General features: G+C 44.5%; 1 protein-coding gene across 6 annotated transcripts; it reads left to right on the top strand.

The window, feature by feature from the left end:
• The first annotated feature begins 41509 nt into the window (after positions 1-41509).
• LOC125537868 (oligoribonuclease) lies at positions 41510-61879 on the top strand. 6 transcript variants are annotated; one of them, XM_048701189.1, is made up of 10 exons: positions 41510-41681; positions 41852-42020; positions 42788-42898; positions 46531-46607; positions 51470-51547; positions 53446-53527; positions 53634-53689; positions 58064-58150; positions 58460-58550; positions 61531-61879. In XM_048701189.1, exons 2-10 carry the CDS (start codon positions 41897-41899, stop codon positions 61650-61652), a joined length of 828 nt encoding a protein of 275 aa, XP_048557146.1. In that variant the 5' UTR covers positions 41510-41681; positions 41852-41896; the 3' UTR covers positions 61653-61879. The 6 variants fall into 6 exon arrangements, with proteins under 6 accessions (XP_048557146.1, XP_048557143.1, XP_048557147.1 ...); XM_048701186.1 differs by having other exon boundaries at positions 58460-58674; XM_048701190.1 differs by lacking the exon at positions 61531-61879 and adding an exon at positions 59178-60150.
• The last annotated feature ends 10210 nt before the right edge of the window (positions 61880-72089 follow it).

The following is a 72089-nucleotide window of genomic DNA, read 5'->3' as shown; positions in this document are numbered from 1 at the left end:
AAGAGCCTTGGATGGAAAATATGATACCGTGTGCACATTGATCCAAATGATGCCCAATTACAAAGATCTCAAGCCAACGGAGGTGATTGGAAGAATTGTTGCTCATGAGATGTCACTTAAGGATAAAGAGGAACTTCACAACAAATCAAGTGGTGCCTACAAAGCCTCATGTGAAGCCCCTACATCATCAAGTGAGAAACAAGACTTCACTGAAGAATTGAGCTTAATGGTGAAGAACTTCAACAAGTTCTACAAGAGTAGAAGCAAAGATAGAGCTTCAAGTCAAGGTCCTACAATGACAAAAGATCTTCTAGTCGAGAGCGAAACTGCTATAGTTGTGGAAGACCCGGACACTATTCCAATGAGTGTACGGCTCCCTACAAGAGAAGAGAAGATTCTCCAAAAAGAAGAAGCAAAGAATCACCACCAAGAGAGAGAAGGAGTAGAGATGATCGTTATGAACGAAGATACTCACGGAGAAGCAAGGATTCGGAAAGGAAGGAAAAATCATCAAGGAGCTACACAAAACGAAGACATCAAGCTCATGTTGGTGAATGGGTATCCGGCTCCGACTCCGACAGCCACTCCGAGAGAAGTTATCACTCCGACTCCGAAGATACTCAAGATGAAGGTGTTGCCGGTCTAGCACTTGTGTCAACCAACTCCTACGACATATTTGACTCACCAAATGAAGGAATTGGAAGATGCTTCATGGCCAAAGGTCCTAAGGTAACACATCCCGAGTATGTTCATTTCAATAGTGATGAACATGACTTGTTAGGTGATGATTTGCTTGTTGCCAACTCTAGTGATGAATACTATGATGAAACGTCAATTAATCATGCTAATCAAGATAAAACGAATGACAATGATAAGGAGAAGATTGAGGCTCTAACTAAAGAACTAAACACTCTTAAGTTAGCTCATGAAACTATCTTCGAAGATCATCGAGAACTTTTAAGAGCTCATGAGAAATTACGCTTTGAAAAGCTCAATCTTGAGCAAGAGCATGAGTTCTTAAAAGCAATCAATGATGATCTTCACATGAAAAGTTCTTCTTACATTGCCAAGCGTTTACTCTTATCCACTTACATGCCTCAAGTCAAGTCTAGTAACAAGAACAAGAAAGATTCTTCCTCTAGCAGTAACAATGATCATGCTAAATCCAATATTGTTGCTTCTAGTAGTTCTCTTGATTCCACTAATGATTCTCTTAGCCAAGTTACACTTGAGCAAGAAAATAGCTTATTGAAGGGAATTATAGAGAAAGGAGTGTACAAAAGCCTTGCCGGGAGTAAGCAATTCGAGGAAATTGTGCGCAAGCAAGGAATGCACCGGAAGAATCAAGGTGTTGGTTTTGAACGAAAGTTCAATGCCAATGGAGTTGAGTGGGAAGAAGATCAATACCCCAAGACAAAGTTTGTTCCTCAACAAGAGAAGTATGATACTTCTTTCAAGGGGACACAGGCTCAAGATGATCTTCCACCACAAGACTACAAGCAAAAAGGCAAGGACAAGCTTCAAGAGGAAATTGATGCATTTGAAGAAGCTCCTAACACCTTAGTCAAGTGGATTCCCAAGACTACTTCAAGTTCCACTTCATCAAGTAAAACTACAACTCCAAGGATTCCCATCAAGATGGTGTGGATCCAAAAGAAGAAGAACTAGAGAGTTCTTGAGGGTGACTCCGCCAACATACTTCACTCTTATCATTTTGGCAAGGACAAGTGCAATCAACTTCCACATCTTGCACTAGTTCAAGGAGTCACAAACCCTCTTGTTGGTAAGACAAGGGACAAGGTAACCTAAAAGTTTTCATGGACATCATCTTGTGTGTGTATCACTCTATGTCTATGGATATCCTTGTTTGTTCCTTGTGGGACTAACCCATGTAGGTATTGAAAGTGCAATTCACTCAAATGGATAGCTCCAAGTGATCTACATCAACATTGAGCATCCACATCTTCAACATCTACATGAAGTCATCATCGACAAAACCCGAGGTTAGTTCATCCCTCTAAGGGGGATATCACATCTAGGGGGAGCTTTACTTTAAGACTTGAGCTAAAGCAACTCTAAAGATGTGAACACAACAATGCTTTATGTAAAAGTGGTAACCCCACTTGAGATTAAACGATGAGTATGACCTATGATCAAGTGTTCTCACTTGACTCCTAAGTCAATATGCTCATATATAGATGACCTTGTCATCGCAAATTGCTTGATAGATGCTAGAATTGGTTGTGCATGCCTTGTCACATATTTCATTTGCCATCTTATTGTGTGAGCATGCTGATTGCATATTTTACTCATTCGAGGACATCCACTTGTTGTTTTGATTGTTTGGTTTTATTTCCTTTTGCCAAGTGGATGGACAAGAATGCCTAAGAACCTCCTCTAGCTATCTATGCTTTTCTCGTCTCAAACTCTATTCATGCTACATCACAAAATTTGATCAAGTCAGATTCGAACCACTCTGTGTGAGGAGCGCTCGGAGTCCCCGATTCGTCATAGACTTAAACTTCCAAAACCTCTTTATGATTCTCGGTCTGACCGATACCCTACTTTCAGTCCTACCGAGATCATCAAGTTGATCTAGGTTTTCGATCTCAGTGCAACCGATTTGAACCTTTCGGTCACACCGAGTTGCAACAACTGTATACAGTTTTGCATCTTGGTGCCACCGAGTCGTTCCACTCGGTCACACCGACAGGGTCGGACTATATATAGTCACGGGCAAAAATTTGGAAATTTCTCTGAACCCCTTCGCCCGTGCGATAGCCTGCTCTGCCAACGTGGTCTCTGGATCGTCTTCTCGCCGCCAACCGCCTCCAGTTGCTGGTCTCCGTCGCCGTCAACGGGAATTCTACCCCACCGTTGCCGCCGTAGCGAGTCTCCGCCGAACTAGGGTATGGACTCGATATTTGTGCTATTCCCCAATCCGATTCCTAGCACATTGTGATCATATTGATTCTAGCCACGTTTGATAAACTTCTATCCAGTCAATGAACTCGTAGATTAGGTTTGATTCGAAAATTCTAGGTTTAGGTTTCCGCCGAAACCATCTCGGACCCACCGAGTTGAAAAATTTGATCCCACCGATTTGGCTTATGCCATTGCACAAGTGAGACTCGGTCTGACCGAGAATTACTTATCGGTGTGACCGATTTTGGAACTTTGTGAAACCCTAGCAGTCTCGGTGCCATCGAACTGTGACTCGGTCCAACCGAGTTCACTAGTTTAGGTTCCAAAACTGCTTCGGTATCACCGAGTTTGAAAATCGGTAGATCCGAGATGATTTCAGTGGGAAACTAAAACTAAGTTTTTGGATCATTCTTTTGCAAAAATCTCTGCATTTTGTGATGCTCATCCACTCTACCTCATCTATAAACTATTCACAGGGTCAGCAGTCAGCGTGTTCATCATGTCAGACCAAAGTGATAGCCAGAACATGTCAGAAGAGCAAGTGCAGATGAGTGAGGTCACTAGTCCCTCAAGTTCTTCAGATGATGGCAGCAGGAGTACCCCAAGCAATCTGCCAAAAGCTGCCACCAGACAGAGGAAGAAGAGAACTTCAGATTCTGAGGATGAAGATTATGTGGTAGAAGAGGAAGCCACATCAAAGAGAGTTGAGCCAGCTCAAGGCACAAAGCCAGGGTTAAAGATCAAAAGGCCAGCAGGCAGGCAGCCTATGTCAAAGGCCAGAGCTTCAACTGAAAAGCCTGCACCCAAAGAGCCAGTTGCTGCTGAAGGCAAGAAGAGGAAGGAAAGGGTCAAGAAGACCGTGGCCAGAGTGCTTTGAAAGGCTTCCATCATGGAAGAGGAAGAGGAAGAAGAGGTTGTTGCACCAGCACCTAAGGCACCTAAGCTTATGGGTGATGCTATCAGGACAGGGGCTGCCACATCTAAGCCCAAAGAAGCACCCAAAGCTGCCTCCAAGCCCAAGTCTGCACCAAAGAGAAATACAAGAAGCATCCCAGCTGCTGAAAAGAACAAGGCCCCAGTGCCTGAAGCTGCAGAAGAAGATGCTGAAGAGCAAGTATTCAGAAAGCTCAAGCCCAAGATCCTAGACCATAGTGATGCTCATCCTGTGGCTGAGGACATGAAGCTCAGGAGAGATTCAGGGCTCAGGAGGTGGAGAGAAGCAGATCCGTATGCTTCAAGGAGGAGGACTGCTGTTGACTACAGGTTCCACACTAAGGAACAGCAGGACTTCTATGAGACAGTGCTGCTTGATAAGAAGCCCATTGTTTGTGACATGAGATGGGTCGACTGGACCTACATGAAGGAAAATGAGGAACACTACCCTGGAGTGTATGACAGCTTCATAGCTTGTGGAGTAGCCGACTTTGTTGGGCAGAAGCTCACAAAGTGGAATGAGGAGCTTATAATGCAGTTCTACTCCACAGCACATTTTTATCCAGATGGGAGGATCACATGGATGTCTGAGGGTACAAGGTACCAATCTATAGTTGCTGAGTGGGCACAGCTCATTAATGCCCCAAAGGAGCATGACGATGACTTGGACATATAGGCCAAGAAGAAGATGGACCATAACTCTATGTCCAATATGTACAAGGAAATTCCAAATGAAGCACTTGACACGTTCAAATTTGGCTCAGTGCACTATCTTCTGTCAGGGCTGCCAACCATCAATTGGATTTTGAGGCACACTCTCTTGCCCAAGTCAGGTGATCACAAGATGATCAGAGGCCATGCAATCAATTTGCTTCATGTATTTGATGTGCCACAGAAGTTCAAGGTGATGAGCCTCATAGTAGAGACTATCAAGAGGACAGCAGCAGACCAGAAGAGGAGCTGTGGATATGCCCCACAGATTCAGGAGCTCATCAACTCCAAGATGGGCACGGGCATATACTTATTGGACAAGGAACACCTGCCCATCCATCCAGATTTTGAAGACAATCAAGTTGTGATGACTGAAAATGAACCATCGTCTGCACAAGAACAAGCAAAGAAGGAGAAGGCAAGGAAGGAGAAAGCTGCCAAGATGCCAACTCAAGAGGAGGCATCTGAGTATTTCTTGAAAACCAAACAAGAGCAGCTTGGTTACCTGATTGCATCCACCCTGCGGATTGAGAAAGGACTAGCCACCCTAACTCAGAACCAGGCAAGCTTAGAGAGAATCATGGAACAAAAGTTCTATGACTTGGATGTCAAGGTGACAGAGATTCAGACTGCAGTGGAGCAGCTCCAAGATGATATGCAGGAGAGGAAAGGGAAGACAACCACTGATGCCTTTGCCAAAGTGCCACGTGGTCCGAGGTCATCTGCAGTGCCAGTTCCTGACACAAGAGCAACTGCCTCAGCACCAGCCGTAGCACCAGCCCAACCTGCTCCAGCGTCTACTTCAGCTCCAACTCCAGCGTCTACTTCAGCGTCTACGAAAGCCTTCGTCCTTGGAGTGATCCGGACTCCACCACCACCTGAAGATCAAGCCTGAGCGTCGATTTAGCACTATGCATTTTCTAAGAACTTTTTGGTAACTTGTTGCCAAAGGGGGAGAAGATGTATAGATCATAGGCTTCGAGAGAGAGAGAGTGTTGCTTTTTTTCTCTTGCTTTATTTGGTGGTCTTTCGAACTTTGTTTGCTTTTGAGTGCTTGAGATACTATGTCATTGCTTGTGAGACATTGATGATCATGTGTTTGATCATAAGCTACACTTAATGCTTGCTTAATGCTATTATCTTATCTATCTTATGTGATCATTTACTATTCTTGGTGATGAGTGCATGTATTTCATTCTTATCATTTTAAGCGCTCCACCAAGATGTATGTGACATGGAAGAGTAACCCATGACTCTAACTCCTTGTGCATTTGCAGTCCAAAGCAAATTTTAAATATGCACAAATTTAGGGGGAGCTCTTACTTGTCACATACTTCTCAAAGCGACGATATATTTCATGCTTATTATCATTTGTCGAAGCTTTGATCTATATGTTGTCATCAATTACCAAAAAGGGGGAGATTGAAAGTGCAACTATCCCTAGGTGGTTTTGGTAATTCATAACAACATATAGCTCATTGAGCTAATGCTATTCCAAGATGATTATTTCAGGAAAGCTCAATGATTGGCATGGCATGGATGTGAAAGTGGAACCCTCAAAATGCTAAGGACAAAGGATTGGCTCAAGCTCAAAAGCTCAAGACTCTTCATTTTATATTTTAGTGATCCAAGATCACATTGAGTCTTTAGGAAAAGCCAATACTATCAAGGAGGGATGAGGTGTTGCTTAATGAGCCTCTTGCTTCATGTGCTTAGTGATATGCTCCAAAACCCTCAACTACTTTCCCATATCCACATATGACCTAAACCCTAAGCCAAACTCGGTCATACCGATTCTTTCTATCCGGCGCCACCGAGTTTCACTTGTCATAAGCCACTGCCAAACCCTAGCAATTCGGTTCTACCGATAGGGATCTCGGTCTCACCGAGATGGGATTGCAAACTCTCTGTTTCCCTTCCGTAACTTTTCCGTCTCACCGAAAGAGTGAATCGGTCCCACCGAGATTGCAATGTAAATTCAGTGTTTCCTTTTTGTAACTTTTCGGTCTCACCGAAAGAGCAAATCGGTCCCACCGAGTTTGCCTGACCAACTCTCTAGTTAGCTAATTACCAAAATCGGTCTCACCGAGTTTGTGTAATCGGTCTCACCGAGATTACGTTATGCCCAAACCCTAACTATATCGGTCCTACCGAGTTGCATGTCAGTCCCACCGAAAATCTCTAACGGTCACTAGGTTTACATTTTCGGTCCGACCGAGTTTGTTCATTCGGTCCCACCGAGATTGGAAAACTGTGTGTAACGGTTGGATTTTGTGTGGAGGCTATATATACCCCTCCACCTCCTCTTCATTCGTGAGAGAGAGCTATCAGAACACATACACAATTCCAACTCATATGTTCTGAGAGAGAACCACCTACTCATGTGTTGAGATCAAGACATTCCATTCCTACCATATGAATCTTGATCTCTAGCCTTCCCAAGTTGCTTTCCACTCAAATATTCTTTCCACCAAATCCAAATCCTATGAGAGAGAGTTGAGTGTTGGGGAGACTATCATTTGAAGCACAAGAGCAAGGAGTTCATTACCTACACACCATTTGTTACTTCTTGGAGAGTGGTGTCTCCTAGATTGGCTAGGTGTCACTTGGGAGCCTCCAACAAGATTGTGGAGTTGAACCAAGGAGTTTGTAAGGGCAAGGAGATCGCCTACTTCGTGAAGATCTACCGCTAGTGAGGCAAGTCCTTTGTGGGCGATGGCCATGTTGGGATAGACAAGGTTGCTTCTTCGTGGACCCTTTGTGGGTGGTTGCTTCTTCATGGACCCTTCGTGGGTGGAGCCCTTCGTGGACTCGCGCAACCGTTACCCTTTGTGGGTGGAGCCCTCCGTGGACTCGCGCAACTGTTACCCTTCGTGGGTTGAAGTCTCCATCAACGTGGATGTAGGATAGCACCACCTATCCGAACCACGGGAAAAACATCCGTGTCTCCAATTGCGTTTGAATTCTCCAAACCCTTCCCTTTACATTCTTGCACGTTGCATGCTTTACTTTCCGCTACCAATATACTCTTTGCATGCTTGCTTGAATTGTGTGATGATTGCTTGACTTGTCCTACAATAGCTAAAATCCGCCAAGAACTAAAATTGGGAAAAGGTTAAGTTTTTATTTGGTCAAGTAGTCTAATCACCCCCCCTCTAGACATACTTTCGATCCTACACATACGTTCCAAAACATTGTATGGGCCTACAAAACGTGGCGCTAACTTTCCCTTAACTCCAAAGCGCTTAACTCCTCGAAGTGGAGATACTCGAAGATAAACTTGGTATCCAACTTCGTAAACTGTCTCCTTGCGTTTTGAATCTACGTAGCTCTTCTGCCTGGACTGGGCTACCTTGAGCCTATCGCGAATCAATTTCACCTTCTGTTCAGACTCCTTAATCAGATCCGGTCCAAACAACTGACGGTCTCCAACTTCATCCCAAGACAATGGGGTCCTGCACCTCCTTCCGTACAAGGCTTCGAAAGGGGCCATCTTCAAACTGGATTGATAACTGTTGTTGTAAGAGAACTCGGCATATGGCAAATTCTCGTCCCAACTAGATCCGCAACCTAGCGCACAAGCTCTTAACATATCCTCCAAAATCTAATTGACTCGCTCGGTCTGTCCATCTGTCTGCGGATGGAAAGTTGCACTAAACTCTAGTCTGGTACCCAAAGTTTCATGCAACTAATTCCAGAACTTTGAGGTGAATTGGGTTCCTCTATCTGATACAATGCTCCTTGGAACTCTATGCAGACATACGATTCTGGTCATGTATATCTTTGCCAACTTTGCACTGGTATAGGTAGTCTTCACTGGAATAAAATGAGCTACCTTTGTCAAACGATTGACTACAACCCATATTGAGTCATAGCCTGAACGAGTTCTGGGTAAACCCATAATAAAATCCATGCCTAACTTATCCCACTTCCATTCGGGTATCGGCAATGGCTGTAGCAATCCTGCTGGCTTCTGATGCTCTGCCTTTACTCTCTGACATACATCAGAAACTGCTACATACTCCGCAATATCCTTCTTCATTCCGTTCCACCAGAAAGTATCCTTCAATCCAAATACATCTTGGTATTTCCTGGGTGAATCGAATATGGTGAATCATGTGCCTCTTGCAGAATTAACTTCCTAATCTCCGAATCATTAGGCACATAAACACGGTCTTCAAACCATAGGGTATTGTGCTCATCCTCACGAAATCCCTTAGCTTTTCCTTTGCTCATTTTCTCCTTAACAGAGGCAATCTCCTTGTCAGTCCTTTGAGCTTCTCTGATCTTATCCATCAAGGTAGACTGAATCTCCAATGCTGCTACATATTCTCTCGGAACTATCTCCAAACATAGCTCACGAAGATTTTCAGTTAACTCCCTTGGTAAATCTCCCGTCATTAAGGTGTTGACATGGCTTTTACGGCTCAATGCATCAGCTACTACGTTAGCCTTTCCGGGGTGATAATGTAATCTTATATCATAATCCTTGATGAGCTCCAACCATCTTCTTTGCCTGAGATTCAACTCTTTCTGCGTGAAAATATACTTCAAACTCTTGTGATCCGTGTACACCTCACAATGGTTTCCAATGAGAAAGTGTCTCCAAGTTTTCAATGCATGCACTACGGCTGCTAACTCCAAATCATGCGTAGCATAATATAACTCATGAGACTTAAGCTGTCGTGAGGCATATGAAACAACTCTTCCTTCTTGCACAAGCACTGCTCCAAGTCCTCGACGTGAAGCGTCGCAATACACCTCATAATCCTTGGTCTGATCTGGCAAAATCAACACGGGTGATGTAACAACCGTTTCTTCAACTCCTGGAAACTAGCCTCACACTCCTCGGTCCATTTGAACTTGGTATCCTTCTTCAGCAACTCCGTCATAGGCTTCGCAATCTTAGAGAAATTCTCAATGAATCTCCGGTAGTATCCTGCGAGTCCCAGAAAACTCCGGATCTCTCCAAATGTTGTTGGCGCTTCCCAATTGGTCACGGTATCAACTTTAGTGGGATCTACTGCTATACCTTCTCCGGATATAACGTGTCCGAGAAAGCCAACTTCCTTCAACCAAAACTCACATTTGCTAAACTTGGCATATATTTGATGTTCTCTGAGCTTTCCAAGTAGCAAACACAAATGCTCCTTATGCTCCTCTTCATTCTTTGAGTAAACCAGGATATCATCAATGAACACTACGACGAACTTATCCAGAAACTCCATAAACACCTTGTTCATCATGTTCATAAAATATGCAGGTGCGTTAGTCAGACCAAATGACATAACAATATACTCGTACATCCCATACCTGGTGGTAAAAGCCGTCTTAGGTATATCCTGTTCTCGAATCTTCAACTGGTGATATCCTGATCACAGATCGATCTTTGAAAATACCTTAGCTCCTTGCAATCGATCAAACAGATCATTGATCATCGGTAGTGGGTACTTGTTCTTGATGGTTACTTCATTCAATCCTCGATAATCAACAACCATCCTTAACGATCCATCCTTCTTCTCCACTAGAAGTACTAGCGATCCCCAAGGTGAAGAACTTGGGCGAATATATCCTTTATCCAGTAACTCCTTAATCTGCTTCTTAATCTCAATCAAATCCTTTGCGGGCATCCTATATGGTCTCTTTGATATTGGCTCTGTGCCTGGCAAAAGCTCAATCAAAAACTCAATATCTCTATCCGGTGGCATGCCTAGCAATTCCTATGGAAATACATCCGAGAAATCCTTCACCACTGGTACTTCCTCTTGCACAACTCCTGTTAAACAATTTACTTGAGTCCTCTTTGGCACATGTCGGGATACATACTTGATCCTTCTTCCTTCTGGCGTTGTAAGCAAAATTGACTTACTGGCACACTCAATATTCCCTACATACTTTGATAACCAATCCATGCCTAATATCACATCCAATCCTTGAGATTCAATACTATTAGGTCTGAGGGAAATACGTAGTTAGCAATCCTTAATGGTAACCGATCACACCATAGACTAGCCATATACTCTGCTCTAGGCGAGGTTACTAACATGGGTGACCTAAGGGCTTGGGTTGGTAGTTTATACTTATCCAAAAATCCCCTTGATATGTATGAATGCGATGCACCAGTATCAAAAGAACGAGTGTAGTAAATGACTTAACCAAAAACTTACCTATTACTGCATCGGGCTGCTCTTCAACCTCCTCCACAGTAACGTGGTTCACCTGTACCCTGTTGAAAGGGTTCGGCTTCTTCCCAGAGCTTCCATTGCCATTTGCATTATGGGATTCAGGACATTCATTAGCATAATGTCCGGTCTTCTGGCAGTTAAAGCAAGTGACTTTGCTCAGGTCTTTCTTGGCTGGGGTTGATGGGTTGGTGCGGTTCTGGCCGTTGCTTCCTCCATTCCCATTACCATTCTTGGGGCCATTGTGATTGTGCGAGCTACCTCCTCCATGGGTATGCTAAGAATGTCCTCCCGGTCTAGGGCTAAAACGTGGCTTCTGCTAAGCTCCAGAATTGTACTTCCCTTGTCCATACTTCCGCTTGCGATTCTCAATCTGTTGTTGCTTCCCTTCAATCATGAGAGCACGATCTACCAACTCCTGGTAGTTGTTGAAGGTTGCTACCATCAACTGCATGCTCAACTCATCATTCAATCCTTCCAGAAATTTCTCCTGCTTAGCTGCATCCGTAGCAACGTCATCTAGGGCATAACGTGCTAACTTACTGAAGTCCTCCACATACTGGCCAACTGTCCGTCCTCCTTGGCGCAAGTTGCGAAACTCTCACTTCTTCATGGCCATAGCTCCTGTTGAAACATGGGCAGTACGAAAAGCCTGCTGAAACTGGTCCCACGTGACAGTGTCGACAGGGAAAGTGGTTGTGAAATTCTCCCACCATGATGTTGTGGGTCCTTCCAGCTGATGTGCGGAAAACTTCACCTTTTCCGCATCTGTGCATCCTGCCGTGGTCAACTCTCTTGCTGTCTTGCGGAGCCAATCATCTGCTACTATCGGTCGGTGCTACTGGAAAACACCGGCGGATTCAGCCTAAGAAAACGGGCTAAGTGATCAACATGTGGTGGTGGTGGTGGGTTGTTGTTGTTGTTCCCCTGATTCTGATTCTGGACTAGCAACTGCATCAACGTGTTTTGCTGCTGGATCAACTGGGTGAGCTCCGGTGGGAAGGTAAATCCGGGGTCACGTCTCGGAGGCATCTGAGGGTTTAGAAAAGATGAGATTTAAGAATAGAGGGGGTCTAAAGAGAAAACACTACCCATATGCACATGAGACAAAAGTAAACAATTCACTTCATTCAATCAATCAAACAAGGGCATACAATCGATCTAACTATCACAAAAGTCCTCGAACTACTATATTTACATGGTGGACTACTACTACTGATGGGGTGGTCTACTAGAAATATTCTTCGGTTGCAGACTCCATGATATCTGCTCCAGCTTCATCAACATAGTCATCATCGCTATCATCTGGGTCCGAGTCGGTGTCATCGATGATGATGTAGTCTTCCAGGCGAATCTCATTGGGTTCTTCGTCTTCTTCTACTAGTGTAGGGCCTCCCATGAATATTCCAATCTTCTCGACCATATCGTCATTCTTTTCCACTAATACTTCGATTTCCTCTTCATAATCTTCACGTGTAGCCTTGAGTTCTTCCTCCAGTTCCTTGATTCTTGTCCTCGCCTTCTTCAGATCTATCATGTTGGCGCACATCTGGTTCTCCTAACGTCGAATGTGTTGGTTTAACTCCTGTATAAAAGCTGCAACTGATCTATCCTTCCTGGTACTGATCATCTCCCAGTGCTCATCTCGGCGTCCACAAATCTGGTAGATGGTATCCTTGAGATCATTGCGGTAAACTTCTCCAATGCATCCCATGACGATGTGAGCTGCCATGCTCTTTCCTAGATTCCAAGTTGGTGCATCAAAAGAAAACTCTATGGGCTCAGTGACTGGCATGAACGTCCTTCCTGGAACTTGAACTTGAATCATCCAGCGCTCTTCTTCAGGTAGAGTGGCGTTGTAGGTTCCGGTGAAGCTTGGTACTCCTATGTTTAGGTATCTAGTGACTTCCTTCAAGTGACGTCCAAAGGGTGTATCTTCATCCGGTTGCGTGAACTTGTTCCTTGCATCCGCCATCCTAAAAGATTAGAAAAGATGAGAGGTCAGAAGGAGAAGAGTGAGTAGTGATCTAGGTCTTTAGCTTAGTGGTCGTGTCCTATAGTTAGCGTGTGCTCTGATACCATCTTGTAGCGACCAGACCTCAAACGGTCCAATCTCTGTGCTCAGGTGTCATCCCTGGATCAGTAATGCTGACACCACATAGTACTTGAAGGATTTATAACAGAGTAGCAATCACACACTTATTACATCGAGTGTCTCAAAAGAGAACTTATTACAATAAATATGGCCTAAGGCCATCTAATAACGATAACAGCGGAAGGCTTGGAAGATAAGTGAGTCCATCAACTCCAACGGCATCACTGAGTATAGAACCACGACCTAAGGCACCTTAATCGTCGTCTGAAAAGTCTGCAACATTAACGTTGCAGGCCGAAACGGGTCAGCACATGGAATATGCTGGCAATGTAACACATATAGAGTAATAAAAGAATATGGCTATTCTATATGCATATATGGCTAGTGGAAAGCTCTATGGTTACAGTTTTGCGTAAAGCCAAATTTTCCCTACTGCAAAGGAATAAATTTTATTTAACTATCATGGTAGTTGTTAAACATTGAGAATGGTTGACAGCATTCTCAATCCCAATTAAGCAACATCATTAAAACCCGACAAAATTAATTAGAGTAACATGATGAGATTCACATGATAATCCAGGTACTAGATACTCAAGATGTCCATAACTGGGGACACGACTAACCATGATTAGTTTATACACTCTGCAGAGGTTTGCGCACTTTTCCCCACAAGACCCGATCCCCTCCGTTGGATTTCTCTCACTACAAGGTGTTTGAGAAACGGATGACCGAGACATAGTCTTTCAGAAGCGCTAGCACCTTACGAACGGGTAGCCGTACCAACCTACATCCCCTACATATGCTAGTCTACCACTGTAAGAGTTCGCACAACTTAGTTAACTATGCTAGAGCCCATAGTAGCTTGTGGCCGCACACGAAAGTTTCTAGCATGAATAATCTCATGATCCCATTGAGCCTGGGTGGCGGCCCAAAAGACAACAGGCAATCGCTGGAATACCCAGGTGCCTCAATCCACCCAAATGTGTGTTTAGGTTGCCACCTTAAATAAACCATTAATTAACAATCTCACATCTGTTATGGATACACTCACCCAATCCATGTCTACTAGCATAGCATAGCAATAATAAGCAAACGTAGAGTAACTCCCAAAGGTTTGATAATAAACAGGTAATAGGTTCTACCTCAACTACTCCCCAAACCCACAATTTAATTAGATCCTAATCATGCAATGTGTGAGGATTGATCTAATGCAATAAAACTGGGTAGTAGGAGATATGATCAAAGTGTTACTTACCTTGCTGATGATCCGGGAAACCTAGCGATTCGAAGTAGCAAGCGGCGCACTCCGGGTACTCTATCGCAAACAAACAAGCACACAATAAGTACTCAACTAATGCAACAGGTAACAAATAAGAGATCTAACCAGAAAGTTCAACTTAAGAACTCCGGTTGGCAAAAAGAATCAAAACGACAGCAACGAAAGACAAACGGCAAAAGAAACAAGCTTCGTTTACTATTCTGGATCTAGGGCAATTTTTACAGTGGCAAAAACTTGTTTGAGTTGGTTAAACGGAAAGAGGGTTTCGAGACAAAACTCCAGGCGCTTGAATCGCCTGATTCCGATAAACGAGCGAAAAGTTAAACTAAAACGAACATCGGATCAGAGATCGCGATCGGAAAATCGCGGATTTAATCCGAGAAAAAGAAAAACGATGAACAGGTTAAGGAACGAACGTTCATTAACAGGAACTAAACGAAAAGCGCGTTCGTTAAAACGAACGGACGAGCGGGCGCTCGCTAAATAAATAAAATGGAGCAAAATCGATCTATTTAAAAAAAGCTAGGGTTTTCAAAAAAACCGGAACGGCTTTTTCTCAAAAACCGGCCGGCGGCTACCTCAACAGCGGCGCTCCGGCGAGGCTCCGGCGGGGCGGCGGGTGGCGCGAGGCGGCGGGGCGGCGGCTCCGGGCGGCGTGGGGCGGCGGCAGGCGCGAGGCGGCGGGCGGCGGCGGCGCGCAGCAGCAGGCGGCGCGCGGCGTGGGGTGGCGGCAGCGGCAGTTGGGTCCAGGGGGGCCCGGTGGGGTTATAAAGGGGGCGGCCATGGCTTGGGGAAGGGGGACGGGGCGGCGGCTCGGGATCGGACTCCCGAGTCCGGCGGCTGCACGAGCGGCGAAGGCGGCGGCCGGCTTGGGCCGGCCTTGCTCGCTGGGCCCTTGGCCTAGTCGGGCAGGGTTTTTCTTAAACAATTTTCGCTGCGCCTAAAAATTCTAGAAAAATAAAAATAAAAAAAATGCCAAAACAAATTTTCTCCGTCTAAATAAAATATTTAGAATAGGATGAACATTTTTGGCTCTAAATGCAATTTTTGAAAACGTGCAATTTTTCCTAAATTCAAATAAAATAGCAAATAAAACCAAAATAAAACCTTATTTGATTTTTTTTATTAAATCCTCAATATTTCTTTTTGGGAAAGTCATTTTATTCCCTCTCTCATATTTTGATAATAGAAATAATTGAAGATAAAATAAATCAATGATCCTATTTTCAAAATTTGAGAAAACCTCAAATATGAAAATAACGAATCCCCAACTCTCTCCGAGGGTCCTTGAGTTGGCGTAGAATTTTCTAGGATCCACCAAGCAATAAATATGATATGCAATGATGATCTAATGTATAACATTCCAAATTGGAATTTTGGGATGTTACAAACCTACCCCCCTTAAGATGAATCTCGCCCTCGAGATTCGGGTTGGCTAGAAAATAGGTGAGGGTGGTCCTTCAGCAATTCTTCCTCTCGTTCCCAGGTGGCTTCATCCTCCGTGTGGTGGCTCCACTGAACTTTGCAAAACCTAATAACCTTGCTGCGGGTGACTCGACCTGGCATACTCTAGAATTAACTGGTTTCTCCTCATAGGTCAAATCATGGTCCAACATGTATTTCCAGCGGCACTGTATCTCTCAGCGGTATGTCAGCCATCTCTGCGTGGCACTTCTTCAACTAGGAAACGTGGAACACGTCGTGAACTCCTTGACAATCCTTCGGGCAATTCCAACTTGTAGGCTACTTCTCCCATACGTTCCAAAACCATTTGTATGGGCCTACAAAACTGGCGCTAACTTTCCCTTAACTCCAAAGCGCTTAACTCCTCGAAGTGGAGATACTCGAAGATAAACTCGGTCTCCGACTACGTAAACTGTCTCCTTGCGTTTGGAATCTGCGTAGCTCTTCTGCCTGGACTGGGCTACCTTGAGCCTATCGCGAATCATTTCACCTTCTGTTCAGACTCCTTAATCAGATCCGGTCCAAACAACTGACGGTCTCCAACTTCATCCAGACAAGGGGTCTGCACCTCCTTCCGTACAAGGCTTCGAAAGGGGCCATCTTCAAACTGGATTGATAACTGTTGTTGTAAGAGAACTCGCATATGGCAAATTCTCGTCCCAACTAGATCCAAATCTAGCGCACAAGCTCTTAACATATCCTCCAAAATCTGATTGACTCGCTCGGTCTGTCCATCTGTCTGCGGATGGAAAGTTGCACTAAACTCTAGTCTGGTACCCAAAGTTTCATGCAACTAATTCCAGAACTTTGAGGTGAATTGGGTTCCTCTATCTGATACAATGCTCCTTGGAACTCTATGCAGACATACGATTCTGGTCATGTATATCTTTGCAACTTTGCACTGGTATAGGTAGTCTTCACTGGAATAAAATGAGCTACCGTTTGCCAAACGATCGACTACAACCCATATTGAGTCATAGCCTGAACGAGTTCTGGGTAAACCATAATAAAATCCATGCCTAACTTATCCCACTTCCATTCGGGTATCGGCAATGGCTGTAGCAATCCTGCTGGCTTCTGATGCTCTGCTTTACTCTCTGACATACATCAGAAAACTGCTTACATTACTCCGCAATATCCTTCTTCATTCGTTCCACCAGAAGTATCTTCAATCCAAATAACATCTTGGTATTTCTGGGGAATCGAATATGGTGATCATGTGCCTCTTGCAGAATTAACTTCCTAATCTCCGAATCATTAGGCACATAAACACGGTCTTCAAACCATAGGGTATTGTGCTCATCCTCACGAAATCCCTTAGCTTTTCCTTTGCTCATTTTCTCCTTAATAGAGGCAATCTCCTTGTCAGTCTTTGAGCTTCTCTGATCTTATTCCATCAAGGTAGACTGAATCTCAATGCTGCTACATATCTCGGAACTATCTCCAAACATAGCTCACGAAGATTTTCAGTTAACTCCTTGGTAAATCTCCGTCATTAAGGTGTTGACATGGCTTTTACGGCTCAATCATCAGCTACTACGTTAGGCCTTTCCGGGGTGATAATGTAATCTTATATCATATCTTGATGAGCTCCACCATCTTCTTTGCCTGAGATTCAACTCTTTCTGCGTGAAAATATTACTTCAAATCTTGTGATCCGTGTACACCTCACAATGGTTTCCAATGAGAAAGTGTCTCCAAGTTTTCAATGCATGCACTACGGCTTGCTAACTCCAAATCATGCGTAGCATATTAACTCATGAGACTTAAGCTGTCGTTGAGGCATATGAAACAACTCTTCCTTCTTGCCAAGGCACTGCTCCAAGTCCTCGACGTGAAGTCGCATACACCTCAATCCTTGGTCTGATCTGGCAAATCAACACGGGTTGATGTAAACCAACCGTTTTCTTCACTCTGGAAAAATAGCCTCACACTCTCGGTCCATTTGGAACTTGGTATCCTTCTTCAGCACTCCGTCCATTAGGCTTCGCATCTTAGAGGAAATTCTCAATGAATCTCCGGTAGTATCCTGCGAGTCCAGGAAAACCGGATCTCTCCAAATGTTGTTGGCGGTTCCCAATTGGTCACAGTATCACTTTAGAGTGGGATCTACTGCTATACCTTCTCCGGATATAACGTGTCCGAGAAAGCCAACTTCCTTCAACCAAAACTCACATTTGCAAAACTTTAGTGGGATGATTTCCGCCGAGATTTCAAAGCTCACCACATTCCGTAAAGTGTCTTTGAGAGTAAGAGCGAGGAGTTCCGCAATCTGAAGCAAGGCAGCTTGTCTGTTTACCAATACAACATCATGTTCCAGAGGCTAGCTCGCTTCGCCAAACAAGACGCCCCTGATGAGAAGAGCATGATTTATCAATTCAGAGGTGGCCTCAGAGAAGATCAGCAACTAGCTCTTGTGCTTTTTGAGCCGACCAAGTATGATGATTTCTACAACATGGCACTTAAGCAAGAGGCCGCTCAACTCAAGTGTGATGCATCTAAGAAGAGAGTCAGGGATGCAACTCCTCCTTCTTCTTCTTCAACTCAAGTGGGAGCTAAGCAGCAAAAGTTTTGGTTGCCTCCTCCTCCTCTGTTCCGTCAGCCTTATCAGCAGAAGAGCAAAGGTGGCAATGGATCTTCCCACCCACCCAACCCAGGCTATCAGAACAAAGCTTCGTCTCATGCTCCAAGATCAAGTGCTCTGTATCACCGGCCGCTTTCAGAGGTTACGTGCAACAAGTGTCAGCAGAAGGGGCACTATGCGAACAAATGCTTCAACCAGAGGCGCCTTCCGCCTCCTCCTCCTATGAGATCTGCCAGTAATGTAGTGGTCAAGCATAATCCCAAGATCAACTTGATGAACGTAACTCAGGCAGAGGACTCTTCAGAAGTGATCATGGGTAATGTTCCTGTTAATGATATACCTGCAAAAGTCCTTTTTGATACTGGTGCATTGATGTCTACTACACAACCTTCTTCTTATAGAAATTGTTGGGCCTCCAAGTGCATAGGTTTGTAGGACAGTAGCAAATTTCCCTCAAGTGGATGACCTAAGGTTTATCAATCCGTAGGAGGCGTAGGATGAAGATGGTCTCTCTCAAGCAACCCTGCAACCAAATAACAAAGAGTCTCTTGTGTCCCCAACACACCCAATACAATGGTAATTGTATAGGTGCACTAGTTCGGCGAAGAGATGGTGATTGGTATATGGATGGTAGATAATGGTTTTTGTAATCTGAAAATATAAAAACAGCAAGGTAACTAATGATAAAAGTGAGCACAAACGGTATTGCAATGTGTTTAAACAAGGCCTAGGGTTCATACTTTCGCTAGTGCAAGTTCCCTCAATAATAATAACATAATTGGATCACATAACTATCCCTCAACATGCAACAAAGAGTCACTCCAAAGTCACTAATAGCGGAGAACAAACGAAGAGATTATGGTAGGGTACGAAACCACCTCAAAGTTATTCTTTCCAATAAATCTGTTGGGCTATTCCTATAAGTGTCACAAACAGCCCTAGAGTTCGTACTCGAATAACACCTTAAGACACAAATCAATCAAAACCCTAATGTCACCTAGATACTCCAATGTCACCTCAAGTATCCGTGGGTATGATTATACGATATGCGTCACACAATCTCAGATTCATCTATTCAACCAACACATAGAACCTCAAAGAGTGCCCCAAAGTTTCTACCGGAGAATCACGACGAAAACGTGTGCCAACCCCTATGCATAGGTTCATGGGCGGAACCCGCAAGTTGGTCACCAAAACATACACCAAGTGAATCACGTGATATCCCATTGTCACCACAGATACACACGGCAAGACATACATCAAGTGTTCTCAAATCTTTAAAGACTCAATCCGATAAGATAACTTCAAAGGGGAAACTCAATCCATTACAAGAGAGTAGAGGGGGAGAGAAAACATCATAAGATCCAACTATAATAGCAAAGCTCGCGATACATCAAGATCGTATCACCTCAAGAACACGAGAGAGAGAGAGAGAGAGAGAGAGAGATCAAACACATAGCTACCAGTACATACCCTCAACCCTGAGGGAGAACTACTCCCTCCTCGTCATGGAGAGCACCGGGATGATGAAGATGGCCACCGGAGAGGGATTGCCCGCTCCGGCAGTGTGCCGGAACGGGTCTAGATTGGCTTTTGGTGGCTACGGAGGCTTCTGGCGGCGGAACTCCCGATCTATTGTGCTCTCGAATCTTTTTAGGGTATATGGAGATATATAGGCGGAAGAAGTACGTCAGGGTGGCCACGAGGGGCCCACGAGGGTGGAGGGCACGCCTAGGGAGGTGGGCGCACCCCCCTACCTCGTGGCCTCCTCGAAGCTTCCTTTACGTAGACTCCAAGTCTCCCAGGTTGCTTTCCTTCCAAAAATAAGTTCCGTGAAGTTTCAGGTCAATTGGACTCCGTTTGATTTTCCTTTTCTGCGATACTCTAAAACAAGGAAAAACAGAAACTGGCACTGGGCTCTAGGTTAATAGGTTAGTCCCAAAAATCATATAAAATAGCATATAAATGCATATAAAACATCCAAGGTTGGTAATATAATACCATGGAACAATCAAAAATTATAGATATGTTGGAGACGTATCAGCATCCCCAAGCTTAATTCTTGCTCGTCCTCGAGTAGGTAAATGATAAAAACAGAATTTTTGATGTGGAATGCTACCTAACATATTTCTCTAGGTAATTCTTCTTTATTGTGGCATGAATGTTCAGATCCATAAGATTCAAGACAAAAGTTTAATATTGACATAAAAATAATAATACTTCAAGCATACTAACCAAGTAATCATGTCTTCTCAAAATAACATGGCCAAAGAGAGCTATCCCTACAAAATCATATAGTCTGGCTATGCTCCATCTTCACGACACAAAATATTTAAATCATGCACAACCCCGATGACAAGCCTAGAAATTGTTTCATACCTTTGATGTTCTCAAACTTTTTCAATCTTCACGCAATATATGAGCGTGAGCCATGGATATAGCACTATATGTGGAATAGAATGGTGGTTGTGGAGAAGACAAAAAGGAGAAGACAGTATCACATCAACTAGGCGTATCAATGGGCTATGGAGATGCCCATCAATAGATATCAATGTGAGTGAGTAGGGATTGCCATGCAACGGATGCACTAGAGCTATAAGTGTATGAAAGCTCAACAAAAGAAACTAATGGGTGTGCATCCAACTCGCTTGCTCACAAAGACCTAGGGCATTTTGAGGAAGCCCATCATTGGAATATACAAGCCAAGTTCTATAATGAAAGATTCCTACTAGTATATGAAAGTAACAACATAGGAGACTCTCTATCATGAAGATCATGGTGCTACTTTGAAGCACAAGTGTGGTAAAAGGATAGTAGCATTGCCCCTTCTCTCTTTTTCTCTCATTTTTTTATTTTTTTTATTTGGGCCTTTCTCTTTTTTATGGTATCTTTTCTCTTTTTTTTATTTGGGCTTCTTTGGCCTCTTTTATTTATTTATTTTTGTCCGGAGTCTCATCCCGACTTGTGGGGGAATCATAGTCTCCATCATCCTTTCCTCACTGGGACAATGCTCTAATAATGATGATCATCACACTTCTTTTTACTTACAACTCAGGAATTACAACTCGGTACTTAGAACAAAATATGACTCTATATGAATGCCTCCGGCGGTGTACCGGGATGTGCAATGACTCATGAGTGAGATGTATGAAAGAATTATGAATGGTGGCTTTGCCACAAATACGATGTCAACTACATGATCATGCAAAGCAGTATGACAATGATGAAGCGTGTCATAATAAACGGAACGGTGGTAAGTTGCATGGCAATATATCTCGGGATGGCTATGGAAATGCCATAATAGGTAGGTATGGTGTCTGTTTTGAGGAAGGTAAATGGTGGGTTTATGGTACCGGCGAAATTTGCCCGGTACTAGAGAGGCTAGCAATGGTGGAAGGGTGAGAGTGCGTATAATCCATGGACTCAACATTAGTCATAAAGAGCTCACATACTTATTGCAAAAATCTATTAGTTATCGAAACAAAGTACTACGCGCATGCTCCTAGGGGGGTAGATTGGTAGGAAAATACCATCGCTCGTCCCCGACCGCCACTCATAAGGAAGACAATCAATAAATAAATCATGCTCCAACTTCATCACATAACGGTTCACCATACGTGCATGCTACGGGAATCACAAACTTCAACACAAGTATCTCTCAAATTCACAACTACTCCACTAGCATGACTCTAAAATCACCATCTTCATATCTCAAAACAATCATCAAGTATCAAACTTCTCTTAGTATTCAATGCACTCTATATGAAAGTTTTTATTATATCCCTCTTGGATGCCCATCATATTAGGACTAGTTTCATAACTAAAGCAAACTACCATGCTGTTCTAAAGAGTCTCAAAATAATATAAGTGAAGCACGAGAGTTCATCTATTTCTATAAAATAAAACCACCACCGTGCTCTAAAAAGATATAAGTGAAGCACTAGAGCAAATGACAAACTACTCCGAAATATATAAGTGAAGCTCAATGAGTAATCGAATAATTATGCAACTATGTGAAGACTCTCTAACATTTAAGAATTTCAGATCTTGGTAATTTATTCAAACAGCAAGAAAAACAAAAGTAAATAAATGACGCTCCAACCAAAACACATATCATGTGGCGAATAAAAATATAGCTCCAAGTAAAGTTACCGATGAACGAAGACGAAAGAGGGGATGCCTTCTGGGGCATCCCCAAGCTTAGGCTCTTGGTTGTCCTTGGATTTTACCTTGGGTTTCCTTGGGCATCCCCAAGCTTAGGCTCTTTCCACTCCTTATTCCGTAGTCCATCGAATCTTTACCCAAAACTTGAAAACTTCACAACGCAAAACTTAACAGAAAACTAGTAAGCTCCGTTAGCGAAAGAAAACAAAACACCACTTCATGGTACTGTAATGAACTCATTATTTATTTATATTGGTGTTAAACCTACTGTATTGCAACTTCTATATGGTTCATACACTCCGATACTACTCATAGATTCATCAAAATAAGCAAACAACACATCGAAAACAGAATCTGTCAAAAACAGAACAGTCTGTAGTAATCTGAATCAAATGTATACTTCCGGAACTCATAAAATTCTAAAATAAATTGATGGACTTGAGTAATTTATCTATTAATCATCTACAAAAATAATTAACTAAATATGAATCTCCAATAAAAAATGGCAACAATTCTCGTGAGCGCTAAAGTTTCTGTTTTTTACAGCAAGATCAACAAGACTTTCCCCAAGTCTTCCCAACGGTTCTATTTGGCACAAACACTAATTGAAACATAAAAACTCAATCATAACAGAGGATAGATAAATTATTTATTACTAAACAGGAACAAAAAGCAAGGAACAAAAATAAAATTGGGTTGCCTCCCAACAAGCGCTATCGTTTAACGCCCCTAGCTAGGCATGATGATTTCAATGATGCTCACATAAAGGATAAGAATTGAAATATAAAGAGAGAATCATGAAGAATATGACTAGCACATTTAAGTCTAACCCACTTCCTATGATAGGGATTTTGTGAGCAAACAATTTATGGGAACAATAGTCAACTAGCATAGGAAAGCAAAACAAGCATAACTTTAAGATTTTAAGCGCATAGAAAGGAAACTTGATATTATTGCAATTCCTACAAGCATATGTTCCTCCCTAATAATAATTTTCAGTAGTATCATGAATGAATTCAACAATATAACTATCACATAAAGCATTCTTTTCATGATCTATAAGCATAGAATTTTTATTACTCTCCACATAAGCAAGATTCTTCACATTCGGAATAGTGGGAGTATCATAAGAGACTCGAATACTATAAATTGTTTCCACATTAAAAGAGTAATGTTCAGAAAAAGGATAATCATAATCATGACAAGTTTTATAAATATAATCACTACTTTTTATAGCATAAGTATCATGACAATAATCATCATAGGTAGGAGGCATGCTATCATCATTATAAATTTGCATGTCAAAACTTGGGAGACTAAAAATATTTTCATTAAACATAGCTTCCCCAAGCTTGGGACAAACATTAATTGCAGCAAATATATTCTCAAAAACATCATCTTCATCAAACATAGCATCCCCAAGCTTGGGCCTTTTCATATCATAAGCATAATCACTCTCATCATTAATAGTATGGATAGCACCAATAGTATAGCAATTATCATGTTCTTCCAAGCAAGTGCCAAAAAGATTTTCAAGATCATAAGAAGTATCATTATCTTCCACAATTATATTTTCATGAGGCACAATAGTAATGGGAGCAGCATTATTTGGGGAAGATATCTTTTTACCTCTCTTCCATTTTCTCTTCTTCTTCTTCTTCATGACATCATGTGTGGGTTCAATCGTCTTTTTGGAGCTCCTTATTAATGAGATTGGTTGAATAGGAGGCTCCTCCTCGTTACCTGATTCATCATAAGAAATAATAGGAGGATATTGGGAAGTCTCTTCCCTTTCATTAGTATTCTCTTCATCTTCTATTTGTTTTCTTTTCTTTATGTAGTTGGCAATATAAGGATTTTCAATGCAATTTACTGCACAATACATATAAATTTCCTCTAGATCAAAATGAAGAACTCTATCAAGGGCAAAATTTGGAATATCCTTAGTTATACGTTTCATTTCTTTGTAGCCCATAAGCAAACTAAGTTCATTATAATGTGCAAGGGAAATCAAGTCATCACAATTTTTGGACACGATTAGATCATGGAACAATTTGCATGGGATAGCTAAATGACCCTGTTCATTGCAAAGTCCACAAGTACGGCCAAGAAAATTTAAATTTTCAGCACAATCATCTAGTATTTCTTGCAACAATTTAGTTTCTAAGTACTTATGCTTCTTGCAATATCTATATTCCCTTTTTGGTGTGTACTTACAAACCCAATGCACTCCACAAAAATTGACATGTTTATAGGAGACATTTTCATCATAACTAGTGCAATCATCATTAGTATCATGGATATTCAAAGAATTCGTACTAACAACATTGCAATCATGCTCATCATTCACATATTTTATGCCAAGCATTCTATGTAATTCTTCTTCTAGTATTTGAGCACAATTTTTCTTTCCATCATACTCACGAAAGATATTAAAAAGATGAAGCGTATGAGGTAGACTCAATTCCATTTTTTATATAGTTTTCTTTTATAGACTAAACTAGTGATAAAACAAGAAACTAAAAGACTCGATTGCAAGATCTAAAGATATACCTTCAAGCACTCACCTCCCCGACAACGGCGCCAGAAAAGAGCTTGATGTCTACTACACAACCTTCTTCTTGTAGACGTTGTTGGGCCTCCAAGTGCAGAGGTTTGTAGGACAGTAGCACATTTCCCTCAAGTTGATGACCTAAGGTTTATCAATCCGTAGGAGGCGTAGGATGAAGATGGTCTCTCTCAAGCAACCCTGCAACCAAATAACAAAGAGTCTCTTGTGTCCCCAACACACCCAATACACTGGTAAATTGTATAGGTGCACTAGTTCGGCGAAGAGATGGTGATACAAGTGGTATATGGATGGTAGATAATAGTTTTTGTAATCTGAAAATATAAAAACAGCAAGGTAACTAATGATAAAAGTGAGCACAAACGGTATTGCAATGTGTTGAAACAAGGCCTAGGGTTCATACTTTCGCTAGTGCAAGTTCCCTCAACAATAATAACATAATTGTATCACATAACTATCCCTCAACATGTAACAAAGAGTCACTCCAAAGTCACTAATAGCGGAGAACAAACGAAGAGATTATGGTAGGGTACGAAACCACCTCAAAGTTATTCTTTCCAATCAATCCGTTGGGCTATTCCTATAAGTGTCACAAACAGCCCTAGAGTTCGTACTAGAATAACACCTTAAGACACAAATCAAGCAAAACCCTAATGTCACCTAGATATTCCAATGTCACCTCAAGTATCCGTGGGTATGATTATACGATATGCGTCACACAATCTCAGATTCATCTATTCAACCAACACATAGAACCTCAAAGAGTGCCCCAAAGTTTCTACCGGAGAATCATGACGAAAACGTGTGCCAACCCCTATGCATAGGTTCATGGGAAGAACCCGCAAGTTGGTCACCAAAACATACATCAAGTGAAGATACGCACGGCAAGACATACATCAAGTGTTCTCAAATCTTTAAAGACTCAATCCGATAAGATAACTTCAAAGGGGAAACTCAATCCATTACAAGAGAGTAGAGGGGGAGAGAAAACATCATAAGATCCAATTACAATAGCAAAGCTCGCGATACATCAAGATCGTATCACCTCAAGAACACGAGAGAGAGAGATCAAACACATAGCTACTGGTACATACCCTCAGCCCCGAGGGAGAACTACTCCCTCCTCGTCATGGAGAGCACCGGGATGATGAAGATGGTCACCGGAGAGGGATTGCCCCCTCCGGCAGGGTGCCTGAACGGGTCTAGATTGGCTTTCGGTGGCTACGGAGGCTTCTGGCGGTGGAACTCCCGATCTATTGTGCTCTCGAATGTTTTTAGGGTATATGGAGATATATAGGCGGAAGAAGTACGTCAGGGGGGCCACGAGGGGCCCACGAGGGTGGAGGGCGCGCCCAGGGGGTGGGCGCGCCCCCCTACCTCGTGGCCTCCTCGAAGCTTCCTTGACGTAGACTCCAAGTCTCCCGGTTGCTTTCCTTCCAAAAATAAGTTCCGTGAAGTTTCAGGTCAATTGGACTCCGTTTGATTTTCCTTTTCTGCGATACTCTAAAACAAGGAAAAACAGAAACTAACATTGGGCTCTAGGTTCATAGGTTAGTCCCAAAGATCATATAAAATAGCATATAAATGCATATAAAACATCTAAGGTTGATAATATAAAGCATGGAACAATCAAAAATTATAGATACGTTGGAGATGTATCATGCATCGCATTGTTTCATTTCAAGACCATTTGCATCTAAGCATGAGTTGCCTTTCCAAGATTTGCCTAGGCAATTATCAGTTGTCTCTCTGGGTAAATTCATGAACGCAAGCTATATGGTTCTGGATGTTTCTACCAAGATGGGCGACTATAAATTTCTGTCCTCTCCAATTGTTCTGGGTAACTCGGATATTGATCTAATTCTTGGCATGGACTGGCTTTCTAAGCACAAGGCTCAGCTTGATTGTGCTGCCAGGCAGATTCAATTGACACACTTGTCTGATGATGTGATCATCTATGCCGCTCGTGATGATACCATTCGACTGTTTTCTCTCAATGAGAAGGGCGAGTTGAATGCCATCTCTCAGATTCCAGTCGTTTGTGAATATCAAGATGTCTTTCCAGAAGAGCTTCCTGGAATGCCTCCTTGCCGGCCAGTTGAATTCGTCATTGATCTTGAGCCTGGCACGGAACCTGTTTGCAAACGTCCTTAAAAACTTGGACCAGAAGAGTTGAAGGAGCTGAAGAAACAACTCGATATACAAGAGCGTATGGGTCTGATCCGACCGAGTTCTTCTCCATGGTGTTGTGGTGTTCTTTTTGTCAAGAAGAAGGGTGGCACGGACCGACTTTGTGTCGACTACCGCCCATTGAACAAGAAGACCATAAAGAACAAGTACCCACTTCCCAACATCAATGAGCTATTCGAACAACTCAAAGGTGCTCAAGTATTCTCCAAGCTTGACCTCTGTATGGGCTATCATCAGATTCGCATTCATGAACAAGATATCCCCAAGACAGCATTCAGAACAAGCTATGGTTCCTATGAATACACTGTCATGTCTTTCGGCCTTGTAAATGCTCCTCCAACATTGTCTCGCATGATGAACTTCATCTTCAACCCCTACACAAATGATTTCGTCTTGGTGTATCTCGATGATTTTTTGGTTTTTCCAAGAACAAGGAGGATCATGCCAAGCATTTGAGATTGGTGCTGGACAAACTCAGAGAACATCGGTTCTATGCGAAGTTTTCAAAGTGTGAGTTTTGGCTCGATGAGGTTCTCTACCTTGGGCATATCATCTCCGCCAAGGGCATAGCTGTTAATCCTGAGAAGGTGTCTGCAATTGTGAATTGGGAACCGCCTCAGAATGTGAAGTAGCTCCACAACTTTCTTGGGAATTGAGAATTTCTCTAAGATTGCAAAGCCTCTTTCCAACCTCCTCCAGAAGCATGTGAAGTATGTCTGGACGCCTGAATGTGACATCGCTTTCAATACCCTCAAAGAGAAGTTAGTCACAGCTCCAGTTCTGACTCCTCCTGATGAATCCAAACCATTCGAGGTTTTCTGTGATGCTTCCCTGCAAGGTCTCGGTGTTGTGTTAATGCAAGAGAAGAAAGTTGTGGCCTATACCTCTCGCTAGTTGAAGCCCAATGAAAAGAACTACCCCACTCATGACCTCGAGTTGGCGGCAGTGGTCCATGCTCTTTTAACATGGAGACATCTCTTGTTGGGAAGGAAAGTGGACATCTTCACTGATCATAAGAGCCTAATCTCAACCCAACCTCAACCTCAACCTCAACCTCAAGCAAACTCGTTGGGTCGAAATGATTCAAGAGTATAATCTGAGTATTAAATATACTCCAGGCAAGGCCAATGTCATTGCATACGCTTTGAGCAGGAAGGCTTACTGCAATAGTTTGATTCTCAAGCCTTTCCAACCGGACCTTTGTGAAGCTTTCCGCAAACTTAATCTCCAAGTTGTTCCTCAAGGATTCCTTGCCAACCTCCAAGTCTCTCCTACTTTGGAAGATCAAATTCGTGAGGCTCAACTTCTTGATGCAATGGTGAATAAGGTGAAGAATGGGATTGCCAAGAGTCAACCCAAGTACAAGTGCTATCGCCTTGATGACAAAGATACTCTATTCTTCGAGGATCAAATTGTTGTTCCTAAAGGTGACCTTCGTAAAGTCATTATGAACGAGGCTCACAATTCACTCCTATCTATTCATCCTGGAAGTACAAAGATGTACCATGACCTCAAGCAGTCGTATTGGTGGACTCGAATGAAGCGAGAGATTGCTTAGTTCGTGAATGAATGTGATGTCTGCAGAAGAGTGAAAGCAGAACACCAATGACCAGCTGGCAGAGCTATATACCTCCAGGATTGTCTCTTTGCACGACATTCCGCAGTTGATATCTTCAGATCGTGGAAGCAACTTCACCTCTAAGTTCTGGGACTCCTTCCAGAAGGCTATGGACACCAACATTCGCTTCAGCACAGCCTTCCATCCTCAAACTAGTGGACAAGTCGAGCGAGTTAGTCAAATTCTTGAAGATATGCTCAGGGCTTGTGTCATTTCTTTCAGTATGAAGTGGGAAGATTGTCTTCCATATGCCGAGTTCTCCTACAACAACAGCTTCCAAGAGAGTTCGGGCAAGGCCCCATTCGAGATTCTCTATGGCAGAAAGTGTCGTACTCCTCTTAACTAGTCAGAGACTGGTGAACGCCAACTTCTTGGCAATGACTTAATCACAGAGGCTGAAGAAATGTGTAAAGTCATTCGTGAAAATCTCAAAGCCGCGCAATCGCGCCAGAAGAGTTACTATGATAGCAAGCATCGTGACTTGGCTTTCGAGATAGGAGACCATGTCTACCTCCACGTCTCTCCAATGAAAGGTACTCATTGCTTCGGTATCAAAGGGAAGCTTGCCCCTAGATACGTGGGTCCTTTCAAGATCATTGGAAAAAGAGGCGATCTCACCTATCAACTTGAGCTTCAATTCAACTTTGCAAACGTGCACGACGTGTTTCACGTGTCTCAGCTTCGCAAGTGTTTCAAGACTCCTGACCGCACCATCAACTTCGAAGAGATTGATCTCCAAGAAGACATGTCTTATCATGAGCATCCCGTTGCTATCCTTGAAGAAACTGAGCGCAAGACTCGCAACAAGTCTATCAAATTCCTGAAAGTGAAGTGGTCACATCATTCCGACCGAGAAGCCACCTGGGAACGCGAGGACCACCTTTGTTCTGAATATCCGGAGTTCTTTCAATCCTAGATCTCGGGACGAGATCCTTTCGTAGTGGTGGAGTGTTGTAACACCCCGTATGTAACTTGCCATATTTGTATTCCAACTCTTGCCATTTTCGGCTCTAAGTTATGATATTCCCTCGTGGTTGGGTTTTGTCTTCGTTTTGCATTTTGTTCATGTCATGCATATCATATCATGTCATCATGTGCATCGCATTCGCATACGTGTTCGTCTCATGCATCCGAGCATTTTCCCCGTTGTCTGTTTTGCAATCCGGCACTCCTACGTCCTCCGGCGTCCTATTTTGCCTCTTTTCGTGTGCGGGTGTTAAACATTCTCGGAATGGACCGAGATTTGCCAAGCGGCCTTGGTACACCACCGGTAGACCGCCTGTCAAGTTTCGTGCCATTTGGAGTCCGTTTGATACTCCAACGGTTAACCGAGGAACCATAAATGCATCGTGGGTGTTACACTAGCATATGCAGATATGGCCTCGAAACACTGGAGACCGAGAGGTCGAGCGTGAATCATATAGTAGATATGATCAACATAGTGATGTTCACCATTGAAAACTACTCCATCTCACGTGATGATCGGACATGGTTTAGTTGATTTGGATCACGTGGTCATTTAGATGACTAGGGGGATGTCTATCTAAGTGGGAGTTCTTAAGTAATATGATTAATTGAACCTTAATTTATCATGAACTTAGTCCTGATAGTATTTGCATATCTATGTTGTAGATCAATAGCTTGCGATGTAGCTCCCCATTTATTTTTTGATATGTTCCTAGAGAAAAACTATGTTGAAAGATGATAGTAGCAATGATGCAGACTAGGTCCGTGATCTGAGGATTATCCTCATTGCTGCACAGAAGAATTATGTCCTTGATGCATCGCTAGGTGACAGACCTATTGTAGGAGCAGATGCAGACGTTATGAACGTTTGACAAGCTCGGTATGATGACTACTTGATAGTTTAGTGCACCATGCTTTACGGCTTAGAACCGGGACTTCAAAAATGTTTTGAACGCCATGGATCATAGAAGATGTTCCAAGAGTTGAAATTGTTATCTCATACTCATGCCCGTGTCAAGAGGTATGAGACCTCTGCCAGTACTTTGCCTACAAGATGGAGGATAATAACTCAGCTAGTGAGCATGTGCTCAGAATGTCTGAGTACTACAATGACTTGAATCAAGTGGGAGTTAATCTTCCAGATAAGATAGTGATTGACAAAGTTCTCCAATCACTATCACCAAGTTACTAGAACTTCGTGATAAACTATGATATGCAAGGGTTAACAAAAACGATTCTGAAGCTCTTCGTGATGCTGAAATCGACGAAGGTAGAAATCAAGAAAAGCATCAAGTGTTGATGGTTGACAAGACCACTAGTTTCAAGAAAAGGGCAAAAGGAAGAAGGGGAACTTCAAGAAGAATGGCAAGCAAGTTCTCACTCCCATGAAGAAGCCCAAAGCTAGACCCAAGCCTGAAACTGAGTACTTCTACTGCAAAGGAAATGGTCACTGGAAGTGGAACTGCCCTAGATACTTGGCGGATAAGAAGGATGGCAAAGTGAACAAAGGTATATTTGATAAACATGTTATTGATGTGTACTTTACTAGTGTTTATAGCAAAACCCTCGGTATTTGATACTAGTTCAGTTACTAAGAGTAGTAACTCGAAACGGGAGTTGCAAAATAAACAAAGACTAGTTGAGGACGAGGTGACGATGTGTGTTGGAAATGATTCCAAGGTTGATAACATCACCATCTCACACTCCCTTTACCTTCTGGATTAGTGTTGAACCTAAAATAAATGTTATTTGGTGTTTGCGTTGAGTATAATATGATTGGATCGTGTTTATTTGTAACACCCTCAATGCGGCTATAGCTCCCACGTGTCGAGGCACGACTTAGAGACATAACCGCATTGAAAGCAATGTCGCAAGTCAGGCAATCATTACAACATCCCATGTAATACATAATAAAAAGGGGGAGATAACATGGTTGGCTTACACTCGCCACGTCACATCAGAGTACATAAATAACATTCATCAAACAAACACTCATGGCCCGACTACGGCGCCAAAATGGAAAAGAACCCAACATGCGACAAGGCCCTGAATCAAACCCCAACTAGGCACCACTACTGATCATCGGGAAAAGAAACATAATAACGCTGAGAGTCCTCGTCGAACTCCCACTTGAGCTCGTACCCGTCACCTGGAGCGGAATCACCTGGACCTGCATCTGGAATTATAGTATCTGTGAGCCACAGGGACTCAGCAATCTCGCACCCTCGCGATCAAAACTATTTAAGCTTATAGGAAGGATAAGGCAAGTATATGTGGAGCTGCAGCAAGCGACTAGCATATATGGTGGCTAACTTATTCGCAAAGGAGAGCGAGAAGAGGAGGCAAAGCGCGAGCGAGAAACTAGAAGGAACAACCTGCGCAAGCCTTACTCCAACACCGTGTCCACTTCCCGGACTCCGCCGAGAAGAGGCCATCACGGCAACACACTCGGTTGATTCATTTTAATTAATTAAGGTTTAAGTTATCTACAACCGGACATTAACAAGTTCCCATCTGCCCATAACCACGGGCACAGCTTTCGAAAGTTCAATCCCTGCAGGGGGGTCCCAACTTAGCCCATGACAAGCTCTCACGGTCAACGAAGGAATAGACCTCCTCCCAAGACGTTCCGATCAGACTCGGTATCTCGGTAACTCAAGACACTTCGACAGGTTAAAACAAGACCAGCAACACCACCCGCTGTGCCGACAAATCCCGACAGGAGCTGCACATATCTCGTTCTCAGGGCACACCGGATAAGCTAAGTGTACGGGAGCCAACGTAACCCAAGTTGCCGAGGGACGGCCCCGCACGGTGCTCTAGTTTGGACCAACACTCAGAGGAGCATTGGCCCGGGGGGGTTAAAATAAGATGACCCTTGAGTCTGCAGAACCCAAGGGAAAGAAAAGGCTAGGTGGCAAATGGTAAAACCAATGTTGGGCATTGCTGGAAAAGCTTTAATCAAGGCGAAATATCAAGGGGTTCCCATTATAACCCAACCGTGTAAGGAACGCAAAATCCGGGAACATAACACCGATATGACGGAAACTAGGGCGGCAAGAGTGGAACAAAACACTAGGCGAGAGGCCGAGCCTTCCACCCGTTACCAAGTATATATATGCATTAAGATAACATGGCAATATAATGATATCCCAACAAGTAAATAAATGTTCCAACAAGGAACGGCCTCCAAACTTCACCTGCAACTAGCAACGCTATAAGAGGGGCTGAGCAAAGCGGTAACATAGCCAATCAACGGTTTGCTAGGACATGGTGGGTTAGAGGTTCAACATGGCAATTGGGAGGCTGACAAGTAAAAGGTAGGAATCGTAGCATAGGCATAGCAAGAGCGAGCAAACTAGCATAGCAAAGATAGTAGTGATTTCGAGGGTATGATCATCTTGCCTGCACAGTTGTCAGAGTTGACTGGATCCTCACAAGCAAACTCAACGGGCTCCTCGGTAGCGAACTCATCTCCCGGCTCTACCCAACAAGACAAACAAGCAACAAGGATACAATCAACCACGTGCAAGACCAAGCAATATGATGAAATGATGACATGCTATGCGGGATGCGATGCGGGATGCAAAATGCAAGATATGACAGGAAATGCATGAACCTGGCCTCAACTTGGAATTCCAAGGGTTCCACTGGATAGAGGGGATGAAATCGCTTGAAAACGATATAAAGATCATTGGAATCGGAGTTACGGTTTGGAAATGGCAAGCGTTTTAAGATATGACACCGGTCTGCGATATACAGCAAGTAGGCTCCTAAATGCAACGAAATGAACATGCTACAGACACCAAACATGAAAACAAAATACATGGCAGTGATGTACACAAGATGCTTAACAAAACACTAGCACTGAGCCATAGGCAAATTCATCCATTAAGAGGTTCAAACAAGCATGGAAAAAATGAATATGCAAAACAGATTCCAGACTTAGTGAAATTAACACTAGCCTGAAATTTCAGATCACGAAGCCCTCTTCGGAGCAGCAAAACAACATGATAAATGACCTGAACATGACAAGTAAGAATATGTCATGGAGCTACTCAACAAGCTTAACAAAACACCCAAAGTGACCTGGGGCCAAAAGGGTTCACAAAATACTCTACCGAGCTCACGAACATAGCTCGAACACAATCAGTTTTCAGACTTAGTGAAAACTGAGACATGCAGAAATTTAACTCACGAAGGCATGTAAACGAGCTCGATGCACTCACTACGGTGCAAGTCATGGCAAGGCAAGCATATAACCAGCAATAAGGCACAATATGCTAGCTACACATGGCAAGAACAAAGGCATAGCATGCATGGAACACTAACGGTAGCATCGGCAAAATCGCAAACAAGTTGACGATCTGCCCAGATTAACAACGAAGCAAAAGTTGAGCTCGATTGATCAACCTAGAGCACTCCACATATGCAAACAAAGACATGGATGAATAGAGCATAACATAAATATCAAAACTCCCTTACTGATCATCCTCAAAAGAGGCACGGATCACTAGGAAACAAGCTGGACATATAGCATCATGATCTAAAATATCCCAGACTTAGTGAAAATCACTAAGTCCCTGGAATCAGCAATCTCAGGTACCTCTCTTCGCAAGCTTGCACAAGACAACACACACATCCTAAAAATGCATGGGTGACACCTCTGGAAAGAAGACAAAATGCTTAACAATTCATCCCAAAGGGGCACAGGCAAATCATGCACAGATTAAACATGGCAAAAATGACAAAAGTGCATGATGAACTAACGGATCTGCAATTTAACTCACGAAGCCTCCTACTAACAGCATTTTGGGAATCAAGATGACCTCAAATGCAAATGATGCAATGGAATGAAATGATGTACATGTCGAGACGAAGATTTTGATATAATATATGCCCAAAACGGAGTTACGGTTACAGAGTTACGAGGCCTCGAACAGGGCATCATGGATCTGAGATCTGGGGACTTAGACGAATTTTTTACCTCCGCGAAAAAGTCAACGCGGGACGAGGTGGAGCGGGATGGAGTGGTTCAGGCGCGGCGAGGCGTGTTTGGATCGCTGACCCGGTGGATCTGGTCCAACCGGATCGGATCGGGCCGGCGAAGCTCCGGCGAGCCCGAGCACTCCGGCGAGGGGCGGCAGCGGGCCGGCGATGCTCCGGCCAAGGGGGGGGGCGGCGCACGGCGGCGGAGGTCGCGGGCGGGCGGCGGCGGTCGCGGCGGCTACCGACGGCGGCGGGGCGAAGCTCCGGCAATGGCGCGGCGGTGGTCGGCGCCGGGGCCTGCGGTGGCGGGCGATGCCGGCGTCGGGGAAGGTGGCGGCGGTGAGGCGATGCGGCGGCGGGCGCCGACGGGCCGGGGAGGGCCCCTCGCGGGCTCGGCGGGCCGCGGTGGACGGCGGCGGCGAAGTGGGCGCGCTTACCCACGTGGCAGCGCGGGATTGGCCCGGACGGATCGGGCGGACAATGTCCGTCGGCGGGCGAAGTGTCCGGCGGCGCGCGGGATCTGATGTTTTTTTTTAGACTAGGGTTTGGACGGGGAAGAAGATCCGAATGGAGGGGGTATAAATAGGCATAAGTGGAGCTAGGAGAGTCCAAATGAGGTGCGGTTTTCGCCCACGCGATCGTGATCGAACGCTCTAGGACATGGAGCAGAGTTTGGTGGGTTTTTGGGCCAAATTTGAGGGGTGTTGGGCTGCAACACACACGAGGCCTTTTCGGTCCCTCGGTTAACCGTCGGAGTATCAAACGAAGTCCAAATGACCCGAAACTTGACAGGCGGTCTACCGGTAGTAAACCAAGGCCGCATGACAAGTCTCGGTCCAATCCGGAAATGTTTAATCCCCACACACGAAAGAAAGGTAGAAATGACCACCGGAGGAGAACGAAGCGCCGGAATGCAAAACGGACAACGGGGAAAAAGCTCGCATGCATGAGATGAACACGTATGTAAATGCAATGCACATGATGACATGATATGAGATGCATGAAAAAGAAAACAACACACGGAGACAAAACCCGAACCCGAGGAAATAAATATAACTTAACGCCGGAAACGGCAAGAGTTGGAGTACAAATTGGGAAAGTTATATCTGGGGCGTTACATTATTGTAATACAGATATTCATTTAAGTCAAAGAATAATTGTTATTCTGTTTACATGAATAAAACTTTCTGTGGTCATACACCCAAGGTGAATGGTTTATTGAATCTCGATCGTAGTGATACACATATTCATAATATTGAAGCCAAAAGATGCAAAGTTAATAACGATAGTGAAACTTATTTGTGGCACTGCCGTTTAGGTCATATTGGTGTAAAAGCATGAAGAAAATCCATGCTGGTGGGCTTTTGGAATCACTTGATATTTGCGAACCATGCCTCATGGGCAAGATGACTAAGACTCCGTTCTCCGGAACAATGGAGCGAGCAACAGACTTGTTGGAAATAATACATACTGATGTATGCAGTCCGATGAGTGTTGAGGCTCGCGGCAGGTATCGTTATTTTTTGACCTTCACAAATGATTTGAGCAGATATGTGTATATCTTCTTGATGAAACATAAATCTGAAACATTTGAAAAAGTTCAAATAATTTCAGAGTGAAGTGGAAAATCATCGTAACAAGAAAATAAAGTTTCTACGATCTGATCATGGAGGAGAATATTTGAGTTACGAGTTTGGTCTTCATTTGAAACAATGTGGAATAGTTTCGCAACTCACGCCACCTGGAACACCACATCATAATGGTGTGTCTGAACATCGTAACTGTACTTTATTAGATATGGTGCAATCTATGATGTCTCTTACCGATTTACCACTATCGTTTTGGGGTTATGCACTAGAGACAGCTGCATTCACGTTAAATAGGGCACCATCTAAATCCGATGAGACGACACCATATGAATTGTGGTTTGGCAAGAAACCAAAGTTGTCGTTTCTTAAAGTTTGGGGTTGCGATGCTTATGTGAAAAAGTTTCATCCTGATAAGCTCAAACCCAAATCGGAGAAATGTGTCTTCATAGGATACCCAAAGGAGATAGTTGGGTACACCTTCTATCGCAAATCCGAAGGCAAGACATTCGTTGCTAAGAATGGATCCTTTTTAGAGAAGGAGTTTCTCTTGAAAGAAGTGAGTGGGAGGAAAGTAGAACTTGATGAGGTAATTGTACCTGTTGCCTTATTGGAAAGTAGTTCATTACAGAAATCAGTTCCAGTGATTCCTACACCAATTTGTGAGGAAGCTAATGATGATGATCATGAAACTTCAGAGCAAGTTACTACCGAACCTCATAGGTCAACCAGAGTACGGTCTGCACCAGAGTGGTACGGTAATCCTGTTCTGAAAGTCATGTTACTAGACCATGACGAACCTACGAACTATGAGGAAGCGATGATGAGCCCAGATTCCGCAAAATGGCTTGAGGCCATGAAATCTGAGATGGGATCCATGTATGAGAACAAAGTATGGACTTTGATTGACTTGCCTGATGATCGGTGAGTCATTAAGAATAAATGGATCTTCAAGCTGAAGAAGGACACTGATAGTAGTGTTACTATCTACAAAGCTCGAATTGTCGCAAAATGTTTTCAACAAGATCAAGGTGTTGACTACGATGAGATCAAAATGTTTTCGAATTGTCTGAATCATGTTAGCAGTTGCCACATTTTATGAAATTTGGCAAATGGGTGTCAAAATTGCATTCCTTCATGGATTTCTTAAAGAAGAATTGTATATGATGCAACCAGAAGGTTTTGTCAATCCTAAAGGTGCTAACAAAGTGAGCAAGCTCCAGTGATCCATCTATGGACTGGTGCAAGCATCTCGGAGTTGGAATATATGCTTTGATAAAGTGATCAAAGCATATGGTTTTATACAGACTTGCGGTGAAGTCTGTATTTACAAGAAAGTGAGTGGGAGCACTACAACATTTCTGATAAGTATATGTGAATGACATATTGTTGATCGAAAATAATGTAGAATTTTCTGGAAAGCATAAAGGAATGTTTGAAAGGAGTTTTTCAAAGAAAGACCTCAGTGAAGCTACTTACATATTGAGCATCAAGATCTATAGAGATAGATCAAGACGTTTGATATATTTTCAATGAGTACATACCTTGACAAGATTTTGAAGTAGTTCAAAATGGAACAGTCAAAGAAGGAGTTCTTACCTGTATTGCAAGGTGTGAAGTTGAGTAAAGACTCAAAACCCAACACGGCAGAAAAAAGAAAGAGAATGAAAAGTCATTCCCTATGCCTCAATCATAGGTTCTACAAAGTATGCTATGCTGTGTACCAGACCTATTGTGTACCTCACCATAAGTTTGGCAAGAGGGTACAATAGTGATCCAGGAGTGGATCACTGGACAGCGGTCAAAAATATCCTTAGTGGAATAAGGAAATGTTTCTCGGTTATGGAGGTGACAAAGAGTTCGTCGTAAAGATCTACGTTGATGCAAGCTTTGACACCGATCTGGATGACTCTAAGTCTCGATCGATACATATTGAAAGTGGGAGCAACTAGCTAGAGTACCTCCGTGCAAAGCATTGTAGACATAGAAATTTTGTAAAATACATACGGCTCTGAATGTGGCAGACCCGTTGACTAAATTTCTCTCACAAGCAAAACATGATCACTCTTTGGGTGTTAATCACATAGCGATGTGAACTAGATTATCGACTCTAGTAAACCCTTTGGGTGTTAGTCACATGGAGATGTGAACTAATCACATAAAGATGTGAACTATTAGTGTTAAATCACATGACAATGTGAACTAGATTATTGACTCTAGTGCAAGTGGGAGACTGAAGGAAATATGCCCTAGAGGCAATAATAAAGTTGTTATTTATATTTCCTTATATCATGATACATGTTTATTATTCATGCTAGAATTGTATTAACTGGAAACTTAGTACATGTGTGAATACATAGACAAATAGAGTGTCACTAGTATGCCTCTACTTGACTAGCTCGTAAATCAAAGATGGTTAAGTTTCATAGCCATGGACAAAGAGTTGTCATTTGATAATTGGGATCACATCATTAGAGAATGATGTGATTGACTTGACCCATCCGTTAGCTTAGCACGATGATCGTTATAGTTTCATTGATACTGCTTTCTTCATGACTTATACATGTTCCTCAAACTATGAGATTATGCAACTCCCGAATACCGGAGGAACACCTTGTGTGCTATCAAACGTCACAACGTAATTGGGCGATTATAAAGATGCTCTACAGGTGTCTCCAATGGTGTTTGTTGAGTTGGCATAGATCAAGATTAGGATTTGTCACTCCGTGTATCGGAGAGGTATCTTTGGGCCCTCTCGGTAATGTACATCACTATAAGCCTTGCAAGCATTGTGACTAATGAGTTAGTTGCGGGATGATGCATTACGGAACGAGTAAAGAGACTTGCCGGTAACGAGATTGAACTAGGTATGAGGATACCGACGATTGAATCTCGGGCAAGTAACATACCGATGACAAAAGGGAACAACGTATGTTGTTATGCGGTTTGACCGATAAAGATCTTCGTAGAATATGTAGGAGCCAATATGAGCATCCAGGTTCTGCTATTGGTTATTGACCGGAGATGAGTCCGGGTCATGTCTACATAGTTCTCGAACCCGTAGGGTCCGTACGCTTAACGTTCTGTGACGATTTGTATTATGAGTTATGTGATTTGATGAGCGAAGTTTGTTCGGAGTCCCGGATGAGATCAGGGACATGACGAGGAGTCTCGAAATGGTCGAGACGTAAAGATCGATATATTGGAAGGCTATATTCGGACATCAGAAAGGTTCCGAGTGATTCGGGTATTTTTCGGAGTACCGGAGAGTTATGGGAATTCATATTGGGCCTTAATGGGCCATACGTGAAAGGAGAGAAAGGCCTCAAGGGTGGCCGCGCCCCTTCCCCATGGACTGGTCCGAATTGGACTAGGGAAAGGGGGCGCCCCCTTCCTTCCTTCTCCTTCTCCCTTCCCTTTTTCCTATTCCATGAAGGAGGTGGAATCCTACTAGGACTAGGGAGTCCTAGTAGGACTCCACACTTTGGGCGCGCCCTATAAGGGCCGGCCTCCTCCTCCCTCCATCCTTTATATACGTGGCCAGGGGGCACCCCATAGACACACAAGTTGATCATTGATCTCTTAGCCATGTGTGGTGCCCCCTCCATCATAATCCACCTCGATCATATTATAGCGGTGCTTAGGCGAAGCCTTGTTCTGGTAGCATCATCATCACCCTCATCACGCCGTCATGCTGACGAAACTCTTCCTCGACACTCTGTTGGATCGTGAGTTCGTGGGACGTCACCGAGCCGAACATGTGCAGATCGCGGAGGTGCCGTACCTTCGGTGCTAGGATCGGTCGATCATGAAGACGTATGACTACATCAACCGTGTTGTCATAACGCTTCCGCTTACGGTCTACGAGGGTACATGGACAAACACTCTTCCCTCTCGTTGCTATGCATCACCATGATCTTGCGTGTGCGTAGAATTTTTTTTGAAATTACTACGTTCCCCAACAGTTCGGAGTCCCGGATGGGATCCAAGATATCACGAAGAGCTCTAGAATGGTCCGGAGGTAAAGATTTATATATGGGAAGTCCTATTTTGGCCATCGAAAAAGTTCGGGGGCAATGACGATAAGTGTACCGGAGGCACCGAAGGGTTCCAGGGTCCACCAGCCCCGGGGACCACACATGAGCTGTAAAGGGGGCGGTCTGGACTAGTTGGGCCACACGCACCAGCCCCCGAAAAGGCCCATGCGCGCCTAGGGCTAAGGGGAAACCCTAGATGGGGCGCCCCCCTTGACTTGGGGGGCAAGCCACCCCCCAGGGGTGCCGCCCCCTTGGAGGAGGGGCCAAGGGCCGGCGCCCCCCCTCATCCCTATATACAGTGGGGAGGTGGAAGGGCACCCAGACGCCTCCACTCTTGCCCTATGTCGCTCCCAACTTCTCCCACCTCTCCTCCGGTACGCGCTTGGTGAAGCCTTGCCGGAATTCCGCTGTTGCCACCACCACCATACCGCCGTGCTGATTCCTATCTCATATACCTCCTTTCTCTCGCTTGCTGGATCAAGGAGAGGACGCCATCGAGCTGAACATGTGCAAATCTCGGAGGTGCCGTCAGTTCGGCACTAGATGGGATTGGATCGCGATTGGATTGTGAAGAGTATGACTAGATCAACCGCGTTATGACGCCAATACTTTTGATCTACAAGGGTATTGTAGACACACTCCCCTCTTATTGCTATACATCCCCTAGATTAGATTTTGGTTTTCGTAGGATTCTTTTTATTTTTATGCTTCCTTTCTCGTCACTATGTACATTCCCTCCTTCCTTTTCTCTTTTCCTTCCTTCTTTGTATTTTCTTTTATTGATTAAAATCAACCTTACTGTTCTATGTCTTATTAATAACTTACCAAAAAAATAGCTTTTTGGGTAAGTCATTAGGTGAAACTAAATAAGTGGTTAACAATAAGATGTCAAATAAATCATGGTGATTGTGTAAGAAAACTTGCTAAATGAGTTCATATCAAGTACTTCCTTCGTTTCTAAATATTTGTCTTTTTAGAGATTTTAAATGATGACTACATACGAAGCAAAATAAATGAATCTACACTCTAAAATATGTCTATATACATCCGTATGTGGTGACTATTTGAAATCTTTAAAAAGACAAATATTTAAGAACGAAGGGAGTAATAAGTATATTTATCAATAAGATGACAGGTAAATCATGATGATTGCTACAAGAACTTACTCTTTGTGCCAAATAACAGTAAGATTTTAGCACATCAACGTAAGAAAAATAGATATGTTGTCTACTTGCGCCCAAATACCGGGAATCATCGTCTTTTTGCCCTTCCGTACGCCGCTTGCATCCCGTTGTGTAGAAATTAGGTCTTATAATCAATTCTTCCTCCAACTACGGCGGCGGCCACTGCGGCGGCGGCGGGGCCCATAGATCCGAAGCAACCGCCGCGGTACGTGTAGACCACCTCCCAATCCAGTCAGGGATTTGCTAAGAAGTGAACCATCCTTGAAGCTTCAGTTGCTCTATCCATACTAGTTGTCGGCTGTCGAACCTGGCATGTTCTTTCCCCAATTCCACCAAGAAATTTCTGTTTAGTTGATCAGCACCGGAACGCCGCAGGTTTTACGCGGGTTTATCTTGAATCTGGGGAAGATTTGGGAGAGGATGGCTAATCTTGCCAACATGTTTGCTGTCCTTGACCTGGATGGCGAGGACGATCGAAAGGAAGTGGAACAACCGACATCCAGCAAGCCAGAAGCTGCTGCCGCCGCCGCCCCCAGGAAACCCGGTAAGGGCGCACTTTTTCTTTCGCTTCCTCACAGGATGGATTGGGATTGTGTGCTCCTGTTAGTCCGTGGTATAAGATTTGCTTTACTCATCGCGAGGTTTGGCAGGACATTGTTGAATGCGCCCTTACTCCTGGATCAAAATGTAGTAGTGTAACAATAATGTGTTAGGTATAATGTTTTGATTCTTTTTCCATAGAAATCAGGTCCGGTCCTGCACCACTAACCTTTAGTACTTGAAAAAAACTCAACGGAATATTCCAACTCACCGATTTAACAAAATATATTAAAGCTGTTTGCTTGGTTGGAGCATGAGTTCCGAGCCTTCTTGCCATTTGCATGTGCAGCATGTGTATCAAGTATTTCTTTTGTGTTAAAACCTGATCACTTCACTAAATCATGTTCGTGATGCTCCGAATACACTAAATCTTTAGGAGGAATCATTTTGTGTAGTGTGCACAAAGTTGTATCATTCAGTATCCAAATGAACCTACCAGGCAAAGCGACATAATGGACAACTAGTGCATATCTCTTCACAATCAGGATTCAGGAACACCCATTTTTTCTCTTGGATCATGGATGGAATCAAGTAACTCCATCTTCATCTTGCCCCTACATGATAAATAATTGAACGATGCAGTGGCATTATAACTTAAGTTCTGCCTTGTTATTACTTTAAAAGAGAACTAAATGCTATAATTTTTCCCTTTTATTACGTTTTAATTATTCTCATTTCTTCTTATGAGATTCAAAAATCACATCCTTGCAGATAGTGGCATGATGAATAACAAAATGATTGTAAATTACGATGGGGATAAACTTGGTTCATTGTCAAGTGAATACAAGATGCCATTGGTGTGGATTGACTTGGAAATGACCGGTGAGACTGTCTTCCTTCATATTGTATATTGTATGTTCCATATTATATTGAAATGTTTAATTTAATAGGCTTAATGCAATTTAGTCCTGAACTTCAATCAATGTTCAGACCAATTATTCTGCACATGTGTGTGAACAGAAGTGTTATGGCCCAGGGGTGCTTCACTTAACTAGAAGCCGGCCCAAGTAGGCCGGCCCGAGGCTCCCTAGGCCGGTTTACGCCCTGGCCCATCATCCTGGCCCACAAGCCCTATAGAAGGAAGACTCGGAAGCCTTGATGTGCAAGACAAGGAGCCGGAGTCCAGGAGGACCCCTTCATCGACATAGCCGACTAGGATATTGTAAACCCTACGGCCCCAATATTCTATAAGCCGAGGCAGGGCTAGTATTAAAGAACTCAATCCCTTGATCATCCCTGTACTTTGTACGCCCAATCACAATAACGCAACATGAGCAGGAGTAGGGTTTTACCTCTATCATGAGGGCATAAACCCGGGTAAACTCGTCCCCTATTTCCCATCCGATCTACTCGCCTAGCCAGGATACCCTATCGAGGGATCTGCCGGAAATAACTTCGATAGTGGTGGCCCATACAGGTCCCGCAGGGCGAACTCAGAGACCAGATGGGATCTTCGATTGACGGCAACATCTTCACAGCGGGGCAGATCTTTGCTCTCGGCGCGATGTGCTACGTCGCCGACTCGACAGGCCACCTTGGCCAAGTCGAGACCTTCGCTGCAGGCCGAGTCGTCCATGTCGGCAACCTAGAGTCCGTCGTCGATTCTTGCGACAAGCTCATTCTCCAGGGCTTGGCATCGTGCCTGGCATAGGAGTGGCCAGCACAAATTTTCAACCCACCCACCTCCCACACCGTCGCCAACATCGACACGCTCCACACCGTCATCGAAGAACCCGGCGACACCGAGGAGCTTGAGGACCTCGACAAGGAGATGGGCGACTCAGCTAAGAGCTGCTCGGAAGCAATCCCATCTGCACCGCCTTTTCGCTCGTGGCAGACAACCTCCACTTATGCCTGCTACATGGTGGACTCCCGTGCCCACGACGTCGAGGCCGAGGAAGAGGATGAGATCGATGATGGCTGGGTCAACACGCCAATCACGGTTAACAACCCCGCCAGCGTCAAGCTTGAGGAGTGGAGAAAGAAGCTCCAGGCAGCCCTCAAGAAGCAGAAGGAGGAGAAAGAGCGTATTTATCGGCGGCAAAACTACCTGTGATAATCCGCAGAGATGCTTAGAGGAGAACGGACGAACGCAGCCGGGTTGGCGCTCTAGAGCCGGGCATTGAACAACGCCCTCAACGCCTCGGCATCTCCCGAGCTTCTCGCCTTCCGCACGCTGGCTAAGAACACGCAGGCGGTGGTTGGAGAGCTCCGAAACATCACACTTCTCGCCAACCACCTAGATTGGGAGAGGTTTGAGCAGGTGGTGGAACTCCTGAAGATGACAGTGGTTCAGCAAAACGTCTATTCTAGATCTAAGAGCACGACGGGCACCACTAGCGATATTCACGACAATACTGCAAGTTCGACGTCCAGGGTGAAGAATCATGCGATCTTCCCGCATAGACCGGATCAGCTGATCCACAGCCACAACAACCGCCAACTGGTAAATCAGAGGACGACCTCTCGCTTCAATGCGCAAATCTGCCAGCCTCCTGGAGAAACCGAGAGGCAGCGCTTGGCGTGGCTTAGCGAGAATGCCAGGCGGCCAGGCCGACAACTCTTCAACGAGTATGGCCGTGCCATCGGCAGAGACGACAAACGTGAGGTCGTCACTGCATTTTGGAGTGATATCGGCTTGCAACCTCTATAACCCACGTGCTTCGCGGATGATATTGTCAATTACAAGTTCCTGAAAAACTTTCATTTGTGCCTCATTGATAAATATAAAGGAGAGCAGAACCCAGAGCTGTGGTTGACTGATTACATCACCGTGGTTCAGCTAGCCAATGGGGATTTTATTTCCATTCCATCAAGTACCTGTCAATCACGCTAAAAGGATCGGCCCGGCCCTGGTTAAATACTTTGCCGTCCAAGTAGATCTATGTCTGGAACGACATGCAGGAGGAGTTCATCGTCAACTTCCGAGGTACCTACCAGAGGCTGGCGAGGCGAATGACCTTAATATTATTATCCAGGAAGACGGTGAGCTGGTTCGCCAGTACCTTGCTTGATGGCTAAAGGAAAAGAATGACGTCGTAGACATCACCGACGCTGAGGCCATAACAACATTCAAAGTCGGTTGTCGAGACGAGCAGCTAACCCATGATATAGGGACATTGGATGAGCCCTGGCCTTAAGAGGCTGGATGCCCTGCTCCAGGACTACCATCATCACCCCAACCATGTTCAACCCCTGCAAGGTGAGGCTCCACACTGCCTTGTGGGGCCGGGTTACTTCCTTCGTGTTAGCCGGTGTGTGCTTGACGCACTAGGCGCCATGCTAAAGGCTTCGACGAGACCGATCCAAAGAGGTACCCTGAACTTTAACATCCAGGATATAGAACCAACCTTCTTGCCACTTGTTTGATTCAGCCAGAGTCCGTCGAGATATTCGGAGTCGGACTTCTTGGTGAGGTCCGAAGTCTGGCTTGGTCCCTGGTTGGGCTGTACGTCATTTGAAGTTATACAAAGTGTTCGGTGGGAAATCAGCTCGCGGGAGCTGGCTTGGCGCGAAAACATTTCCAGGGAGGTCGACTATCTTCATCAGCAAATCACGACCAGAGGTGGTCGTCCTCCCAATGGATGAGCCGACTTCATGGAGCTTGCTGGCCATGGGAGGTTGGCTAGGTAGGAGAACGAGTTCCGATCTCGATGAGCTTCAAGAAGACGGCATTCAAGATTGACCCTGTCCACTAAGCAACCAAGCTCGGAGACCGGTTCAGGGGTTACTGACGGTGTTACAGCCCAGGAGTGCCCCACTTCACTGGAAGTCGGCCCAAGTAGGCCAGCCCGAGGCCCCGTAGGTTGGTTTACGCCCTGGGCCATCATCCTGGCCCACGGGTCCTATAGAAGGAAGACCCGGAAGCCTTGACGTACAAGACAAGGAAGCCGGAGTCCAGGAGGACCCCTCCGCCGACGTACCTGACAAGGATCTTGTAAAACCTAGGGCCCCGATATTCTATATAAGCCAGGGCTATGTGTTACCAGTTTAATAAGTTAGTAAGGCCAGTTTACTGAGTACTAACATCTGCCATTCAACCAAGACTGATGCAAACACAACAAGTAAACCTTTGCGGTTTCTAATTTGTTCAACATGTTCTTTTGTTCAAGTTTTGCAACTTATAGTTTACTACGTTAAAATGAAAAAAGATGCATGAGAACAGTTGGTTGGAAGTCATTTACAGTGCATGATATCTACTCTGCCCGAAGCAATGTACGACCCATTACTGATTTCCTTGGTATCATATGTCAAGAATAATCTTCTTTTGCTGTTTTCTGATGTGAACTGCGCCTTGTGGGCATTTCACTTCATTTCTTGTTATTGTTCTCCTCTAACTGATGTGTGGTATGTCAAACTGAAATTCTGTTGCTTCTGTCGGAACTCGTATTATCAATTTTACACAATGTCAACACTCTGACTAACATGCCGGATGCTGGTTTCTGATTGTTTAGGTTTGGATATCAGAAAAGACCGCATACTGGAGATTGCTTGTATTATAACAGATGGTAAACTTACCAAACGGATAGAGGTGAGTTTTAAACTAATGCTACGTACAATGTTATGAAGTTGTGGTACATATTTCTTGGCTTCGTGTTTTGGAAGTGAGTAGCTTCCACAACTTATGATATGCTAGTTTTCTCGATTCAGTAACACCTTTGTCGTGGTACTTATTTCTTGACCTTGAGTTTGGAAGTGAGTAGTTTCTTATAGACTACTCTGCCTCATTGTTATTGAAGCTGCTTCCATTGCTACCTCATTGAGTATGTGGATAAGGCACACTAATCTGTGGTCCTTAATGAGTTGTTCCAAGCTCGTTATCATTGAAGTAGTTCAAAACAGTTAAATAAGATTGCCAATCGCATCAGGACTATGTAAGTGCCAAGTTAATTTGTTTTTGAAGAGTCAATGAGAAGGAAACACTATTAGATGATGGGTCAATTCTTATTATACGTATATTTTGTAAAATTAGGCCCCGTTCGGTTCGTGGGAATACGAAACACAGGAACGAGAGAAAACATAGGAATGGAGAAGGAATGTAGGCGTGAAACGCTGGAAGTAAAGAACACAAGAAAGTTGTCAGAATGGGCGTTCGGGTGACCATAGGAAAGCACTGCATGAACAGTAGCCTACAGGATTTTTAAAATTAGCTACACGGGTTAAACAAGGCAGCTTTACCTCCAACACTCTCACCTCACACGTTACGCATCTGGTTTTTTTAATCCTACTGATTCTAACAGTGACTGCCGGAGCGCCTCGCCTCGGTCTTCGTGGGAAAAATGAGCTCTACGCGGATGTTAGAATTCGAATTCCTCTAGAATCGGCATCGAAGGAGCTAGTTTCCTCTGGATTAATGTATGTATTCCTGCATTCCGAACGCTACAAGGAAAAGTAAACCTGTGTGAATAGTGTTCCTTCAAAATTCCTGTACAAAACCTACGAACCGAACAGGGCCTTAGGCTTTCTCGCCAACCTTCTAGTCTCTCCTACCTTAGAAGATCAGATTCACCAAGCCCAGCTTCTTGATGCTATGGTGAAAAAGGTGAAGATTGGGATTGCCAAGAGCCAACCCAAGTACAAGTGCTACCGTCTTGATGACAAGAATACTCTATTTTTCGAGGATCGTATTGTTGTACTCAAAGGTGACCTTCGTAAAGTGATCATGAACGAGGCTCACAATTCTCTCCTCTCCATCCACCCTGAGAGCACGAAGATGTATCAGGACCTCAAGCAAGCTTATTGATGGACTCGAATAAAGCGCGAGATTACTCAGTTCGTGAATGAATGTGATGTCTGCAGAAGAGTGAAGGCAGAACACCAAAGGCCAGTAGGTCTCCTCCAACCTCTTGCCATTTCAGAATGGAAGTTTGACCACATTGAGATGGACTTCGTGACTGGGTTTTCAAAGTCCAAGCGTGACAATGATGCTATATTCGTTGTCATCGACAAACTCACTAAAGTGGCTCATTTTCTGCCTATCAAAGAGTCGATCACTGCAGCTCAATTGGCGGAACTCTATACCTCTCATATTGTCTCTTTGCACGATATTCCACAAGTGATCTCTTCAGATCGTGGCAGCATCTTTACCTCAAAGTTTTGGAATTCTTTTCAGAAGGCCATGGGCACCAACATCCGCTTCAGCACAGCTTTCCATCCTCAAACTAGCGGTCAAGTCGAGCGTGTCAACCAGATTCTTGAAGATATGCTCAGGGCTTGTGTGATCTCTTTCGGCATGAAGTGGGCGGATTGTCTTCCTTATGCTGAATTCTCGTACAACAACAATTTTCAAGCAAGTTCGGGCAAGGCCTCATTTGAAATTCTGTATTGCAGGAAGTGCCGTACCCCTCTCAATTGGTCTGAAACTGGTGAACGTCAGCTTTTGGGTAATGACTTAATCACGGAGGCAGAAGAAATGTGTAAAGTCATTCGTGATAACCTCAAAGCAGCCCAATCCTGTCAGAAGAGCTATTATGATAGTAAGCACCGTGATTTGGCTTTCGAGATCGGAGATCATGTTTACCTCCGCGTCTCTCCTATGAAAGGTACTCGTCGCTTCGGTATCAAAGGGAAGCTTGCCCCCAGATACGTGGGACCTTTCAAGATTGTCAGCAAGAGAGGCGACCTCGCCTATCAACTTGAGCTTCCTTCAAACTTTGCAAATGTTCATGACGTGTTCCATGTCTCTTAGCTTCGAAAGTGCTTCAAGACTCCTGACCGCACCGTCAACTTTGAGGACATTGAGCTCCAAGATGATCTCTCTTATCGTGAGCACCCAGTTGCTATTCTTGAAGAGACTGAACGCAAGACTCGCAACAAGTCAATCAAATTTCTCAAAGTCAAGTGGTCACACCATTCCGACCGTGAAGCTACCTGGGAACGCGAGGATCACCTCCGTTCTGAGTACCCGTCGTTCTTTCAGTCCTAGATCTCGGGACGAGATCCTTTCGTACTGGTGGAGTGTTGTAACACCCCGGATGTAACTTTCTCAATTTGTACTCCAACTCTTGTCTTTTCCGGCGTTAAGTTATTTATTTTCTCGGGTTCGGGTTTTTGTCTCCATGTGTTGTTATCGTTGTCATGCATCTTATATCATGTCATCATGTGCATTGCATTTGCATACGTGTTCATCTCATGCATTCGAGCATTTTCCCCGTTGTCCGTTTTGCATTCCGGCGCTTTGTTCTCCTCCGGTGGTCATTTCTACCTTTCTTTCGTGTGTGGGGATTAAACATTTCCGGATTGGACCGAGACTTGCCAAGCGGCCTTGGTTTACTACCGGTAGACCGCCTGTCAAGTTTCGTATCATTTGGACTTCGTTTGATACTTCAACGGTTAACCGAGGGACCGAAAAGGTCTCGTGTGTTGCAGCCCACCACCCCTCCAATTTGGCCCAAACCCCACCAAAACCCTCTCCATCATTTAGAGCGTTCGATCACGATCGCGTGGCCGAAAACCGCACCTCATTTGGACTCTCCTAGCTCCCTCTATGCCTATAAATAGACCCCTCCGAAATTCGGATCTCCTTCTTCCCCGAAACCCTAAAATTCGTCCCCGCGCCGGCCGGACACGTCCGTCCGGGCCGGACATAGCCGCCGCCCCAATCGGGAGCTGCCACGTGGCGCCACCCGGACCACATCCCCGCCGCCGCTGCGCCGGCGCCGTGCCGCCGCAGCTCCGCCACACGCCGCCCGGTCGGTCCCCGCCGCCACCGCGCCGGCACCGCGCCGCCTCGGCATCCGCGCCGCTTGCCGCCTCCCCCCACGCCGGATCTGGCCCCGGCTCCGGTCTCCTCTCCACTCCGGCGACGTCCGCGATGAGCTCCGGCCAGCTACAGTGCTCCTCCGACGATCCTCGGTTCGCGTGCCGATCCAGATCTGGGACGAACCCTAGGGGTTGACCTCTCAATTTTTCCTAAGTCTGCAGTTCAAGTGCTTATGTTCATAGCCTCGTAACTTTGCATCCATAGCTCCGATTCATGTATATAGCATATCAAAATGTTCATCTCAGAGAGTACATCATTTCATTCCATTGCATCATTTTCATTTGAGTTCATCTTGATGCCCGAAATGCTGTTAGAAGAGGGCTACTTGAGTTAATTGTTAGATCTGCTGCTCCATTTAGGTTTTTGTCATTTTTTCCATGATTAATGTATGCATGTTATGCCCTGATGCTCTACATATGTTTTGTTAAGGGTTTTGCCATCTTTCCAGAGGTGCAACCCATGTATTTTTGTGATGTGTGTGATGACTAGCACAAGCTTGCAAAGTGGTGCATTTGTTAATTCTGTTTTCAGGGACTTAGCAATTTCACTAAGTCCTTAAGCTGTTTATCTCATGTTGTCATATGTTCATGTTGTTTCCTAGTGATTCGTGCCTCTTTTGAGGATGATCAGTAAGGATGTTTTGTTAATATTGTAATGCTCTATCCATTCATGTCTTTGTTTGCAATTATGGAGCACCCTAGCTTGAGTCAATCGAGCTCTATTTTTGCTACTTTGTGAATCTGGGCAGATTGTCAACTTGTTTGCAATTTTGCCGATGATGTTGTAGTTGATCCGTGCATGCTATGCTATTGTTCTTGCCATGTCTAGCTTGCATTTTGTGCCTTCTTGATGGGTGTATGCTTAGCTTGTCATGACTTGCACCGTAGTGAGTGCATCGAGCTCGTAAACATGCCTACTTGAGTTATGTTTCAGCATGTGCCAGTTTTCACTAAGTCTGTGGCCTGATTATGTTTTTGCTATATTCACATGCTTGCAATTGTATTTTCTGATCCCTTTTGGTTCAAAGTCACTAAGGGACTTTTGTTAAGCTCTTTGAGTAGCTCCATGCCATGCTTTTCTTTGCCATGTTCAGGTTCTGTAGCATGTGGTTTTGTTGCTCCGAAGAGTGCTACCTGATCTGAAATTCCAGACAAGTGTTAATTTCATTAAGTTTGAGATCTGTTTGTCATATGCATTTTTGCCATGCTTGTTTGAACCTGTTAATGGATGAATTGACCGTAGCTCAGTGCTAGACTTTTGTTAAGCATCTTGAATGCATCCCTGCCATGTATTTTTATGCCATGTTTGGGTGCTGTAGCATGTTCATCTCATTGCATTTAGATGGCTACTTGCTGTAAACCGCAGACCGGTGTCATATTTGAATCGCTTGCCATTTCCAAACCGTAACTCCGATTCCGGCGTTCTTTATATCGTTTTCAAGCGATTTCATCTCATCTTTCCAGTGGCACCTTTGGATCTCCAAGTTGAGGCCAGGTTCTTGCATTTCCTGTCATATCTTGCATATGCATCCCGCATCGCATCCCGCATAGCATATCATCATTGCTTCGTATTGTTTGTTCCTTGCACGTGGTTTATTGTGTCTTTGTTGCTTGTTTGTCTTGTTTGGGTAGAGCCGGAAGACGAGTTCGCTAACGAGGAGCCCGTTGAGTTTGCTTTTGAGGATCCAGTCAACTCTGACAACTGTGCAGGCAAGATGATCATACCCTCGAAATCACTAATATCTTTGCTATGCTAGTTTGCTCGCTCTTTTGCTATGCCAGTGCTACGATGACTACCACTTGCTTTCAAGCCTCCTAAATTGCCATGTCAACCTCTAACCCACCATGTCCTAGCAAACCGTTGTTTGGCTATGTTACCGCTTTGCTCAACCCCTCTTATAGCGTTGCTAGTTGCAGGTGAAGATTGGAGGTTGTTCCTTGTTGGAACATTTATTTACTTGTTGGGATATCATTATATTATCTTGTTATCTTAATGCATCTATACACTTGGTAAAGGGTGGAAGGCTCGGCCTCTCGCCTAGTGTTTTGTTCCATTCTTGCCGCCCTAGTTTCCGTCATATCGGTGTTATGTTTTCGGATTTTGCGTTCCTTACGCGGTTGGGTTATAATGGGAACCCGTTGATAGTTCGCCTTGATTAAAGCTTTTCCAGCAATGCCCAACCTTGGTTTTACCATTCGCCACCTAGCCTCTTTTTTCCTTGGGTTGCCGGAGCTCGAGGGTCATCTTATTTAACCCCCCCCCCCAGGCCAGTGCTCCTCTGAGTGTTGGTCCGAACTGAGCTGCCTGCGGGGCCACCTCGGGGAAACTTGAGGGTTGGTTTTACTCGTAGTTAGTCTCATCTGAGTGTGCCCTGAGAATGAGATATGTGCAGCTCCTATCGGGATTTGTCGGCACATTCGGGCGGTGTTGCTGGTCTTGTTTTAACCTGTCGAAGTGTCTTGAGGAACCGAGATACCGAGTCTGATCGGAACGTCTTGGGAGGAGGTCTATTCCTTCGTTGACCGTGAGAGCTTGTCATGGGCTAAGTTGGGACTCCCCTGCAGGATTTGAACTTTCGAAAGCCGTGCCCGCGGTTATGGGCAGATGGGAATTTGTTAATGTCCGGTTGTAGATAACTTGAACCTTAACTTAATTAAAATGAATCAACTGAGTGTGTTACCCTGATGGCCTCTTCTCGGCGGAGTCCGGGAAGCGGACACGGTGTTGGAGTAATGTTTGCGCAGGATTTGCTCTCTAGTTTCTCGCTCGCGCTTTGCCTCCTCTTCTCGCTCTCTTTTGCGAACAGGATAGCCACCATATTTGCTAGTCACTTGCTGCAGCTCCACATATATATTTTACCTTGCCTTACCTATAAGCTTAAATGGTCTTGATCGCGAGGGTGCGAGATTGCTGAGTCCCTGTGGTTCACAGATTACTATTACACCAGATGCAGGGCCTGATGATTCCGCTCCAAGAGACGCGCTTGAGCTCAAGTGGGAGTTCGACGAGGACTCTCAACATTACTATGTTTCCTTTCCTGATAATCAGTAGTGGTGCCCAGTTGGGGGTGATCGGGACCGTGACACATGTTGGGTTCTCTTTTATTTTGGCGCCGTAGTCGGGCCATGAGTGTTTGGATGATGTAATGTTATTTATGTACTTGATTGATGTGGCGAGTGTAAGCCAACTATGTTATCTCCCCTTTATTGTTCATATTACATGGGATGTTGTGAAGATTGCCTAACTTGCGACATATGCCTTCAATGCGATTATGTCTCTAAGTCGTGCCTCAACACGTGGGAGCTATAGTCGCATCGAGGGTGTTACAGTAGCGAACTGATATGCCATCAGCTTCTGATGTTTACTTTGCATAATCTTTTCTTATTCTAAGAATCCCCTTGCAACCTTAAATGATCATGTTGTTTGGCAAATTCACCCTGTAAAACAATCACCACTGACTCTGGCTATGTACTTATGTCATACTTACATTGTGTTTGGGCATCTGAGGTTACGGCGGCAATTTGTTGCTTTGTCATTTCTTTGTCGCTGTTTGTATGACATCGCAAGACATAGTGCTTAACATAGCTATTATTACCTTCTTTTGCAGGGTCCTGATTTGGTTATAAGACAGAGCAAGGAATGCTTAGACAACATGAATGAATGGTGTAAAACCCATCATGGTGCCAGTGGTAAATACCTTATAGTATTAAAAAGTGACATGTCAATGTAATCTCTTGCTCGTGTAACCAATTTAGGACTTGCTAATTTAATCTTTTGCTCTTGTGACCACTTTAGGACTGACAGAACAAGTACTGCAGAGTGACATTTCTGAGTGTGATGCTGAGAAACAGGTATTTTAGTCCTTTTTTCGGTAGCCTGACCTCTTTGAAAGGGCTCATATAATTAAAGCACATTCTACTTGAAACCTTGGAAAGAAAATTGCTAATAGGTATTGTTAATATGTACTCCCTCCGTTCCTAGATATAAGGTGTATAGATTTTTGAGAAAAAGTTAAGATATGGTGTATTGGATTAGTAGAATGTGGTGTATTGGATTGTTAATAGGTACTGTTAATAGGTACTGTTAATATATGGTGTATTGGATTAGTTGACAAATTTACCCTTTCACTAGCTACAGCCAACGCGCATCACCTTCCTAGAAAAAAGGAGATGGCACAGCCCATCCCGTCTGTTTTGTGCATGCATGTAGGTTAGTTATGAAAGAAAGATTAGACATGGTGCATATCCAGCCGGCCCTTAGTTTTAGGGAAAAAGAAACCTTGTTCCATCTTTTTCTTCCTTCGTTCGTGTGAACATATCCGTCAGTCTCTTGTACTTTGTTTGCATGGAGAATCAACACGGCAAGGACGTGAACTCCCATCCCATGGAGCTGGCCACCTCTCATCGCATGCAGCCGGCCACCTCCCTTCTCAACGAAGAGATCAAGCCGACAGACTCCATTCTCATGGACCGGGAGGAGGTAAAACCTATGACCTCGGTTCCATTGAACAAAGATCAGATGAAGCCGGCGATTGTGCCATGCTTAATGTGTCTTCAAGTGACCGAAACAACGAACGACTTAGTGATGAATTGGCTCACGGACTTGGCTTCCTACAAGTGTTTCGGCTGCGGCGAGACTCGAGTTTTGTTCGAGCCGCCCTTAAAAGAGTTTTCAAGGAGCAGCTTCGAGTATAAAGGTAGAGATGATAAAGATAATGGCAGCGACCCGGACGTCGGATTGAAGATTAGAGAGTTTTTTTTTTTGAACGGTCACCGGGGGGGAGAGGATCCCCACCTGAATATATTGCTCAAAAAGCTGCCAAAGCCAAGAGTCACCCCTTAAGCTTTGGTTGATCCAGTTTATAAGGGAAACCGGATCAAAAACCTAAACAAGTTGACCCGTTTATGAGGGAAACCGGGCCGAAAACCGTACATGTAACAAGGTTACAGAAGATGAGGAAAAAAATTGCCACCCAGGAGAAGGCATGACCTAACTAGCAGGCAGAAAGACAAACACCACGAGAGACACATGTAGATGTGGGGTGCTGTCGAGGGATCACAATATCAAGACTCTGCAAACAACCTAATGCACCGCACCAGCGTGCATACCGAGCCCCACGGCACAACAGAGGATCATCCATAATCAACGAGTGTCATACCTTAACACGAACCTTGACTGGGAGATCCGCCACGGGCGGTCGAAACGATTAGCAGGTTGGGGAGGCATCATAGCGTCATCATTGAGCAAAGGTGAATCAAGACAACACCAAGAGCCCGAAGCTCGCCACAGCACAACGGCAACCATGGGAGGGTCTTGAGCATGCACAACAGGACAGAGACCACGTGAAGGACAACCGAAGAGAAACACATGAAGAAGAAAGCACACCACCGTCGGCCCCAAGCTGGCCGCACCACCGCCACCAAACGCACCACCCTCAACCACGCGCGGCAACAGGAGCCGTTGTTTGGGCCTCCAAGATGACGCCTCCAAGGAGGTAGTGCTGTCGAAGACACAACACCATCATCCGATCCGGCGAGCCCGATCTTAGGTTTTCACCCGGTGACAACAAAGCAAAGTACCATAGTGCTGGAGCTCCACGGCGGCACCTCCTGCGAGGAAGACGACGTCCATAGACGCCATTGCCGTCGGCATCAACATAGTCGAAGCAAGGTTCTCACCTGAAGTTTGAGCACATCCTACAGCAAGACGGCCTGTACCATGCCGAAGCAGATCCAGAGCTCGAAGACCACGCCTCTGAAAAGGTGTACGACGCCGTGGTGGCGCCGTCGTGGTCAGCTCACACAAAGTGAGCAGGGATTTCTCCCAGAGCACCGCCGCACAGACCTGATTCAGCCTCACCAATCCACAGCCAGAGCCGGCACAACTCCTCTAGCCCACAAAGGCGCCGGTTGGCGGCACACCGAGGACTGGATCTGGGCAGGGGAGGCCCAAAATCGCCGCCACCGGATACCACTGAGCATTGCTGTCTGCCGGGACGACCAGCACGAGACGACGAGCGCGCCGCAGGCCGCGCCTCCACAGGTCTCGGCGCCCACAGTGCCGCTGCAGGCCATCAGCACTGGCGCAAGGAGGTGGTCGAGGGGGGAGTGCGATTTGGAAATGCGGGAAGACGATGAAGAGGGAGGCAAGAGCTGGCACACGGAGAGACTGCAGAACGGTAGCTGCAAAGCTGAGCGGCGGCGCCCCAAGAGCACCGCGCGCGAGCTCAGCAAGGCAAGCCGGCGCGACCGCACCAGGTCGCAGAGCGCTGCCAGGAGGACGGGCCGCGGGAGTCGTCCGAGCCTTGAAGACGCCACCCTTCGACCGCAGCAGAGCTCCAACTCGCCACATCCGGCCGACGCGCCACCCTCGTGGCCACGACCGGCCGTCGACGTCCGAAGAGCTCACAGGGCCGCCGCCCCAGATCCAGACGTCCGCTGGTCGCACGGGACCAGCCGGATGGCCCCTTTCCGTTTCGGAACAGGGGGGCCGCCACCACCGCGGCCTAAGCCGCCGCCGGCGGCGGCGAGGAGGCGGCTGAGCGGGAGGGCCGGCGGCGGCGCTAGGTTTTGCACCCCCGGGTCGCCCAACTCAGGAGCGATGCCCGGGGGGGGGGGGGCATATGCCGATTTTGATTAGAGAGTTTGTGAAAAGCAAGTATGGGGCGTCAGCCATTTAAGAGTTGATCGGTAGCATGAGTAGTACTCCTAATACCATGATGAACAACACATTTAATTTATTCAATGGCATAAATAAGTGTATGCTCATTAACATGTGCATGCTCAAAGTCTTGTGAAATTGTATGAATACATCCGGCTCACACATCGAGTACGACAAAAACTTTATTAATGCTCGAACCGGCATCGAGTACATCGGGAACACATTCAAAGTGGAGGTATGACAAAAAAAATCATGCTACCGATCAACTCTTACATGTTTGGTGTCTCGTACTTGCTTTTCACAAACTCTCTAATCTTCAATCCGGCATCTGAGCCGCTGTCATTGTCTTCATTGTTGCTGCCTTTATACTCGGAGCTGCTCCTTGAAAATTCTTTTGAGTGCGTCTCGAACAAAACTCGAGTCTCGCTGCAGCTGGAACACTTGTAGGAAGCCATGTCCGTGAGCCAATTCATTACTAAGTCGTTCGTTGTCCCGGGCACTTGAAGACACATGAAGCATGGCACAGTCGCCAGCTTCATCTGATCTTTGTCCAATGGAACTGAGGTCATAGGCTTTACCTCCTCCTTGTCTATGGAAACGGAGTCTGCCGGCTTGATCTCCTTGTCGTTGAGAAGGGAGGTCGCCGGCTGCATGGGATGAGAGGTGGCCGTCTCCATGGGATGGGAGTTCGCGTCCTTGCCATGTTGATTCTCCATAGGAAGAGAGATGGCCGAATATGTTCACACGATTGAAAGAAGAAGAAAATGGAACAAGATTTCTTTTTTCCCCTAAAACTAAGGCCGGCTGGATATGCACCATGTCTAATCTTTCCTAACTAACCTACACGCATGCACAAAACAGACGGGATGTGCTGTGCCATCTCCTTTTTTCTAGAAGGTAATGCACACTGTAGCTAGTGGAAGGGTCAAATTGTCAACTAATGCAATACACCATATAATCTGAACTTTTTCTCAAAGATTTGTACACCTTATATCTTAGGAACTGAGGGAGTATGTGTTTGTCTACCTTCCCAACATCCCTAGTTAAAGGAAACCTTCTAACACGACTGTTCATTTGTTTATTTCAAACAAAATGCATTATTTTGTAATTCCTACACCAATTTTTTCCTAGATTATATGTTTAGTGTTAGGGAAAGGCTGCGTACAATAGACCCGAAGCGGTTGGACCCTTTCCCGGACCCTCCGCAAGCGGGAGCTACATGCACCGGGCTGCCCTTTTTATTATATGTTTAGTGTTACACTGGGTTGTTCTCTGTGCATGTGTGTTCTCAAAGTTAACCGCCTAGGTGGTGCTAGGCAACTCCATGCCGCGTCACCCGCCTATCCAATTTATCCTGCCAGTGATTAGGCACTAGTTGCTGCTCTGCTCGCCTTGGTCAATACTAGCGTGTGATGCTGGCATGCTGCTAGTCTATTGTGTACAAGTATTTTGTTGTTCCCTTCTAATTATTGCCAGTATTATATTTCTCGGAAATGTCCTTATCTGCTTCTTTGATGTTTCTTTATCCACCGTAATGAAAATTTTCTTGTGTTAGCTATTTTCAGGTGCTAGACTTTGTTAGGAGGTATATTGGTTCGGCGACTCCATTGATTGCTGGGAATTCTATCTATACAGATTTACTATTTTTGAAGGTTAGCAAGAGAAAAAAACTCCCTTAGCTATCTGCTAAAAATGAAATGGTTCATACAATTTTATCATGTCCTCACTTCTCTAGATGTTTCAGGTGACCTTTAGATTGTTTGGCATATTTATTACGATTGATGCTCCTGATTTGTACATATACCGAATACATTATTTAACTGTCGATAAAAAATACATTTATTTAGTCTCCAGTAGATATTATTGTGAAAAAATAGTCCAGTATCCTTGCATGTGGATTGAGTAGGACTTCAGTTTTACTTTGCAACTTTTTTGCTGACACCTGTGTTTTTTATATCTAGGAGTATATGCCACAGCTTGCAGGCATATTCCCTCATGTGATAGTTGATGTGAGCAGCATAACGGCTCTGTGCATCCGCTGGTTCCCCAAGGGTAAATTATTCTTCAGTATTTCTCAATGCAGTGTTGCAGAATTTGATTGTGGTGTGTTCTCATCAGTTACCAGATTATACAAGTATGGTATTGCTAGTGGACTCAACCAAATCTATTTTTTCAGGTTGACTTTTGTAAACAAATAAATTAATGTATTTTGCATATTCCACCCTGATAGAATACTGGTATTTTCACATAGGAAAAAAATTCTCTAGTTGAATTAAAAAGTTCCATAACTTATAATCTTTTTAGTTATATAACCTGTCGCTAGGCTCTGAGGCCACCTGCTATGCAATGGCGTATATGCCAAAACATAAAGATCTGCAGATCACAATTATTGAGCATTCTATTGAGATTTGTAGTCGACATTAGTTGATTTTTTTAGTGTCTGTAATTCAAAACAGAACATGAATCTTGATTTCATCCCCGCCGGAGTCCCATTGGGGACTCAAAACCCAACAAAATGCATTCTAGAGGTTGATTTATTGTGAAATCATTCCGTTTTGGTATTTATTTTCATTAATGTGCCAAATGCCGACAATGTACTGTGAGGTAGCTTGTATGCCTATATTTTGAAAATAAAGTTGGTCTGAAACATATCTTGCTAATTTCGAAAAATATTGCTAGGTGGTGTAAAATTTGAACAGATTTTGAGTGTTCGCAAATTGCAATGATGTTTTGGTTTGATTTAATCGGTTTGAAGATATTCCTGTGGCTGGCAGAGAACTCACGATTACATAGGGGCAGACTTAAAGATCAGCTAGTGAGGTTGGGAACATACTTGAGTGCTATTGGACTATAAGGCTTTCATCCAATTCGGGCGTATTTCCTCCTGATTATACTTGTTGGTTATTCGATAGTGGTTTGGAAACTGAAATTGGTTCAAATCTTTTGCTTTATTTATAAAAGGGGGCGAAAGCCTTTTTCGGTAAATTGGTTCAAATTGACCTTATGTGTTTCGCCGTCTTCACAACCGCTGATTACCAAAGCAGAGCAGACCTAGTATATTTTAATTTCATTTTGGAATATGCATGGAATACTTGTGAAATTCTCCACATGACAAGGCTTTGTTTATTTTTTTATTGAGGTAAATACACCACGGGTCATAGAATTGCACGCAATGGTTACTTTGATGCACAAAGTTGCAAAATACGTGTTTGTAGTCACTAAACTTGTGAGACCGTTCAAATACAGTCACCCACCCCGTACGCGGGCGTATCCATCTACGCCAGCATGGCACGGGCCACTGTCAATGACACATGGACGCGTTATTGCACAAAACCCTTGCTTCTTTTTCTTTTTGTGCAAAAAAAGTCAACCACCGATGGGACCTAACTCTCAGGATGAGGGATAATTTATCCAAAAAAGTATGACGACCAGGTCTCAAACCCTCGACCTAATACTAGAACAATACACGTCCCAGCCATTGCACCACATGTATGTACAGAACCATTATGGATAACTACATTTAATGTACAAAAACAGAAACACTCATGGAGCAGAAATGGTCTGCGGTCCACGCGACCTATTTTGCATTTGTTTATTTTTACAAAAGTTTGTAGACAGTATGTAAATTATAATGCCAATAATAAGATAACTTTCAAATATTGTTCATGTATTATTCTTAAATAATACTTATAAATTATAAAAATGTTTGTATAAAAATAACAGAAATAATTTTTAAAATATTCATAATTCAAAAAATGTGCATCTTTTAGAAATATTCATAATTAAAAAAATGTTGTATCGTTAAACCTATTCGTGTTATTTTAGAAATTCATGGATCATAAAAAATTGTTCATGTATTATTTCCAAATAATATTTATGAATAATAAAAATATTATTATTATTATAATACTAATAATTTTTAAAATTAAATTCATAAACTATTTTAATTATACAATCATTTCAATAATTATATGCACATTTTGTATAGTTCAATGTTTGTATAGTTTACAATATTCATAATTTAAAATCTAAACTGTTGGTATGAATATTTAATCGTGTATAATATTTAAATTATAATTTTGTTGATATAAGTCATTAGTAAAACAAGTTAATATTTATATTACATTAAATAAATATTTTTTATTTTAAAAATATTTAAACTTTATAAAAGATTATTTGTGCAATTCAAAATATGTACATGCGTTAAAAAAATGTTTAAACACTGTAAACAATATTTGTGTTAACTAAAAAATGTACATTGCACTAAAAAAATGTTGACACATTATATATATATATATATATATATATATATATATATTCGTGCAGTTTACACAATGTACAATTATGTTCGCATAGTTCAAAAAACTGTTCGCGTAGCTTTTTTAATGCACGAACATATTTTGAATTACACAAACATTTTTTTACAATGTTTAAACAGTTTTTAAAATGGCACGTATTTACATAGAACAAGAGTGATAAAAAACATATACATTGTTTGTCCACAAACTACATCACATGTCGCAGTTGCCTGGTGGTTAGCTTATGCGCGAGTGAATCACCATGTCATAGGTTCGAACCCGCCGGTTGCACAGGTTATTAGATAGATTTCTTCATTAAATTTTTTCAGTCTGCGTTGATAAGATGTACAAGGTTGCCGTGCTAATTAATCATTAGGTACTGTTGTGGTGGTGGTTGTCCAAACGAGCCACCCAGTAATACGTCATGGGATCGAAATCCCTCCACTGTTTTTTTATTTGAGGGGCTTCCTATGTAAATAAAAGAAGAGCTGAGGGCTTTTCTACAAAAAACTATCATACAAGAACATTTACAGCGGCTTACAGCGGGCCCATGTCATGCTGGCAACTACGAATACGCATACATATGGTGAAAGTGACTGTATTTGAACGACCTCGCAAGTTTAGTGACCACAAACACGTATTTTGCAACTTTGTGCACCAAAGTAACTGTCATGTGCAAGTTCTAAGACCTTTGATGTATTTACCTCTTTTTTATTTGATTTGACTGTTCACAGAAAGAAAGCAAGCTCCAAGAAAGGAGAAAAACCACAGGGCACTGGACGACATCAGAGAGAGCATCATGGAGCTGCAGTACTACAAGGAGAACATCTTCAAATCGCGGCAATCTAAGCATTAGCCTGTTGGGATTCATTAGCTCTCTTGATTGTTGGGATGAAAACGTTCCCTGGTGTATGATCCTTCCATAGATTTGATGATGCTTAAATGGCCATGTGCCTTTGGGGTAACGCCAAGATTGTAGTCACATAGGGCCTGTGTGGTTGGTGACCAACTTTGCCATGGCTTGCCACTTGTTTTTGTCACACTGGCAAAAGTGCTCCCTATCCCACTTTACTATTTGTTTTAGGGAAATCAGTGTTTCACAGCTAGGAGATCTTCTATAATTTTAGTCCGAAAAAAATTAAACACATTTTTAATACAAATTATTTCAAACACATATTGAAACTAATAATGTACTGCCATTTTGCCAACTCCCATCTTTTTAAATGTTGAGTTTAATTATGAAAAATGCATTTTTGTTGACTTAGGGGCATCCGCACCAATCCGCCACGCATGAAACAGGGGATTGCCCTTTCGATGACCGAAATTGGGGCAACGATCTGTCAGGGTTTGCCTCGTCTTCGTCATTGGGAATGACTTGCTTGGCATTGAACAACTGTCGTGGCCTAACAAATTTTGCAAACATTCTCCGGTCAACCGCCTCCCACACGTTGCTTGGCATCGAACAACTATTGTGGCCTAACAAATTTTGCAAACATTCTCCGGTCAACCGCCTCCCACACAGTGGCGGAGCTTGAAAGAAAAAGTTGGGCGGGCCGAGCTAAAGAAAAAGCACAATTTTTTAGGCATTGCATTACTCAGTATTCCATACCTTTTGTTCTCATTGAATTTCACCTTCTATGTTTAATAAAGAAGTTACAGGCAAGATGATCTTCATACACAATTGGTTCCGAATTAAGGCTTAAGAAGTTCACTATCAAAATGAAGCAAATTTGAGCATTATGGTAAGTATAGATCAACCACAAAAATTCATGTCAATTGCCCAAACTACACAATCACGATCTGAACACACCAAAGTGGAGTAATATCTTCTTCCTACAAAATTTCTCAGAAAAGTGTATATCATATTCTATTTATACCCCTGTTCAAGAATTCATCCGATTAACCAGTTAACTTGTCGATTAATCCCTACTCGTAGGGTCACCGAGTAGCCGATTAACTGATTAATCACCCGAGTAATTGATTAAATGGCCGATTAACTTGCCGATTAGCCTATTAATCCCCTACTTCTCAGCCAACCGAGTAGCTACCAGTTAACAATTTCCTCAACAATGATATATACTCATCTTTTCTAAAAAATAGTAAAATATACATCATCTTCTAGTACAAAAAATCATCTTCTCTGAACAATCACGCATAACAATTTCAGGACATGTTGTGTTCTGGAGGTATGTATAGATATGCACAAATAGATTAAGAAGTCAAGACTCAAGAGCGTATTCAGAAATCTCAGCATCCACTAATTATCCTACAATTGAAATACAAAGAAAGTTCGACGAGAGAGAAGGTAGAGCAGGAGATGAAGGAGCTCCGGCGACGCTGATTTTCTTGAGCCCCATGTCGTGCGCGTGAGAGAGAGGATACTTGGTCATAGGCGGCCGGCGACTAGGGATGGCGGTGAGCTTGAGCAGAGGCAGAGGCGGCTGGGGCAGAACAGGGGCAGAGGCGAGGACGACCAGAGGCTTTGACGGAGCGGCGACCGGGGCAATGGCGACCACGTGGTGGCGGAGGAGAAGCGCTATGGTGGACTGGGCTGAATACGCTACAAAGGAGCATAGGATAAAAAATAACATGAAAAATTCTGGGCGGGCCACGGCCCGGTTTAGCCCCCAACGAAGCTCCGCCCCTGCTCCCACACGTTGATTATCTGGTCCTGTAGGTTGATCCGCCCACTTCATCTTGAATCTAACATGTTAACCTATTGATATATTTTGTTTTGATCTCATCAAGCATGATTTCTGCCATGCAACCTTTTTTAGAGCTTCACTAATGTGACCGACATTACTGAAGAATTTGGACGCGGCTAGCCAGGGCCGCTGCGCTCGATCGTTTTTCCGAGCGCACCCTCCACGTACGGGCTGAATAGAATAGGTAGATCACTTCTCCGCGCGCGATGCATGCGTAGCTAGCAATCACTAGCAATCACATCCAGCGTCCTCACCCATCACACATCCATCCATCAGCAGCAGCTAAGCCAACACGTACGCGTGGATTGCAAAGTTGCTCATGTCTAGCACTTAGCATGTGCTAGTTTGCTGCTTTCTACTTTGCTTCTTGAACGTGTGTGACTGCTCATGATGCCTATCTCGCTGTCCGTCCGTCGTCAAATACCTTGTCGACCGATCCGATCCGTCCGCGTACAGTGCCTAGCCCTACCTCTCCGGCCGATTTGTCCGCGTACAGTGCCGAGCGCTACCTCACCATCCGTCCGCGTATAGTGCCAAGCGTTACCTCACCGTCCGATCCGTCCGCGTACAGTGCCGAGTGCTACCTCGCCGTCCGATCCGTCCACGTACGGTGCCGAGCGTTACCTCACCGTCCGATCTGTCCACATACAGTGCCGAGCGCTACCTCGTCATCAGATCCGTCTACACACGGTTCACTGGCACCGTTGTCTGGAACCAGGGCGACCGATCTAACGGCGCCGAGACGGACTACATTCCCCGGGTCCGTTCTGTTCGGGGTGTGTACGGAATCATGTCCCTCGCGACCACCTCTACAATGAACACTACTGCAAGCGACATGTGGCTCTTGCGACGACCACCACTACTACCTCAAAATGAAACGGAGCCACACCCCCTAGAACCAAGGCATCACCTTATTGTGTATCGTTGTGTGACCCTCATATATATCAAGCAAGTTCATTAGAATGGAATGCCTCCTTCATCGTCCAGTCCGCGTTGCTGACCTACGACAAGTCAGCCTCAGTCTTTCACGCACATCGGTCTCAAAGTTAACTCCTTGGCCTCGGAAACTGGTCAGGTTTCCTAGCTGGTGGGATCCATTGGTGCGGCCATAGAGTGCGGCCATAAATTAGTCCTCACCACAGAAATCGCCGCTATTTTTCAGACAGTTTTTGCTTTTGACATATCCCACACAACAGGAGGTACCCTGTTATTTTAGATATCCTTTTCGATTAGATGTTTTTGTTTGTTCGTTTCATTCACATATCATGCATGCTTTCTAACACATTGTTATTAAAAAAACCAGCGGCTCCATCAACCAACACCGCTAGACGTAAGCATGGTCGAATGAATCGAAATTCAAACCGTGGCACAGGCGTAGAAGAGCGCACAAGAGACGAAGTTGATGAAGTTAAAGAAGCAAGGCAAGCAAAACGGCCGAAGAAAGGCACAAACGAGGTAATTCTAAAAGTACAAGCGACTGGAGTTGCATTGTATGATAGAGGGATTTGCTCAGTCCACAACTGTAGTTGCCTAAAAATATAGATACTTATTTTGTGAAGGTGTGCGTGGGGGGCGAGACGTAGGTGGAGGGCGGCAAGGTATGAGATATGAGGTGTGTTGGGGGGGGGGGAGACGAACATGGAGGACAGCGAGGCAAGGGAGAGAAAGTGTGTGGGGAGGAAGAAGGTGGAGGGTAGTGCCCAGGGTTGTGACTAGAGTTGCACAAAATGTCAGAAGGAGTTGCCTAGGAGTGGATTAGAAGTGTCCCGGTTTTCCATGTTTTTCTATTTGTCGAGTGGAGTTGCCTAGTAACAATCTTTTTGTAAGTGCTTGTTTGCGATAGGAATTTGCACAAATAGACATGAAGAGTTTCCTGAATACAGTACTAGAAATTGGACAAGTTATTGTGTGTGTGTGTGTGGAGGGGGGGGTGTCATCGCAGTTGCATAAGATATTATAAAGAGTTCCCCAATAATGGATCAGAAGTTGCATAGTTGTACGACGTGATTGGTTCTTTCCTGTAGAACGAAGACATCATCCGCATCATCCTACTTGTGAAAAGGGGTTAGTTAGGAATAGAGCAACTTTGAAGTAGAATAGAGCAACTTCAGGCCATAAATTACAAAGCACCATAAATATAACACGATGTGATTTGGGAAGAACTACCACACAACAAAAGCAATAAAAACGCAAAAAATAAGGTACCATGGTTTCCCTACACAATTTGGATCTTTTTTGTACATAATAAAAAGATAACATAGTTGCACCCGATCAATCATACAATTTCCTAAAAACATTATCCAATTGCCCAATTGTCATGAGTAGAAACATTAACAAGACCATAGTTTGACCAATTTCTAAAGGTTTTAGATGCCTGCAATTAAGTTGATGTCATACCTGGAATTAGGTTTTAGATAGCAGCCTTGGATTGCATGCGTTGGTAGGGCTGGAGCTCGCCTGCCGGCGGGGTCGCACAACGAGCCGGCAGCGAAGAACACCTTCATCGACATGATGGCATCCCCCATTCAATCTAGTGCACATCATGTGTTGTGAGAAAAAACCTTCTACAATCCTGGTTCATCTCCAAGGTGTGAGCACGGCTATTCCTTGTAACTTTTTATGAGTGCACACTATATGCTTGATCAATTGTCTCTATGGTTCGAATAAGGGGCCTTGTCCAGATGCATGTCATATGTGCAACTTGCTATGCTAATGCTCTTATGTCTACAATTGCATACTACTACTAGTATGCAAAGGAGAATTGAGAAACCTCATATATTTGACTAAAGTTGAGACACTTATTTTGAGATGGAGGGATTATAACCCATCCGGAAACTTGTGAAGATGCAAAACTATTGAAACAATTTTGTACAAACCTCATATGATTTTGCCTTTCAAATTGGATGCATTGTTGCCGGCTACTGATCGTGGGGGTGTTCTCGTGCCAGGGTGCAGGTTGTCGGGCGGCGGCCCATGTGCAACTACCGAAAGAGCATGCTGGCGGTGAGTGTCTCTAAGAGAAAAGGTGGAGAGGACGTTGCATCTCAAGGGGGACTCACTAAATGAAGGTGAGCATGGATGATGCCCATTTTCCCCCATCAAATCCGTACAAATTCGTTGGAGAGTAAGAGGGATTGGTACATGGGAGGCATTTTCCCCATCAAATTCGTTGGGAAATTATGTACGCAACATTCTAGGCCATTATGTGGATTATAGGGAGGATCGAGAGGCAACCAGGGACATTTTTATTTAAATCACCGAGACAACTTTTTGCGGACAATAGATAGGCAATTATGTGAATTATGGGGACAAAGCAGTTGCTTGGATTTGCTAGAAGAGTTGCATCGTATCATAATGCAGATGCTTGATTTGGTTAGGATAGTTGCTTGGATTTGTTAGGACAATTTTGCATTGTGTTTCTTGGTAATGCAGTTTCTTGGATTTGCTAGGAGAGTTGCTTGGTTTTGCTAGGATAATTGCTTGGTTTTGTAGAATAGTTTTGCATTTTGTTTTTAGTAATACAGTTGCTTTGATTTTCTAGGCCAGTTGCTTTGGATATTTTGTTCGGGACATTTGCTTTCAGATCTTGCTCGAAACCTTTTGGATCTTGCTAGAAACAATTTTGTGAATTTTGCTAGGGGCAGTTGCATTCAATTTTGCTAGCGCGGTCGCTCTTTGCAGATATGTATAGTTGCATAGCCACAAGATGAGTAGGAGTTGCTCACAGTGTGAGATCGAGTTACTAGAGGGGTCAGAAGTTGCATAGGGGGCATATCGGACAGTTTGCTCACAAATCTATGCAAGTTGCTCATGTTTTTTTCTCACGAAGTTGCCTGCAAAATAGCATAAGTTGGAGAACCCTATGTTTTTTGTTGGGGAACGTTGCAGAAAACAAAAATTTTCCTACGTTTTCACCAAGATCCATCTATGAGTTCATCTAGCAACGAGTGATCGGATGCATCTACATACCTTTGTAGATCGCGAGCGGAAGCGTTCAAGAGAACGGGATGAGGGAGTCGTACTCGACGTGATCCAAATCACCGGAGATCCTAGCGCCGAACGGACAGCACCTCCGCGTTCAACACACGTACGGTCAGCGTGACGTCTCCTCCTTCTTGATCCAGCAAGGGAAAGGAGAGATTGATGAAGATCCAGCAGCACGACGGCGTGGTGGTGGATGCAGCAGTCACCGTAGCAGGGCTTCGCCGTTCTACTGCAAGAGGGAGAGGTGTAGCAGGGGAGAGGGAGGCGCCAAGACTTCCGGGTGCCGCTGCCCTCCCTTCCCCCTTTTTATATAGGCCCCCCTAGGGGGGTGCGCCGGCCCTAGGAGATGGGATCTCCTAGGGGGGCGGCGACCAAGGGGAAGGAATGCCCCCCAAGGCAAGTGGAAGCGCCCCCTCCCCTAGGGTTCCCAACCCTAGGCGCATGGGGGCCCAAGAGGGGGGCGCACCAGCCCACTATGGGCTGGTTCCCTCCCCACTTCAGCCCATGGGGCCCTCCGGAATGGGTGGCCCCACCCGGTGTACCCCCGGGACCCTTCCGGTGGTTCCGGTACAATACCGTTGACCCCGAAACTCTTCCGATGGCCGAAAATGCACTTCCTATATATAATTCTTCACCTCCGGACCATTCCGGAACTCTTCGTGACGTCCGGGATCTCATCCGGGACTCCGAACAACTTTCGGATTACTGCATTCTCATATCCATACAACCCTAGCGTCACCGAACCTTAAATGTGTAGAACCTACGGGTTCGGGAGACATGTAGACATGACCGAGACGGCTCTCTGGTCAATAACCAACAGCGGGATCTGGATACCCATGTTGGCTCCCACATGCTCCTCGATGATCTCATCGGATGAACCACGATGTCGAGGATTCAAGCAACCCCGTATACAATTCCCTTTGTCAATCGGTACGTTACTTGTCCGAGACTCGATTGTCGGTATCTCAATACCTCGTTCAATCTCGTTACCGGCAAGTCACTTTACTCATACCGTAATGCATGATCCCGTGACCAGACACTTGGTCACTTTGAGCTCATTATGATGATGCATTACCGAGTAGGCCCAGAGATACCTCTCCGTCATACGGAGTGACAAATCCCAGTCTTGATCCGTGTCAACCCAACAGACACTTTCGGAGATACCCGTAGTATACCTTTATAGTCACCCAGTTACGTTGTGACGTTTGGTACACCCAAAGCACTCCTACGGTATCCGGGAGTTACACGATCTCATGGTCTAAGGAAAAGATACTTGACATTGGAAAAACTCTAGCAAACAAACTATACGATCTTGTGCTATGTTTAGGATTGGGTCTTGTCCATCACATCATTCTCCTAATGATGTGATCTCGTTATCAATGACATCCAATGTCCATAGTCAGGAAACCATGACTATCTGTTGATCAACGAGCTAGTCAACTAGAGGCTTACTAGGGACATGTTGGTGTCTATGTATTCACACATGTATTACGATTTCCGGATAACACAATTATAGCATGAATAAAAGACAATTATCATGAACAAAGAAATATAATAATAATCCTTTTATTATTGCCTCTAGGGCATATTTCCAACAAGTCTCCCACTTGCACTAGAGTCAATAATCTAGTTACATTGTGATGAATCGAACACCCATGGAATTCTGGTGTTGATCATGTTTTGCTCTAGGGAGAGGTTTAGTCAACGGATCTGCTACATTCAGGTCCGTATGTACTTTACAAATATCTATGTCTCCATCTTGAACATTTTCATGAATGGAGTTGAAGCGACGCTTGATGTGCCTGGTCTTCTTGTGAAACCTGGGCTCCTTGGCAAGTGCAATAGCTCCAGTGTTGTCACAGAAGAGTTTGATCGGCCCCGACGCATTGGGTATGACTCCTAGGTCGGTGATGAACTCCTTCACCCAAATTGCTTCATGCGCTGCCTCCGAGGCTGCCATGTACTCCGCTTCACATGTAGATCCCGCCACGACGCTCTGCTTGCAGCTGCACCAGCTTACTGCTCCACCATTCAACATATACACGTATCCGGTTTGTGACTTAGAGTCATCCAGATCTGTGTCGAAGCTAGCGTCGACATAACCCTTTACGACGAGCTCTTCGTCACCTCCATAAACGAGAAACATTTCCTTAGTCCTTTTCAGGTACTTCAGGATATTCTTGACCGCTGTCCAGTGTTCCTTGCCGGGATTACTTTGGTACCTTCCTACCAAACTTACGGCAAGGTTTACATCAGGTCTGGTACACAGCATGGCATACATAATAGAACCTATGGCTGAGGCATAGGGGATGACACTCATCTCTTCTATATCTTCTGCCGTGGTCGGACATTGAGCTGAGCTCAATTTCATACGTTGCAGAAAACAAAAATTTTTCTACGGTTTCACTAAGATCCATCTATGAGTTCATCTAGCAACGAGTGATCGGATTGCATCTACATACCTTTGTAGATCATGCGCGGAAGCGTTCAAAGAACGGGGATGAGGAAGTCGTACTCGACGTGATCCAAATCACCGGAGATCCTAGCGCCGAACGGACGGCACCTCCGCGTTCAACACACGTACGGTCAGCATGACGTCTCCTCCTTCTTGATCCAGCAAGGGGGAAGGAGAGGCTGATGAAGATCCAGGGGCACTACGGCGTGGTGGTGGATGCAGGGGTCACCGCAGCAGGGCTTCGCCGTTCTACTACGAGAGGGAGAGGTGTTGCAGGGGAGAGGGAGGCGCCAAGACTCAAGGGTGCGGCTGCCCCCTCCCTCCCCCCTTTATATAGGCCCACCTAGGGGGTGCGCCAGCCCTAGGAGATGGGATCTCCTAGGGGGGGGGCGGCCAAGGGGTGGAGTGCCCCCCAAGCCAGGTGGGGCGCCCCCCACCCTAGGGTTCCCAACCCTAGGCGCATGGGGTGGGCCAAGGGGGGCGCACCAGCCCACTATGGGCTGGTTCCCCTCCCCACTTTGGCCCATGGGGCCCTCCGGGATGGGTGGCCCCACCCGGTGGACCCCCGGGACCCTTCCGGTGGTCCCGGTACAATACCGGTGACCCCGAAACTCTCCCGATGGCCGAAACTGCACTTCCTATATATAATTCTTCACCTCCGGACCATTCCGGAACTCCTCGTGACGTCCGGGATCTCATCCGGGACTCCGAACAACTTTCGGGTTACTGCATATTCATATCTCTACAACCCTAGCGTCACCGAACCTTAAGTGTGTAGACCCTACGGGTTCGGGAGACATGTAGACATGACCGAGATGGCTCTCCGGTCAATAACCAACAGCGGGATCTGGATACCCATGTTGGCTCCCACATGCTCCTCGATGATCTCATCGGATGAACCACGATGTCGAGGATTCAAGCAACCCCGTATACAATTCCCTTTGTCAATCGGTACGTTACTTGCCCGAGATTCGATCGTCGGTATCCCAATACCTCGTTCAATCTCATTACCGGCAAGTCACTTTACTCGTACCGTAATGCATGATCCCGTGACCAGACACTTGGTCACTTTGAGCTCATTATGATGATGCATTACCGAGTAGGCCCAGAGATACCTCTCCGTCATACGGAGTGACAAATCCCAGTCTTGATCCGTGTCAACCCAACAGACACTTTCGGAGATACCCGTAGTATACCTTTATAGTCACCCAGTTACGTTGTGACGTTTGGTACACCCAAAGCACTCCTACGGTATCCGGGAGTTACACGATCTCATGGTCTAAGGAAAAGATACTTGACATTGGAAAAACTCTAGCAAACGAACTATACGATCTTGTGCTATGTTTAGGATTGGGTCTTGTCCATCACATCATTCTCCTAATGATGTGATCTCGTTATCAATGACATCCAATGTCCATAGTCAGGAAACCATGACTATCTATTGATCAACGAGCTAGTCAACTAGAGGCTTACTAGGGACATGTTGGTGTCTATGTATTCACACATGTATTACGATTTCCGGATAACACAATTATAGCATGAATAAAAGACAATTATCATGAACAAGGAAATATAATAATAATCCTTTTATTATTGCCTCTAGGGCATATTTTCAACAGTCTCCCACTTGCACTAGAGTCAATAATCTAGTTACATTGTGATGAATCGAACACCCATGGAATTCTGGTGTTGATCATGTTTTGCTCTAGGGAGAGGTTTAGTCAACGGATCTGCTACATTCAGGTCCGTATGTACTTTATAAATATCTATGTCTCCATCTTGAACATTTTCACGAATGAAGTTGAAGCGACGCTTGATGTGCCTGATCTTCTTGTGAAACCTGGGCTCCTTGGCAAGTGCAATAGCTCCAGTGTTGTCACAGAAGAGTTTGATCGGCCCCGACGCATTGGGTATGACTCCTAGGTCGGTGATGAACTCCTTCACCCAAATTGCTTCATGCGCTGCCTCCGAGGCTGCCATGTACTCCGCTTCACATGTAGATCCCGCCACGACGCTCTGCTTGCAACCGCACCAGCTTACCGCCCCACCATTCAAAATATACACGTATCCGGTTTGTGGCTTAGAGTCATCCAGATCTGTGTCGAAGCTAGCGTCGACGTAACCCTTTACGACGAGCTCTTCGTCACCT

This window comes from Triticum urartu, chromosome 2, assembly GCF_003073215.2.
Source record: "Triticum urartu cultivar G1812 chromosome 2, Tu2.1, whole genome shotgun sequence".
In the NCBI taxonomy this organism is placed as follows: domain Eukaryota; kingdom Viridiplantae; phylum Streptophyta; class Magnoliopsida; order Poales; family Poaceae; genus Triticum; species Triticum urartu.
Note: the sequence above shows the minus strand (reverse complement) of the source record. Positions and strands in the feature narration are given on the sequence as shown.

What these genes read in the sequence shown, in the direction of transcription:
- LOC125537868 (XM_048701186.1), top strand. Translation starts at nt 41,897, where the DNA reads ATGGCTAATCTTGCCAACATGTTTGCTGTCCTTGACCTGGATGGCGAG. An exon ending in CAACTCTGACAACTGTGCAG is followed by an intron (nt 51,548 to 53,445) that starts GCAAGATGATCA and finishes CTTCTTTTGCAG; the next exon opens with GGTCCTGATTTGGTTATAAG. An exon ending in AACCCATCATGGTGCCAGTG is followed by an intron (nt 53,528 to 53,633) that starts GTAAATACCTTA and finishes TGACCACTTTAG; the next exon opens with GACTGACAGAACAAGTACTG.